The 72,089-nt window shown below is 37.0% G+C and overlaps 2 protein-coding genes across 3 annotated transcripts; both read right to left on the bottom strand.

Annotated features, from left to right (window-relative positions):
* Window positions 1–28,649: 28,649 nt before the first annotated feature.
* Window positions 28,650–38,237, bottom strand: LOC137410414 (kinesin-like protein KIF21B). 2 transcript variants are annotated; one of them, XM_068095832.1, is made up of 8 exons: window positions 38,160–38,237; window positions 37,790–37,991; window positions 36,233–36,341; window positions 35,986–36,149; window positions 33,030–33,194; window positions 30,935–31,235; window positions 30,170–30,369; window positions 28,650–29,113 (listed from the first exon to the last, which is right to left on the bottom strand). In XM_068095832.1, exons 4-8 carry the CDS (start codon window positions 36,078–36,080, stop codon window positions 29,059–29,061), a joined length of 816 nt encoding a protein of 271 aa, XP_067951933.1. In that variant the 5' UTR covers window positions 36,081–36,149; window positions 36,233–36,341; window positions 37,790–37,991; window positions 38,160–38,237; the 3' UTR covers window positions 28,650–29,058. The 2 variants fall into 2 exon arrangements, with proteins under 2 accessions (XP_067951933.1, XP_067951932.1); XM_068095831.1 differs by having other exon boundaries at window positions 35,986–36,341.
* A 3,369-nt stretch (window positions 38,238–41,606) lies between these two features.
* On the bottom strand, window positions 41,607–61,785 carry LOC137410417 (kinesin-like protein KIF21A). The gene is made up of 13 exons (XM_068095836.1): window positions 61,664–61,785; window positions 61,180–61,379; window positions 59,659–59,820; window positions 59,271–59,441; window positions 51,129–51,237; window positions 50,907–51,045; window positions 49,674–49,838; window positions 48,809–48,842; window positions 47,989–48,165; window positions 47,544–47,652; window positions 47,280–47,460; window positions 43,330–43,449; window positions 41,607–41,839 (listed from the first exon to the last, which is right to left on the bottom strand). Exons 1-12 carry the CDS (start codon window positions 61,728–61,730, stop codon window positions 43,410–43,412), a joined length of 1,554 nt encoding a protein of 517 aa, XP_067951937.1. The 5' UTR covers window positions 61,731–61,785; the 3' UTR covers window positions 41,607–41,839; window positions 43,330–43,409.
* Window positions 61,786–72,089: the final 10,304 nt, after the last annotated feature.

Raw genomic sequence — 72,089 nt, 5'->3', positions numbered from 1 at the left:
ATATTATATAATATTATGTAATTATCATACAACTATTATATAATATTATTCAATTATCATACAATTATTATATAATAGTTACATTATTATACAATTATTACATAATATTACTCAATCATCATACGACTATTACAAAATAATGTAATTATCGTACAATTATTATATAATATTATGTAATTATCATATAATTATTATATAATACTATGCGATTATCATACAATCATTATATAATATTATGTCATTATCATACAATTATTATATAATACTATGTAATTATCATACAATTATTATATAATTACCACACTGTAATAGCGCGAAGGTCAGAAAAGAATACTATTACTTGAATTTTAACTTAGTTTTCAGCAAACTTGTTGGTGGAAGGTCTGACGGAGAGACAAGCCTATGAATGGTTTTAGACATGGTTTATGACAACGAGGTATCCCTTTCAACCAGAACCATATTCAGGACATACCATTAATGATTCCCGACTCTCTCTCTCTCCAAGCATATGAGGGCAATATCAACCTGTTTATTTGCTAGGTACTCCTCTATTATCTTGATGATTTCCTTGTCGCCGAGCTCAACCGTATGAGAGAGTGTCATGATGGGGGAAGATTAAACTCTCACGAATCGGAAAATTAAAAAATTAGCGCTGTTTCTACATCGAGGCAGCACCATCCTGTAGAGATAGAAGTAACAGTCTGTGTAATAATTTAGTGAGAAGACACTCAGACTTTAGAAAGTCAAGGTAGAAACACTGAAGAAAGATTGTCAGAGGTCAATAACACCTAGGAAAAAATGTTTTTTAAATATTTCAGTGTCTTTGGCTGTCATTCATACTCTGTGTAAAACTGCTAGTAGCTTGACTTCACCAACTTACACGTGGTTTGTGCGTATATTTTTTATATGGCTGTTGAATGCAAGAAATATAAGAATTTCTCAAACTAAAACATGTAGACTATTACAATCAACAAGCAACAGACATATCTTTCAAAATAGGAGGTAGATGCTACCTTTTCAGACTTGAGATTGGCAAAAATTGTAGCCGAGCCCTTTCAAGTCAGTACCTGAGCCTGTTTCATACTTTGTATCGAACAGATGTCACAGCAAACATAGTACCGTGTATCAAGCCCTTTGCAAAACCAAGCTGAGTTTCAGTAAAGCGATTAAAACTTGTACATGAAAATGTTTCACCATCGTACATCGTACAGAACTAACGCAAAGGAGATACCAGATATAGAGGAAAACACTGATTCTGGAAAGTGAGAGAATGACCACTATATAGAGTGAATAGAAGATATGAGCTACGAGATCGTACAACAAAAGCGGATGACAAATTATATTTATGATGATGAGAGAGAGTACGAATAAAAATAGCTTACAGCGCCCAGCTTAACATGAATATATATATCAAAACATAAAACAATCAAAAAACTTGATAACATAAAACCTACAAAAAGAATGTTTGGATCCTTAATAATTATAAGCAACTTACATGAAATAATAAGCAAATATATAAATAATTATACTCAATACAGTTGACTATCGCAATGATACAGCAACCACAATATATTTCCTGAATGACCTTCTAATAACTTAATGTAAATTATGTAAATTTACATATACATATATACATGTACTTTACAGCTTGATCTTATGGCATATATACAGCTAGATAAACGACTATGAATATACGGATTCCGAATAATTATAAGCAACTTACATGAATTAATAAGCAAATATATATATATAATTATATTCAATACGGTTGACTATCGCAATGATACAGCAACCACAATATATTTCCCGAATGACCTTCTAATAACTTTACATATACATATATACATGTACTTTACAGCTTGATGCTATGGCATATACAAGGCTAGATATTTAAAAGTGACTGTGAATATACGGATTCCGAATGATTATAGGCAACTTACATGAAAGGATAAACAAGCCAGTATGCAATCCAGCTAAATACTGTTAAGATGAAATGATTCAACTCCAGCACCATGGTGACCATTGCACGAGTATATAACTATAGAAACCTACGAAAATACGATTATGAACCCCGGGGTGACTAGATCACAACTGATAGAGGGATAATTGACATTCCTCAAACTGGGACAAATTTGCCAAACGATGGAAAGCCATCCAATAACTGTCGCACAATAAGACTAGCTACTAACTAGCCGCGACGAGACACTGCATTAAGAGACCGCCACACAAAATGTACTCAGCGGAAAAACCAAAAACATGACACAGAGGCGTGTAACCAATGTTATTGAACTGAGATGAGGATCACTGCTGGGAAAAACTGATAAAGACCGAGGGCTACGCACAAAGCAACCAATAAATGGCAGATTATTAGGACGGATTCGGCATGAATATTTAAGCTAGGGTCTGGCTTCACCTGACGGCTAATATGTGTCAGGGTTTAAAACGATATTTGACCAATCAGCAAATATGAAAACCTAGAGCAATTGCTATGCTGCCGGAAATATCAAGTATGGGATTTGTCCAACCATCACAGCTGATGCGATGTGAATGTATGGGACATCAATTGGATTGGGAATTATCTGGCCATTGTAATGAAGAGCTTAGGAATGAAAACATAAAATTCCAACTAAATAATGGATATTAGTTATCAACACCACTTAATATAAAAGAGAGTAACTGGCTACAACAAATACTAACAGGTATTCAACGAAGTCAGCAACTCTACAGAGTGTCAAACACAAGGAGAGGGATATCAACAATATAACAGGAGGCAGCCAGAATTAGGACTGTTGAAACATTGTAGCAGTCAGCATACACCAGATCAGCAACAAATAACATCTGTCAATTTATTTTAGCTTCAATTATATTAAGTTTATATGTTTTTCTGCCCTGTACTTCAGTCTCTTACAGCTAGGAGCCTTAACTGTCAAAAAAAGAGTCTGCGGACCTGTTGGTTTTATAGATGTCTCCATTGGAATAAGCAATGTTCATGATGTGCGACGAGGTGCTTAGGCTATACTCTGAATGTTGTTTGGGTTATAGTGTATAGCACATGATGAGACCAAAAAAGAAATACTTAATTGGACCAGGTAAGTTATTAAGTACATCAGTTGATGCTAATGAGTACATCTTTTTGAAATTTCGCAGGAAGGTTGTTAAAGACTCAGGAATTGTCATACATTGTTCTTTCGCAGGTGAAGACTCAATGTCAAATATGCTCAGTTGAAGTTGGAAGTGCAAATTATTTGTGTCAATACTTGATGATTCAGAGTTTATTTATCCAAGCTTACGGAAGAGCTCACAAATGTTTCATGGGTTGGTCAGTCAGTCAAGCCAGACTGGCAACATAAGGTTAATATATCTGAGTTTAATAAACTGTTGTTCTTGGGTAAAAGATTAATAGTGCTTTAGGTCAAACAAGCTGAAATAATCAGTCAGCGACATCAAAGTCTCCAAGGCATCACAAAAACCAAGCAACACGCAATACCTGCATTGTTTCGGCCTGGCATAAACATGCAAATTGAAGCCTGCATCAGCTCATGCTTAGTTTGCAAGCAACATGATACAGCACAATGCCATGCTCCTTTGACTTCCAGCGAAATACCTGATCATCCCTGGCAGATAATAGGCAGTGACATATTTCACTCACAAGTCACTCAATGTCTACTAAATATAGACTACTATTTGAAATGGGTCAATGTGTCAAAACCAGAAGACTTGACCACGAAGACAATAATTACTGAATTTACTAAAAATTTAGCAGATTTTGGCCGAGTTGGCGTAATTCAGTCAGATAATGGCCTTCAGTACAACTCAACTGAATTCAAAACTTTCATGAAGCACATAGACATCACTCACAAAAATTTCTTGCCCAAGGTTATTCAAGGTTGAATGAACTGGTTGAGGGAGCCATACAGACAGTGAAGAAAACAATGATTAAAGCTGCAGAAGATGGACAATGCATTTTGCATGTCCTACAGATGCTGCAAAACACACCCATTGATACAGATTTGCTATCCCCTGCACAATCCTCACAAAGCAAAAGCCTTTATGATGAGATCCCAATAAAGCGATGATGTCCGTGCCCTAGAGCATATGATCAGAAAGACATACATACCGAACTTATAAACGAAACAGAAAAGATGAAAATGCAACAAGATGGCAAAACTTTCCATGAGAAGACTGCTAAAGACTAGTCAACCAGTACGATTAAGATATTTGCAAAGTAAGTGGGAAAAGGCAACATTGGTAAGTCATGATACATCCACTCAGTCATACAACATAGATAATGATGTTACTGGAATAATGATCAAATGAAATAGAGAGCAGTTGCGACCAGATTCAACTGAAGGGTTAGTAGAGCAAAGTTGAGAAAGCGAAGTAGCGCAAAGCCATAAACCAGATCGTGGTAAGTAATCATGCCATTCAACTCCCAAAGTTGTTTCAAAATCCAACACGACTCTCTCCTACAGAGACATAGCTATGGGCAATTCCTCTACCAGCAAAGCAACGCTAGGTGCAGACTTTGAAAAGTTTTAAGAGTCAAATTTATGAGTGCCATTAACTAGGTCAGGCAAAATTGTGGGAAAGCTGCTTAGGTTTAAAGACTAAATTCTTCCAAACATAAACCTGTCAAAAGGTTTTAGTTTGATTTTGATTTCTAACTGGTAGTTTCAATAATCATCCTTTTAGTTATTTCGTCGTTGTTTCTGTTTAGTACTAGTAATCATTTAGTACTACTAGTACCTACTAGTACTCATATAGTTTTTCGTACCCCCAACTTGGTTAGTTTATTGAGTGTTATATAAATAGTCATGTCTGGCTTTAATTTTTTGCTACGTAGGTTTCATATGTTTAATACTCATACTTGCTTAGCTTTTCTGCTTGATTTCTTTTTTGTTTAAAGAAAGAGTGATGTTATGTCATTTCGTTTAGTTTCGAGGATTTTCGGTCGAAAAACGTATTTTTCCAGCAGCCATTGTTTTTATACTAGGCCTATAAAATATAATCATACACTTTGAACCAATTAATCTAGCCATAACTTGGCACTTACAATAGCTTAACACCTTTTTATGTGTGGTTGTGGAGAAATTATGTTATGCATAACTAATCTGAATCCACACACAACATCAGTGTTGAATTTGCTTGTCATATTATTCTATTTTGACTATGTTTAGTTTGTGCACTTTTACTTAGCTTGTGGGTGCTAATTTGATTATTACTGGTTCAGGTATAGTGAAGGTGTTAAGCTATCGTAAGTAATGCTGATATTTACCAGTACAAGTTACTTCTTTATTCTATAAGTCAAACAATTAAAATACACAACTAACAAAATTCTAAAACAATAACATTAATGACAAAACAATTAGAAGAGCTAATAAAAATTACATCCTTACTCGAACGGTCGTCTGTGTTTGCTTGGCTCGGTCCATGCGGCTGCGAGTTTCGATAGTCAAACGAGAGTCGTGAGAGGTCATAGGTAGAGAGTGTCGACAGTTGAGATAGTGGCGTAGAGGAGGCTCAGCTGGTGGAGGAGAAGGAGGCTCCATTGGTAGAGAAAAGAGAAAGGCTCCTCAGCAGGCAGATGGGAAAGCGTCCAATGGGGCCCTCGGGAAGAGAGAGAGCCAGAACTCAAGCTAGAGCCGGAGATAGAGATGGGGATAGAGGAGGTGCTGAGTCATTGGAGCTGTTCTCTTTTATAGATGTCTGGCATGTAGGATGGTTAGCCTGTGGGTGTAGGTAGAGTGTTAAGGTTCGATGCTTTCTGTCAGGCGTGTGAAGATATCTTGTTTGCCTAAGTCTTCAGCTGGTGCATGTGATGTTGACATGTAGGGTGGAGCTCGTGACTTACTCCTGGTATCTAGGTCATGTTTGACAGAAGTGGCAGATCTATATGTGACTCATTTGACTCGTCTCTAATGTTTTTATGGTGGCCTTTTGATGATAGTGGTTGGTAGGTCTAACTGCTTCGGTTTCTCTTTAGCATGTTCTCTATCTAGTGTTGACGCAATTTCTATGATTGATTTCTTCCAATTCTGAAGTTCATAATTTTCAATTGACATTTTCTAATTATCGAATCTTTTAATGTCCTTTGGCGTCTTGCTGCTTGAACGTATTATATGCTTATCCTGTGGTCTGGCTACATTCCCTATCGGTATCTTGTTTTCACAGTATTTCCATACAACAACCTTCTCTAGTACTTGAACCAGTAATGATCAATTCAGTTCCCACAAGCTAAGCAAAAGTGTGTAAACTGAATAATATAGTCAAAATAGATTAAAATGACAAAGCACATTCAACACTGATGTCGTGTGTGGATTTGTGTTAGTTTTTAGTTATACATAACGTAAATTCTCCATATCCACCCATGGGTTTTTAAGCAAGAGTTGCATAAATCAGTTATGTAGGCTAAGTGTTTTTTATTTGAGCTTTGTAGAAACATGGTTACTCTACAGTCAATGTGATGGAAATAAATACATAGTCGCAGATTACCTGCTTTTTCCTGTACTATGGTGGGACTTTTCGGTTGTAAACAACAATTACAAACGAAATGCGCGCTTCAGTGACTAATGTATTGCCCGTGACCCTAGCATTAAGCTATTCTAGGCGTAAGGTGCCGGTGCGTATATCGATATATCATTGATATTCGTACGTTATTGGCTAATAGCCTATAAGCTGCCACGATTACTTATGTTTACGGTGAAAATAACTACATGTATGTACGATTGCCTGCATGAGTGTAAGGATATTACGCTATGCGTTAAAGTCTATCAAAACAATTATTTATTGCAAGGCATGATAAATGCATAGACCGAGATAGTGACAGGGCTAACAGCAGATGTTGATTGATAAGCATTACATGCCAACAGTCGCGTATTGACACCAGTAGACAGGATGAATGGTTTTGCTCTATGTAAGCCCATGAGGTTTAGACCTGCCATGAAATTGCCTCTATACTTTTACGTGTACTTTTAGAAGAACAACGTGATGCAAAATTATTTTGCACCCAATCATACATCACTGTTGAATCTGTCAGTTTATTTTAGTTTCAATTATGTTCAGTTTATGTTTTTCTCAGCCCTGTGGCCTGAGAAAAACAGCTTCATACAGCTAGGAGCCTTGACTGTCAAAATAAAGAGTCAGTGGACCTGTTGATCTTGTAGATGTCTCCATTGGAGTGTGCGATGATGTTGATGATGAGTGATGAGGTACTCAGGTTGTTTGATTAGTGCAGGTGTTAGAGTGTTTTACTACTAAACCGAGTGTCACAAGTGTGAATCCAGTATGAAGCAATATTTTATCCCAACTTCTAACTGTGACTTCAGATAGATGGACATACACACTTTCATTATAACAAAAGCTAGTGGTACCTCGGCAGTCTAGTTTGGTTTGAGAGCATGACAGGAGTGTCAAATAAAAGGGCAGATAATAAGCATATGCACAATAGTTCTAACACATGGAAGGCAATTGGGTTACGCAGTAATTGGTGGGTTGGTCTTGCGGGCTGACAATCACGAGTTCAAATCATTTATGCTGCATTATTTTTTATAGGTCTTATAACCAATATAAATATGTTGACCCCTACATTTGGTGGGATATCAATATCTATTAAGCTCGGTTCCAATATATGCCGCAAAGCACCGGCAACAGCACCGGCGACAGCACTGCAGGCTATCAGAGATGAATTGTGAACCTACACGCCGGGTACCGCCGGTAGTTGCCGGCAGTCAACGCAAGAGTTTAGAGCTATTCAAATTTTGCGAGAGCCGCAGGCAAAACCTTCTCAAAGTGCACTGTACAGGTAAAGGTCAGCATTATCGAAACAGCATAGCGAGCGAACATTCTTTATTCGGTTATTAGCGATGCAGCTTTATGTGAACAGAAGCCACCGGAGCCTAGCGTCGCAAACGATTTGCTGCACATTATTACCGCCGGAGTCTCGCAGCCGATATGGGAACCAGGCTTTAGGAGCACATGCTTTCTGCAGGCTCGTAATGTAAACATTATTTTAAAGCTAGTTGATTTTCTAAGTTTTGGCAAAGATAAGCAGGTAACAATAGCAAAGCAAATACTTATTAACCAGAGCATATAATAGAGGTGAGTGCTTACAATACGGGCTGCTCTTGCTACTCAACAAGGGTTTCTATATACATGAAGCATCATCAAATTTATCAACAACAATGTGACTGATGGGTATTACTTGTAATATTTACTATAATAAGAACCATGTCTGTCTGTATAAAAGCGCAGGGTTACATTTGAAAAAAGATTATATCACGCAGGATATGAACTCGCAGCGTTCTGCATCAATACCATGCGTGCTTCTTGTTCACCTTCCAGTAGTTTAGAATTATTGAGTATAGATGGTAGAGTAATTGTTTGTATTTTATTGGCACACATGATGATCTCTCATAGCTTACTAGACTGCCAGAGCCCTAGTTATTAATAAGGTAACAAGTTAGTCGGTGTGATCTCCTCCTGAATCCAAGTGATTAACTCTGGAGCTCATTGGTAAGATCTGTTGACTAGGTTTCCAGAATTATTCAATACATTGAAATTGGTAGCTATTCAAATTGATATTGAAATTCAATCATTTTGGTAAACTTCTAATATTTAAAGGAACATATGGCAGTTTATGAATTTCTGCATGTGAACCGCAGCTGAACATGACAAGGTCGAATGTATGAACACATGCCAGACACAGTAGGAGAATAGTTGGGTCACCACATTTTTCTTGTAGCAGTGAATGAAAACCAGCTGTTAGTAACTAAAACAGTAGAAATAATTTTATGTCACTTTGGGTTTTCCTATCAATTAATAGTATTCAAGCACTGACTCATTGCAACAGGCTCTAGCCGTGCCCTTTTTGAGGCTAGCAAAACATTAATAACTAAATAAGTAACGTTTTTGTTTTTATAACGATACAGCATCCTGATGGAGTCATCTACTCCTTTTATAAAGAAATTTCAAGGTGAGTGTATGAAATCATAAAGTGCACCTAGTTACCATTTTATTTTTAGTTATAATATTTATATCATCTCCAGTAACTGTTACCGTTTGTGTCCATTCACTAATTCTGGTACTCTCTGGAGCCAGAGGTTTTACTTAATAGCTAAATACTATACCGTCTTATGTTATATTTTATTTTGTTATATTTCTTGTGCATGCTGTATTATTGTTTTATCAGATAATTTATGTATAGAGTTTTCACCATATTCTTGAATATTAATGTAAGTCATTTTACTTATTTATTTCATTCATTTTATTTATATTAAAGTCTCAGCTCAGAGTATGTTGAATAGTTAAATCCTGATAAATTGTAGTTACATGGTAATCTATAAATATGCTGAATTTCTGACGCCAGAGCAAAGAGGGGCAGTGGGAATACTCCTCATGCATTACTCTCACATGGTATGGAAAAACTCAGTCTAAGTGTAGGGCCATGCAAGCTGCTCACAGGTTTAAATACTTGCCTTCCTTTATAAAGCCGCTGACAGTTACCCTATCAGCAGCTACACCTAGTCTGATGTCAAGGTCAAAGATTAAACATAATATTTTTTTATGTAATTCAAAATTCTTTACAGCAGTCAGCATGCAAAGATCCCGGTCAGCTGTGTGATGTCGGCAGCAGTTCAGCTCTAACCTGAGTCATTGTTAATAACTTATGCTGACCCAGTTGATTAGTTTTTTTTATTTTTTTTTAGACCACCTTTTTTAGTTGATTAGCAACCCATTCGTATGTTTGAATAGCAAAATTGTTCAGCCTGTTCAGCTATTGATAGCCTGTTTTCTTTACCCGAGCTATTGAGGGTCTAAATATCTAGTAGTCAGGTGCTGATGATGTATAGAGCAAATCTTGGCTAACATTTGAACAAGCAAGTACCATGTCAAAGTTATACTGCAACATATAGACAAGAGAGTGAGAGATGTAGTAAGAACTTCAACAACACAGTTTAATGGTAGACTTATAGTTGAGGTAAATAATATATTACTTACTCTTTATTCATAGGAATATATGAAAAAAACTGAGCTAGTAATAATATTAGTCACTTTTCTTACGTGCATAGATTTCACTTTTATTACGTTCTACAATCCTTTATATACAGTAGTTCTGTTAAATAAGGAACATTCCAGAAGGAAAGTCATGTGATCAATAAATATTATCATTATATAACTCTGTTGGCTCTTTTATACTACAGTTGAATTGTGAAACCACGCCATGAATATTTACAGTGCGTTTAAATCCTATATTTACATACCAAGATACATACCAATATAATCTATAGAAACACTAAAATTAATACTACTTGTTTATGTGTATAATACAAAAACAATATATTGTTTTATGACAGTTTCCGGTATTGGCAATAATATGTTATTACATAATTGTTGCAGATGTGCAGAGCATGTACAATGATATATGATCATTAAAGATGTGTGTATCATGGGTATAAATGTATTTTTATAATATATTTTGGATGTTGGAGTCGTTAACATTGAATATTTCACAAAGAATATTTCCATATTTACTATTTACCATTTTTAATATCACCACACGCTCTCAGTATGGATTGCCTTGGAACGGGAGGATTCTCCAATGAACTAGTAATGAGAGTGCCATCAGTGCTGTTTGATGACACCGATGATTCATCTTTCACTTTTTCTAAAAAAAATGATTGGATTTATTTGTGCTTTCAAGCTACATTACTTATGTTTTCTGGTGAAAGTGAAAGCAGAGGAAAGTCTGGAGGTAAATAATGAAAGTGTTCATAAAAGTAAAAACTAATAAACATGCAAAACTTCAGATTATTTTTTTTGATGATGGTTACATCATTTCCATCTTTTCCATACACACCTCGGCCTTTCATCTCCTCACTACCATGTGTATTCTCAGCATATTGCATATCTATTGCAAGGTCATCACAGCTTTTTACTTGAGCCTGCGTGGTTTCAGATTCAGAAACTTTCTGGGTATTACGCGCTTTGTCCCTCATTGCATAAGCATCGGCACTTGCTGTGCATGAGCTGTTAGACTCTGCCTGATTAGTGTCGCTAGCTTTCACAACAGAGTCAGTATTATCCCTAGAAGTGAGAACGTTTGATGGTGAGCTCTCCTCTGCATAATTTGATGAGGTTAACTGAGGAATAGCTACATCCCTAGCTAGGCTAGAAAAATCTTCAGAGGCAATAGTATCAGAATTGTCTAGAGTAACCCCTCCATTTATATCATTCTGATCATGACATCCTTGGACACTCCTGGCTGTTTGGATGTCAACATCCCCCTCCTCTAACTGGTAAATAGCAAACGGATCTGAGAAAGACCGAGTAATGTCTAACTCATCAGAATCAACAGATGACAGCGCATGTGGTGTAGACTCGACTGCTTCAATCTGTATTTTTCCTCGATTTTCAACAGTGTGAGGAGGTGATTCACTGAGATTAACCGCCACCTGAAACGAATTGGCAATACACACTGTCAGCAACAGTCAAATTTCATGTTTGAGATATTTCTTGGCGATCTTATTCCTCTTGCTATAACTACACACAGTGAGCACTGAAGAGAGTACTGGTCAATGAGTGTCAGGTTCATAACTTCCGACTTTTTAGGAAAAAAACAAACTGCTATCACTTCTAGGGCGCTTTCAGATTCCCTACACGTTGTGGGTATGTGTACATGTATATGGCACATGGGTGGCATTTTATTCCAATTGAATACTCCTTACGACTGCAGAAAAAATATGGTAGTTTTTTCACTTGATTAAGGTACAAAATGTTACGTTACAACCAAGTTGCGTAGCCTCATCAGCATGTGGAATGCATTTATCTCTACGGCCAATTATTGAAAAATATAGCTCAAGATATTCATCAATAGTTTAATGTTTATAGGCTATGCTAACTGCTCTGGTGTAACATCAGGGCAAGCCAGGACTTTCTTTTCAAACAAAGCCTCCACATCAAGCATCTTAATAGGTAAATTTCAGTAGTTTGAACATTCTATTTTGTGCTGCATTTAGTTCGATTTAGATGAATTTTTGTTAGCTGTGAAACAAAAAGCTCTCACAACTATGATATGTAGCATTTGTTAGACTCAATGGAGGCTTCACATTAAAGGTTTATGTCAAGTTTTTAAAGATTTTATTACAATGTGAGGATACTGTTCTATCTTGAGATTTCATTTACTGTCTCAAGTGATCTGACTGTCAGGATGTTTAAAGATATTTAAAGGCGAAAAAACTTGATCGCAGTTCAAATGCTCAGAAAGAAAAAACGCACCCAGATTTCCTCAAAATGGCATTAATAGTCGTGCATATTTTTTATATGTGATATGTATACGTTCACACCAGCATTGGGTACTCATACGTTCACACCAGCATTGGGTACTCATATGCTTACACAGCATTTAGAGGAAAACAATGGGACAAATTCTAACCAAAATATCTTTAAATCATTTGAAATATCTATAGCAGTGTACGTATCTGGGACTATACTTGAAGTTTTATTTAAACAATCCTGAGCAAATACAAAATAAAACATATGTCACTATATATAGAGATGTGTAACACTGCAGATTGAATGAACAGCCAATGTCACAACGAGAGGGACAAACATGAAGTGCGACTATTGACGTCATTTTTGAAAAAGTGATTTTCTTCTGAGCATTTTAAATGCGATCAAATTTATCAAGTTATGTTAATTTTAATCTTGAAACATCCTGGCAGTCAGATCACCTAAAACGGTACAGAGAATCTCAAATGATAAAAGATATCTAGACTTTCTAATAAAATATTTTGAAATATGATGCTAGTAAGCGATCAATGAAAGTAATCTAGACTTGCGCACTACGCTTACTGCTTCTAGCGAGCTGCTCTTCCTTGTGTTAGTCTAGCAAAACATTATCGAATTAATTGTTACATGATATACCTTACCCGCCTTAGCTTATTATGGCGTAGACTTATTATGGCAATAACTTACTTAACAAGTTGTATACCAATACTGTTACCAAACTGTAGATTTCACCTTAGTTGGTGGTCTTTAATACTTCTGAAAAACTCAGATTTTGCCCCCAAGTGAACAATAGTCTAGAGACACCTCATTTAATGCTCTAACATAGAATTCAATTCTTTTTTAAAAATTACAGATAAATAATTTATAGATAGGCTAACTTTCAATATTATTTGCGTTCAACAAAGTTTACATAAGTTGGTAAAGCACAATGTTCAAATACTATTTGACTAAGAAAAATGTAACTAGCAGTTGTGACAGAGCTAAAACATAAGTTAATCATGTAAAATGTATCAAATAGTTTGTAGCTCTGAAAGTTTCAAGTTAATTACAAAAGATACATGATCGCTACGTTTTTTGTGGCGTTAAGAAGAAAAGCAACAAATGACAGCCACTGACTTACATTTAAAAAATGTGTCAAAATGTGTAAGAGTTGAGGCTGTTGTGGCTAGACACACGAAATAACGCGTCACATTGACAAATAAATGGACGAGTGCGAATTAGCCTTTACCAGGCGAAGGCCATGACATTCTTGTTAGATTTTTTATTATCATTAGTTGTTATTATTAGCGTTTTTAAGGAAATTTTGTTGTGTAAGTTTTACTGTTGGTTTTGAGAGAGAATAAATTGATTGGTTAAAAAAGGTCAGACTTTACAGAATCCAGCTAGTTTTTTTCTGCCTTAACAACAACAACTTAAAAGCATACTATATAAAACATGTAATATAATTATTAGGTTAACAAAACTGTGTTTTGCCAAATAAACAACGACATTGATTCAAATTGTCTTTGTAATTTATTCAAATATCCATTCGCATCTTACTGACACTTAACAATGACTGAACAATGCGTGCAGAGTTATTGAAATTAATAATAAATGCCTGTTCAATAAATCAATAAAGGTCAGTATTACCTGAGGTATTGAAGAAACGGAATTGTTATCCATTTCAGTAGGAAGTGTTTGCACAGAACTATCACCACTAGTGCCACTGCTATACCGTTCTAGATCTCCACAGGCAGAAAAAGTAGGTTAAGGCCGGTCATACGGAGCAAGTTAAGGCCTGTCATACAGAGTAAGTTAAGGCCTGTCATACAGAGTAAGTTAAGGGCTGTCATACAGAGTAAGTTAAAGCCTGTCATATGGAGCAAGTTAAGGGCTGTCGTACAGAGTAAGTTAAGGCCTGTCATACAGAGTAAGTTAAGGCCTGTCATACAGAGTAAGTTAAAGCCTGTCATACGGAGTAAGTTAAGGCCTGTCATACGGAGCAAGTTAAGGGCTGTCATACAGAGTAAGTTAAAGCCTGTCATACAGAGTAAGTTAAAGCCTGTCATACAGAGTAAGTTAAGGCCGGTCATACAGAGTGAGTTAAAGCCTGTCATACAGAGTAAGTTAAAGCCTGTCATACAGAGTAAGTTAAAGCCTGTCATACAGAGTAAGTTAAGGCCGGTCATACAGAGTGAGTTAAAGCCTGTCATACAGAGTGAGTTAAGGCCTGTCATACAGAGTGAGTTAAGGCCTGTCATACAGAGTAAGTTAAGGCCGGTCATACAGAGTGAGTTAAAGCCTGTCATACAGAGTGAGTTAAGGCCTGTCATACAGAGTGAGTTAAGGCCTGTCATACAGAGAGCTAAAAGCTACTAAAACTGATAGTAGCTATTTACTATAAATACTATTTACTGTGTGTGTGAACTTGTAGCTGTTATAGATAGATTTGCTGGAGCTCACCCTATAAAATTTTACTTGCATTCACAAACATGAATTAATGCAATGTCCGTAGTCATGTATTTTAATAGTCATTTTATTGCACTAATGCTTTAAAAAAATTTCGAAAAAGATTAAATGTCCAGTAAACTGATGCAAGTAGAAACAATCACATTAACTATTTGCAACTGTAATTACATCGCCAAGCTACTTCATTCTTTTTGCTGAAATACGATGATCTTAAACATTCCAAGTAGATAAGGAGGTCAGGCTGACAAAGTTGCTCATGCTCACCGCATTGCTGGAGTTTCAGCCGTGTCAGTAAGTTCAACATCACTGTTCCCAGAGGAATCGGAGAGAATATCGGCAGAAGATCTATCTACAGCGTTCTCTACTGCACTGTCTGTGATGGCGCAGCAGCCTACGCCTGTTTCTCCAAGATGTTTCCTATCCATTGAATGCCTGCTCGCTACAGTGCATATAAATATTTATCAGTATCTGCAGAATTAAGCCGTTCTATAAACTTTAAAGTCCAATTATACTGTAGAGTATATTATTGAAGTTTCCAAGGCATTGAAACCCAGAAAGAACGCAAAAGAAACTCTACTTTAAAATATTCTACTGCCCCAATATGATGTTTCCTCTCCATGCTGTTATTACATTGACAATAAATGAATATGTATTCTGTGCTGTAATATCTACGGACAAAATGAAGTAACTTATTAGCTTCCACTTCTTATTTCATTATAATTTATTATTAACACAGAATTCAAATAAACACCTAACTTTACCCGATAATAAGTAACATAAAACTCAAGTAAGCACCAAACTACCACATAATAATTAACATAACACTCAAGTAAACACCAAACTCTACCAGATAATCATTAACATAACATTCAAGTAAACACCACACTACCAGATAACAATTAACATAACATTCAAGTAAACACCAAACTCTACCAGATAATAATTAACACACCTTTCAAGTAGACAAAAACCTGCCAGATTACTTTGCTTACCATCATAAGGAATGATTGTCGGTTTAAACATCAATGTACCACAGATGTGGTCATGTGGCGTTCGACCAATTAATTGACAGCTAACAGTCAGCCTGGAACAAACAGGAAAGCAGTTCATCAAATGACTTACCACGATATCACCTGAAGACTCAATGTACTACAGATGGTGAAAAGATGGCCTAGGAAAGGTTGCTCTCGTAAACCTTTACTAACCTTTGTCTGTTTGCTAACGAATCAAAAGGGATTCTCTAGTTGCCTGGTGAATGGAATTCATACACTGAATGCAATTCAAATATTTAACTACAATTGTGGTTATCTGAACGGACAAACTATAAGTCCGACTGCTCATCAACTGTACCGCCAACATGACATGAGATGAACTGTACTAGCTTTACGCTACAACTAGCATATTTGGATGTTGCTCCTTCTTTTCATGACTGAGAAGACTTGAAAGTCAACGTGTAATAACCCCACACGATGCTAGAAACTAGTTATGCTTGCATCAATGATCAGTAAAGATCTCCTGGAAGTCTCTTGTAAGTAAAAAAATCAGCCATACAGATGACTGGCTTGCTCTGGTCTACACATCAGGATAAGATCCTTGAGGCAGTAATTTTGAATAGTGACTAACATTCTATGTAGATTACCAAGATACTATTCATGTGTTCCAATTAATAGCCGAATTTGTACCATTTGACAATTTATACCATGTGCGCTTTCGTGCTATATCATGTACATAATGCTATATCATGTATATAATGCTATGCATTATATTATAACCAGTGTAAACCAGAGTTTTTCAGTTTAGTAAAAACTAGTGGATAGTCATTTTAGGAAAGCAGATGGCTTGCAAGTCTGGAGGCAAAAAAGAAAACACAAGAATATTGAATGAAAAATTCCGGTTCTCTCTTTTATGATGAGCATCACAGACATTGAAAAGAAACGCATATTCAGCCTTTATGCATATTCTGTTTCAAAAATTAAATCCTTCCGCTATAAAAAAAATTATACAAGACACTCTCTGACCAAAACTGATGCCGGTAAGGATGATGCCGATAGATTTCTCAGGACAATTGCAGTAAATTGTTTAACAAGTTCACAGAAGCATTGTTTTAATATAATAATTTGGTAGAACATTGTGTACTCCAGCCATGTTACATACTAGTTGTATTCAATTTGGCAGGCATTTTTAGTGAACCTACTACTGCCATAAACTAATTTCTTGCTGAACCAACATTGGATAGCCCACCTGCTCCATCATCGAATCAGTTATTGGAAAATCACTGCAACTTTAGAAGCAGGTTAGAGAGATGTTTTGAAATCCTCTACTATGTTGCATGGGACTGTCAACTGTAAAGCTACATTTAAGTTAATTAATGTTTCTAAATGCTCTATTGAGCTAGATGGAGTTGTCATTTAGGAAACTACTGTAAAACCTATATTATAACACCACATTGATTTAAACGGCACCTCTAATAGAAGCCAATATAAAAGGGTTGAAAAATACAACGTAACCGTCTATTTGAACATCACTTCTAATAAAATGCCACTGTAGTGGAAGGGTTGAAAAATAGAGCGACATAGCATTCAAATAGAGGTATTACGGTATATTCATTTGAATATCATCATTTTTTTTAAATGCTCTACGGAGTTGGACAGTATTCAAATGCTATTTGACTGTAATCCAATTTGAAGAGAAATTTATATTTTTAACAGTAATAGTCTATTTCAAATACATGTACTACAAGAATGTACCTCATTGTGCCACCTTGGCTCAGTTGTATTGTCGCAAACAGATGTCCTAAAATCCTTGTAGTGGTAAGAGAGAGCAGGTTGAGACCTATCCTGTCCTGGCTCTACTCGTATTTTTACATAAGGGTCAGGATTGAAGAACATGCCCTTTCTCACATGAGTAGCCTCAATGTCTGCATACAATGGATCTTAGAGATTATGCATGATCTTGACAAAGTGTATTTTATGCCTTCAAACATGTTATCACTACGCTAGTGAAAACATTTTAAATGCTGAAGAACAACACCTGATAAACAAACAGTCCAATGACAGCAGTCAGAAAGTGACCACAACGACTTGACTCGTGAGTAACATTATGACACTACATGTAAGCAAGCAGACAGCCTAGCAACAGTTAGCCTACCTTCGATTGCTAGATGCACTATTTCTGCCTCACTGTCCATGGATGTCTGACGCCATAGACCACTCTACAACAAAATTGTATGTAGCAACCTTGAAGGTGCTGGGTACATCCTCTTATCGCTATAGTGAGATCTCAACAATAGGTTAATGTAAACAGAAAACTTATCTCTTACACCAGAAGAAGAGGCCAAAGAATTCCTGACAAGAATTGGCTCTGTAACAGCTCTCAGATTCCCAGTGTTACCATGGTAATACCAAAAACATATTCTTGTTTCAGCTAGGAGATATAACACGAACGGAGTAAAATACTTAGTATCTATGTAATCTAGTGGTATAATGTAAAAGAAATCTATGTAATATTAAAAAATTAATTTGTGTACATAAAGATAAATATTTTATTCATGTTATGCTGAAGATCTATCTGTATTTTTAAAACAATTGTGTCAGATTGTGCACAAGTTTGAAGAAAGCATAGGAGTAGGAAGCGGACTGAATATGAACATACGTTCTGTGAAGACGGAGGCTATTCTATTAAAAGGCCAGACAAGATCTCCTTTTTTGCTGCCACTCACGCCACGATTCCTGTAGTCAAGCCATTTTCCAGGATGAGCTTGATCTAAATATAACAGAGGATATGCCAGTTTAACTGTGGATAAATGTTAGATGCATTTTATCATGAGTGGAAGGTTGCTGACATCAATTCCTAAATGCTCAGGCTGCAATAACCTTCATAGCTTGGTCCTTTAAATTTAGATACATTGCTAGGTACTCGACAAAGACCATTTTAAAACACTCTGTTACAGAAAATATGACTATGACCTACAGATAAGCGTTCAGGAAACATAATAGCAAAAGCTCAAGCTTCTGTAACCTCTTTCCAACCAGCAACATCAACCAGACATTAGTAGCCTAAAAACATTACTCTACGTGAATCGAACAACATTGACGGTCAAAACTATAGAATATAGATAAACAGTTTTTTTTCGATCTATCATGCATGAGCGCGTCTGTTTTTCAAGAGAAGACATTACATTCACAAATTGACTTCTTTTTACAATCCCCTACCTTTCCGAGAAAGTGTACTAACCTACATAAAAGTATAACTATAAAATCATAATAATAACCAAAATCCTAATGGTATAACATGCTCACATAAAAATAATGCATTAATGCTTTATGTCATGATGTATAACTTCTACAAAAATTCTTACTGGTTTTGTAAAGACCAATCCAGTCTTTGGCAGAAACGTTCGCTTTAATGTTCCAATAAATGGTTAGACTAGCTTCCTCATCATTTATATCAACTTCTGTTTTATTAACCAATAGCTTCGATTCTGAATGATATGGATTCGTGGCTAGGTTTGTATCAGAGTGCCACCTCGCATTGTTTGTCATCGAGTTATTTGCAGTTATCTGTCGGTAGCCAATCAAATTAACAGCATCGTCTTTCGAGCTACCATAGTTCTCAGTTGAGAGGAGCATGGGACGACTCATTGAGGGTTCACATGATGTAGATTGAGGTCTGGCATTATGACCGCTCGTTGTTGGCAGATTTTCCAATGAAGAAGATTTCTGATGATGTACTTTAATTATAACAGCTGCCATCAGGACTTCTGAATTTAATCAGCAAGTTGGAGTCTTCCCTCTAGACTGCTACACACTTAAAAAAGAATGAATATATGAAAATATACACTAACCATATAAAACAAAAACACACCTGTTCAATGTGTAGAAACATATGTAATAGTAACCATTCATAAGCAGTTACAAGACTGTAGATAACGATTGCAGAAATGTTTATGCAGAGAACTATGAAGGATACAAAAACATATTTTCAGCATTTACTAAACAACATTACAATAAAGATTTCAATCATGTTCATATTAATCTGAATTTGACTAGCTTATGTTTCGTAGTCTCGTAAACATGTTTACAAAGAGATAAGCACCGCTTCCTCCAACATAAATGTATTTGTGCAATTATTCAAGTTCATAGAATTGTTCAGGACATGTTTCGTGTATGCCATGGCAACCAAAGCTTTGGTAGTGTATTACTGCAAACATCAAGATAGCTTTTTAAAAGTATTAAAATATATTTTTGCTGAGGCGTAGCTGTAGTGAAATCTAATGCTGAGTGTTACATATGCATGTCTTTCTACATGCTCGGCTGCATTGTATAAGCTTAGGCTCCAAACCCCAGATTAGCCTTGCGAAAGTAATGCATTGATTGTGATAGTTTTTAGGAAATCAAATTAAAAATGTTGAATTCTGTTGATAGTAAAAAAGAGATAATTTGCTCTAGCTATAGCCTTAAATGATATAAAGAAAGATTTGTTGCATAGACAGTAAAGTAAATACTGTGTCCAGATCAAACTATCGATTCTCCCGCGTGCATTTTATAAGGTGTCAGGTATAATCTTTTAAAGGTTGACTTGCAACAAAATTCACATTATTGGAAAGTTTCCTATGTATTTGATAGTCTTGTACAATGCTTGGTATATTTAACATGAATTTAAGAGCAGTGATAAGTTTGTCAGATAGTGTTCCCCAAAGTCCATAGCAGAGATTGAGAACCCAAAGGGCAAGAGCGCTTAATAATATGCTTGCTGAAAGGTCATTGAGACAGCAGAAAAAACCTACTGACTGTTGTTCAAGCTTCAAAACAGCCTCAAAAGCTGGTGGTAAGATTGATGTATATAAAGGTAACCAATTTTAATTAGTGTTAATTCACCTGCTACATAGGATTTCAGACATATTGTCGGTTGTCTAGTGATGCCATGTCTCCAAAACTATACAATTCTGAGTTTTGGCAGGTTAAGTTGGGTAAAAAATCGATTTATCAATACATTTTTTGCACCATAAGAATGTATTTGCTTTAGACAAATATCCTCAAATAATTTGTTCAGTTGAAGCATTTCCATAAAGCCATTAAATAGCTAATAGTTTTGAAGGCACTACTCATTAGATGACATTTTAATTTGTGGTTCTACCCATTACAGCATCGTGTAAAACACCACAGGTTTTAAAGAGAATAGAAATCACTGAGATGGCGCTGTGGAGAAACAAATGCGTATTAGGTGTTATAAAAAGTAAAACTCTCAGACAGTTTTAGCAGCCCACTGAACAACATGGCTGGCAAGAGCAAGGCAATAGGAAAGGTAAAAAAACTAAGGCAGTAAAAAAATGTAGGCCTTGTGGTGCATTTTTTAAGTTATTCTGCAAACCACTGCACCAACTATTTTCCCTGCACTGACTACAAGTGCGGAGCCAAGGAGCACTGGACAAAGGAGTGCAAAAAAGACCGCAAGTAACTACAGTAAAGTAGAGCCCACAATATCGGAGTGTGAAGCAAGTGAAGCATCTTTCTCTCCTGCAAAACCAAGGAAATGGGTTCTAGCTGTAGTTTTGAAGTCAGATTCAAGTGTAAAAGTTTTGGCCAGACGGAATAGCTACTAATGCAGGATAAGATTGTGAGGCAACCAGAGGCCAATAAGATTAAGTCATCTCTCCTCAACATGAGGTCTGATTTTATGTTGTTAAGTGAGTTGTTGGTGATAGGGTAATACATATCAATAACAGAGAGTGAGAGGCCAGGGCTGGTAGAGAAAGATGCTTACCGGGCTTAAGGAAGAACATAGTAACCTTGACGTACTTAGCAACCAGGCCCGTATTCCCTGGGGCGACTGGCCGGCTGAGCCACCCCAACTTTTTAAGAAATTTTGGCGGCTAAGTACAGTCAAACTCGAATAACTCGCTCTCGGATAAAATGTAAAATTTTATCACGAACACTTGGTTAACTCGAACGGATTTGTTTGGTTCGTTTTCACGCAATGATAAATTGCTTTAGATAACTCGACCTCAACATCATTAACTGGAACAGTTATTTGCCCAACGACTACGGGAACGGTTTTTGTCGCTGTATAATATCACTTTATTCCATGCGATAGAGATAAACGTTAGCTTTTAATAGTTTTTGGGCGTCATTATTATCATCGGCAATATATTCTTCTTAACGACTTTATAAAGGTTTGCAAAAGGCCAAGTTTTAACAAACATCCGCTTGGCAATGGCCCAACGAAAGCGTAGAAACCTTCGGATGAACTTGAAATAAAATCGGCAAAATTGATCTTTGTTGATGTTGAAATGCTTAAAAGAAAAAGATATATTTCTCTTTTGAGCATTTCTTTTAACTGCAATCAAGTTTAGCTTATTTTAATCTGAAAATGTCCTGGCAGTCACATCACCGAAAACAAACAAATCTCAAATAATAGAAAAAATGTTTATACTTTCTGGTAAAAATTTTTAAAACTTCACATGAGATGCCCGGTTGAGGCCCTAAATGAAAGAAACCTGTTGGGGCTAACACCGCCATACATTACATAACTAGTTGCCTAACATTAGCCGCCCCAACTTGCAACTAGGGAATACAGGACTGTTAGCAACGGCCATTGATGCTGCAGCTAATGGCAATACCCGATAAAGCGGAGTTGCAACTAATAGCGTCAAAGGGAAAAACAAGGCCAGCAATTTCCACTGACCAGTGCATCCTAAAATCGTTGATAAATCTGTCAAACATTGGCCAAATTCTTTCAGCATAAAATGTCACAGCCACCACAATAGGCTGTCTTAGATCAGAGAACTTTTATTTCTTCTACGATTATTAAGTTTATGCTAGTTGGAGCTCCGGTTGGTACAATTGGAACTGCATATTCAAATAACTGAATAACATGGAACTTCTATCTAAAGTAACCACACTACTTGAGGTGTCACGCAAGAGCTATCATGTGTAACCCAGTGCTGCTATAATTTGTTTATACTATACATGTTTATATTGAAGCAAAAAAAATGGTGTGATCCCGATCATTGTACACATTGACTGCAGCCTCTTGATGTTGCTGTTTAATTTCATTTCCAATGTGCGCTTTTGATGATTGTAACGGCTGCTAACTATGTGATCCTGGCAGGACTCTAGCAGTATAACACTCGACTGAGCTGACTAGCAGTGCATTTTCAGTAGTAGTTACACCAAAAAAATTGCATCTGAATTTTATACTCCCAAATTTTTCAGTTAAATAGAAATAGTTACTAACAATGTGATTTGGTTAGCAGCTCAATTAGTGATTGGCCCTTACCAAACAGTTTGCTCCAAAGAAACAGCTTAAATATTATGCGGGATTAGTACTTGATTGTAGTAGAGAGTGAGACAAGAGTGAAAAATTTTAAGGAGAAAGCTAACAGCCACCAGTCTACCTAGTCACCTTTATGACAGTCTTAGTCACCAGATGGTCCAAAGTAGATGACCAATTCCCCTAGTCACTTGGACTAGGGGACTAGTCCCTAGTCATTTTGGATGTATAGCTTGTTGACCGAGCTGATGGTGTTACGAAGAATCTCATTTAGCGGGTGGTACTTTTAAACCTACTTATTATGAATATTAGCAGTTTTAGAAAAATTTGCTATGTTACTCTCAAGAAAGTGTACAAAATGTTTTTACTGCAAGTATATTGTTCATGGTGCTTTATTATTAGTCATTTTTATTTATCACACAGCTAGAACGGAGGGTGATCTTTCCCGTTATCTGATTATCGTGGTGAGCTATTTAATCCAAAGTAAACAAGTTATTTTTCTTTTAAAAAATTAGCATACCAACAAAAAACTTTTCTTAAATAGAAATTAAAAAATATGATACAGCCTAACGGACTCAGCCACTCTAATTTTTGGCGCAATTACAATGATTTTTCAGCAACTACATCAAAGTTTTGTATGTAGCCCACAACATTGAATGGTAGAAAGGGAGCTATGAGTCCATGAGCCTGCTACATTAAAAACTAAATATAAACATAAACTTGACTAAACCAGTTTGTTGTTCCTCCATACATAAGGTACATAAGGCTACATAAGGGTACATAAGGCTACATAAGGGAAAGTCATCACTTTATTACTAGCGTGCTAGTTTGCTAATAGCGTTCATCAATTGAGTCACTTTTTATTATAGGTATACCATTATTTTAATGCTTCAAAACAATATTAATATAATAACACAATTATATCAGGTTGAACATAGACTGGAATAGATGGTGATATGGTTGGATTTTAATGCCTATGTAATTTCATTTTATCATTCATTTCACCAATGTTGTCATTTGATTCAAATTCAGTTGTGGAGTGTGTGCACCTTTGTTTTAGGATTTGTGAAAATCACTCTAGGTCAGTCAGAGACTTGTGATCATCAATAGGCTTGTGCTCCAGACTTATCACTTTATGTATTTTGATGCCCCTTTTATCATAAACTAGCACAGCGCTAATGCCGATGATGTGCAGGAAAATATCCAAACAAAATTAATATATATTAATTATAATAAATGAAATAATTGCGGCTTACCAGCATTATGCATTTCATGTGCACAACAAGAGAACAGACAATCTAAAAGAGCAAACAGTCATCTAGGAGTATGCACAAGGGCATGCAAGAAGGGCTGCAAAGATTGCTTCCTACCAATAAGTGAGTGAGAAGTCTTGGTGTAATAAATAATCCAAATTAGGGTTAAGTAAAGGTAGCCTTGCAGTGCAATAAAACTAAATAACGCATCATGCATGATATACTTTCTTGATATTTTCATTATACCTATACAACATATCCATAAACATGCATAACTGCCACAGAAAACAATGTTTCTGTGCAACTGGTTCCAACAACATTCTCCACACTCGAAAAAAGATGAAATTAACAGCAAGTTTTCTCATTACTATTCTTAATTGCTGCTGTTATAATTTCTCCGCAAAACCAATATTTAGTACAAAAAAATTTCTCAAGAATTTAGGACAGCTTGTAACATTTCTTTTGCAGTAACTGCATTTATATCGATAGCATTGACTACGGTTTTGAACCTCCGTCTGTATAAAACAGTCTAAAATGCATCTGAGGTGTTATTTAAGACTGGCTTCAAATATTTTTGCGAGCATGATCAGTCCCTCCTTTCTCTGTGGCCGTACCAATATCTTTTGAGAAATCTCCCCTCTGCGTAGTGGCCTTCGCATAAACAAGATTGTCGATAGTTGCTTATTCAATGTGTGAACATGTAGTAAACAGCGTTGAGAAACTGTCTGAGCTTCTTAGTAGAATAAATATTTCAATAACCAGATTGTTGCAATGTTAAAAAGATAACCTACGAAACGAGTCGTGAAAATCCGTCCATTTTACGATTCAAAGCTGCACGAATGCATAACGACAGTAGTGCGAGCATAAGACGTTTGCAAAGTTGGTACATTTGTCAATGGGCTTACTGCAACTATAATAGTTTATAGTACAACTATCATGAACTATCTCGCGTTAATAAATTTGGTATTTAATACGCATTTGCGATGGTATTACAAAGTCAGAGAAAAGAACAAGTGAGGTATATCTAATAAAATGCAACATCAAACCTGAAAACTATCTATGAAGTTGGTTTTGTAACCAAAGTCTATCATATTTAGCTGTTGTAAGAGTGGCAACATCAATTATAGCAGTTATAATTGTTCTTTTTTATCAAACCATGAACTATATCAACAGGAAATTAACTTATAATCTAGTATGGCAGAGCGCTTCGTGTTTTAGTTCTCAAAGCATCACAGACGGCTAATAGTTCGTACTGAAACTGGAACGAACCGCCATGCCGAGCTTATCTTTAGCTTCCTTCGAACGCTCGGAGACTATTGAATGAAAGTCTTGCTCGACTAGCTAATCGTGGGTCTAAAAATGAGAAAGGCAACAACTTTTAACGAATTTATGAATAATTATTGCTTTTGAGTGTAAATGTATTACAAGATGAAGTCGGAGGCTCTTCTTATTGACATTGGCGGTGATGCTGCTTTACGATGCGTTAAAATAACTAGGAATTGATTCGTTTGAATTTTTTTGTAAGAAAAAATAACAATTGAAAAGTTAGAAAGTAATTACAAATTATATATCTTTGTAAATTTTTCTTACATTAGTTCAACCAATGATATACAGCCCCACAGGCTGTATATCATTGGTTCAACATATGTACATTGGAATCAAGCTTAAAAAACAAAATATCTGAATATGCTCTGGTGTTTGTTGATTAAAATTTAGCATTGAGGTAGATTATTTAATAGAATCTAGCATGAGCAAAATTCTGGCTAAAGCATGGATGATTTCAAGTTACCATATAAAAGAAAAACTAATCATAGAAATAGCGGTTTGTCTATTAACCAAAATGCATTTCACTCTAGCAAAGCAAGCAGTTTTTGTTGCTTCTTTCAGCGTATTCTTGAAAGCAAGACTCTTTATATACTGATACCAATGACATATGCCCCCTAGCCTGGGGGCATATGTCATTGGTATCTGGCTCTTGTGGGGGATTGGGAGAGAGGGGGTAGCCTGGGCATGGATCTCTCCCAATCCCCACAAGAGCCATGCCCAGGCTACCCCCCATATCTATGGGGAGTGGTTATTATTTAAGGTTTCCCTCCATAGATATAGGTTTCCCCCCTATATCTATGGAGGGACACATTATTTTCTAAGTGGCTGAAAGCTCTGAAATCTTAGTCAGTTGTGGCTAGATTATACTTTATCAGTAGGCCTAAATATTACATATTTGCAGACAAAGTGACTCAAATACAAATATACTAAAGCTTTTGAGGATCTTGTATCTTACGTGAATTCAGTAAAGATTTGACTTATTGCATATCTTCTCAAAATTTATCTTGCAGTATGGAAATTTTTTATTTTGCTGTCAAGAGCAAATTAGACAGAAGCTCTTGAAAGGGTATGATATTTTCAACCTATCTCTGAAATTACCTTAATACATTAGATGACCCATAGAAAACTGAGTGATGTCGGTGTGTGAAATTTTAATGCCATTACTTTCGCATTAAAATAATACTTACCATTATTTTTAGAAGAAGGTGAAAGACAGTTTTGCAAAATACTAATGAGGAAGCAGATTACTTTAAACGGAGCAGTGGAGCTCAACACTAAATTAGTGAAGTGTGAGTGGTTATAGGTGTGAAGTATCTCTGCGTATTCTGTAAAATGGAACGTGAGATACTTTCCAAACAGTGCACACTTTACATGTAGTCTTGGCTCATGTTCTGATCACTAAGTGTGTAAAAACTCACTAGAGTGTTTTTGTAGGGAGTGAATGCTCTCGACACAGCGAGAAAACTCTCCTGTTAAATATACATAACATTGATCTAATTCAACATGCCTGCATTGTGAAGCGTGCAAACGTCTGGCTCATTGCTTTATGCCATACTTCCAAACGATACCTGGGTGGTATGGTTTGCTAAAAAATATGTTTTTACCCTAACAGCCTTACAAGGTAATGATTTTTATCGTCACGGTCACACCTATGGCAGTTATTTCGGAGCTCAAGATGTAAATGTAAAAACTGAAATTAGTAAAATAAAGTTGAGATTAATATTATACAAACAAGATGTCACTTTAACCACATTTACATGTTTAAAAAATTAATCTTCTTCAATAAGTTTATTTTTTGAATAAGATTATTTGATAAAAAAATTAAAGATTTAAGTTAGTAAAGAGTCTTCCAGGTGTAGTAATTGGATTCCTGTTCATAGATAGAAATGATGTCTTCCAGGTGTAGTAATTGGATTTCTGTTCATAGATAGACATGATGTCTTCCAGGTGTAGTAATTGGATTTCTGTTCATAGATAGAAATGATGTTCAAAACGCATCTGGCATTGAAAGATATTTCTTACATTATCAAATCAAAACTACCTTATTTGGTGATGCAAGAGTACAAGTTTAGTTGCAGTTTGTTTCAAGTGTATTATTAACGTTAGTTAGCAAATGCAAACTGGCACCTGCGACTGGTATTATTTCAATGATAGTTCTTAAAACTCGCTCAAAATTCATGACTCAGTCGCAATGCAAAATTAGAAAGTGGAGTCAGTTATTTGGTATCACTAAAAAGATGCCAAGTAAATTGTTTGTTTATTAATATTTAAAATGTTTAGTTACAAAAGCCTTTGGAAAGCGTTGACTGCTGCTAACAGCTTGATAATGGCGTTCCCTTAATAATAACCTTTAACTCAAAGTTCTTTAGATGAGAAGTCATTGAGAAACATATTAGTTTTCTCAAACTGACCAACTGGAAAAAAAGGGAATACTATAACATGCTCCACCCACACAGTACCAACTCATTATCAATGTTTAACTGTAGAGTAAGTAAGCAAGTATCACAGAGGGCTTCAAAGACCACATGGTAGACTACATTATGAGGTTTTTTATTACTTCGCAATACTACCTTCAGAACTGTTATCTTGCAATACTACCTTAATAACTGTTACTTTGCAATACTACCTTCATAACTGTTACTTTACAATGCTACCTTCATAACTGTTACATTGCAATGCAACCTTCATCACTGTTACTTCGCAATACTACCATCATAACTGTTACTTTGCAATACTACCTTCAGAACTGTTACTTTGCAATGCTACCTTCATAACTGTTACTTCGCAATACTACCTTCAGGACTGTTACTTTGCCTTTAAAAGTATCATTTTGATGTGTTTCCTTCCTTAAGGTGAATTATCATATCTATAAATGCATGCTTTTATTGGACCGAGGATGCAAACGCATGCAGCTCAACAATGAAACACTCAACTATTGATGTTATTGTATAGTTTTAATAAAATTAGACTAGCTGTGAGCCAATGTTGTTATGATAAACACATGTAGGTACCTTACAAAATTAGAGCAAAGTAAAAGGATTCGTGTTGATACATATGACAGCTCCATTACTCTTAAAGTTAATTTATTTGTGAGATAATTTCAACGAACAAGATTGAATACAATAAAGCCTATTGCACCAAAAATAAATGCGCATTTCGAAAATCTACGGCCAGTTTAAACAGACAAAGTGTTTAAAAGGTTAAAATAAATATCGACGAGAAGAGAAGAATAATTGCATCGATGGATATGATGTAACATCATGATGATCTTTGACAAGAAAGAGTTTATAGTCGGATGTGTACTAGGAATATAGACACACGCAAAGTACATGGGTCAAACAATTTGAACATTGATTTAAAAAAGGAATGTATAAGATAATTTTCCTGCATAGTCATCAACCGAAAAGAAAACAAAAATAGCTACATAAATACAGACAAGAAATATGAGAATATGGAGAATGAATCTGCGCTTTGGCTATGAACTGTATAGTTTATGTGGGTCCATCCACCAGATCCTTATCGTGCAATCACTGAAAGAGCATGAACCATGTCTGTTATACATGCTAAATCGTGGCGCATGAAAAGTTCTTGGACAAAGAACAAGATATGTTGGTACAACCAACCAAAGTTATCAACTTCTCCATTTGGCATATTTACACAATTCTCACAATGATGCTATTGAATAACTATAAAAGAAACTGTCAGCCCAATATATTGCATTTATTTAAGATTTTGTTTGACGTATCAACAACGTTGGATGCTTAAGGAGTTCTAGTCGCGTTAAAAATATCAATAGGTTTTGCCCCCAATTGACAAAGTAGCATCGCAATCATTTGACCGCTATACAATTTGTAAAACGTCACTTTTGAGGCATCTGAATTGCCACACCGATCGACTAGGTAAGTAGTCACACAGTCAGTACAAAAATCATTAGTATTGCTTAAGCGAACGGTTCTCAGTAAATCAGGCAACAAGACGCTATGCGACTACTTGTGCTTACTCATGAGTTATCATTAAAAATGGGTATAAGATTTTGTGATTATACTCGAATACATACAGTAATCAGTGAATTAATTGGATTTAAGGAAAAGCCAGTAAATCTATACTATTTGGCTAATTGGCCAAGTGTCTCATTAGAACACATGGCTGACAGACGTAACATTAAATTTACAATAAGCTTACTTAATTTGTATATTGAACAATTACCTACCTCTGGTGACAGTAAGTACTATATACTAGTTAGTAGATATAGTGAACAGTTACCTACCTCTGGTGACAGTAAGTACTATATACTAGCTAGTAGATATAGTGAACAATTACCTACCTCTGGTGACAGTAAGTACTATATACTAGTTAGTAGATATAGTGAACAGTTACCTACCTCTGGTGACAGTAAGTACTATATACTAGCTAGTAGATATAGTGAACAATTACCTACCTTTGGTGACGGTAAGTACTATTTACTAGCTAGTAGATATACTGAAAAGTATCCTGCCTCTAATGGCAGTAAGTACGATATACTAGCTAGTAGATATATTGAACAATTACCTACCTCTAGTGACAGTAAGTACTATATACTACTTTACCTAGAGGCAGTAAAGAGATTGCTGCGGTTGGTAGCCATAGAGTTGACGGCTAATGAATGAGCACGCACTTCATCTAGCTGCTGGCAAGTCTCGTTTGACCGAATCTTCACAGTACCAGAGCGACAGCAGCTTAGCAATATGTCATTATCTGGTAGCATGCACATGTCGGTGATCCAGTCCTTATGGGCGCCATTAACTGACTGAAAACAATGCAAGTTGAGGAATGAGGAACCAGGAGTTTGTTTGAAATTGACATTCAACTTAAGCGGAAAGGAGCGGCGTGAACAGCATTAAAGATGGTAAAGATTAAACACTGGCAAATCAACTTGTCCCTTTTGAATGAGTCAACAATGCAATCCTGCAATATGAAACTTTTAATCATAAACGAGTCTCTGTATTGTAACAAACCTACAAGACATTTGCAAATATTGGTGAGAGACACAGCATAATGTCTTGCGTATGACAGGTTGATCTGGTGAGACTGAACCAGATGGGCTCAACAATGCAGCAATGACTAGGTCTGACATATTTTATATTGACTCTGATCTCTAGGCCATCAAGTAGGATCACAATTGGATTGAGTGATTACCAGGAAAACCGATATACTGATATCAATCATTCACTCCATCTCAAATATTACTTCTAATAAAAAATATTTATTACAAAGTGGTGATCTTGATTGGTGACCATTACCGGAAATAACTATCACCTTTATTTTGCTATTAAATAGAGCAACACCTGGTATTGTAAAAACACCAATTTTACCTGTGGTTGAGAAGAGGGTTCACTGAGGTTCCATTTTTTGATACACATATCCCGAGAACCACTAAAAAGGATGTCCTGACGATGCGCGAGACATTGAACACCATCATAGTGAGGAGGGTCCATAGTAAATTTGGCCTGAAATGGATAATTTGAAATTTGTTCATTGGAAATATCAAATCCCTTAATTAGATGATCCTTGGAGCCAGTTAAGAGTTGTTCTTTCCCTCTTGAGTCGTTGTATAAACTAAGGCAAATAATCGGTGCTTGGTGGCCGCTAGCAACCTGTCCGACTGCCGATAGCCTGTAAACGTACAATATTTTACAGATCACCAGCCTTCACAGATTAAATGAATATAGCAATTAGTCATCAAAAAGGTGCAGAAGCTAAATTGCTAGATTTAGTTGTAAGTGCTGTTAACAATATATATATGGTTAAATGATGTTGTGCATGCAAGCGGACAACCAATGAAAAATAACTGTCAGTTGCAAAATGCCACACAGGGTAGATCAAATACACATTAGGAGTGACCCTTGGACTTATACAAAGAAAAAAGATTAGGGTTGTGCGCATAAACCACTGATAGAAGAAAGGTTATAGTTGTGTACATAAACAACCTATAGAAGAAAGGTTATAGTTGTGTACATAAACCACCTATAGATGAATGGTTATAGATGTGTACATAAACCAACTATGGAAGGTTATAGTTGTGTACATAAATCACCTATAGAAGAGAGTTACAACTGTGGTGGATTTTCTAAGATTCATACACCAACCTCTAATAATAGTAAGTACTATATACTAGCTAGTAGATATATGGATAAGTATCCTACCTCTAATGGCAGAAAGTACAATATACTAGCTTGTAGATATATGGAGAAGTACACTACTTCTAATGGCAGTAAGTACAATATACTAGCTAGTAGATATATGGAGAAATATCCTACCTCTAATGACAGTAAGTACAATATACTAGCTAGTAAATATATCGAGAAGTATCCTACCTCTAATGACAGTAAGTACAATATACTAGCTAGTAGATATATCGAGAAGTATCCTACCTCTAATGACAGTAAGTACAATATACTAGCTAGTAGATATATCGAGAAGTATCCTACCTCTAATGACAGTAAGTACAATATACTAGCTAGTAGATATATCGAGAAGTATCCTACCTCTAATGACAGTAAGTACAATATACTAACTAGTAGATATATCGAGAAGTATCCCACCTCTAATGACAGTAAGTACAATATACTAGCTAGTAGATATATCGAGAAGTATCCTACCTCTAATGACAGTAAGTACAATATACTAGCTAGTAGATATATCGAGAAGTATCCCACCTTGGATGTGCTATAAAAAACTTTTCATATTTTTTATTATTTTACCTATCTATAATTTTGCTTGTTACATTTGCATTAGACCCTTGCCATACGAAATCAATTTGTTCCGGTGTTGGCATCGTAACATAAAAATGTCGTATAGAGGGGTGTAGAAGCCCATCATGATTATTTAATACAAACACCCCTTGGTGAAAATCATCAAACTTTTATATTTTCGTACTGACAGATTGATCTGGTGAGACTGAACCAGATAGGCCCAACAATGCAGCAATGACTAGGTCTGACGTATTTTATAACGACTCTGATCTCTAGGCCATCAAGTGGGATCACGATTGGATTGAGTAATTACCAGGAAAAACTGAAATACTGAAATCGATCATTCACTCCATCTCAAATTTTATGTGATGTACAACACTAAAAATTAATGACAAAATATTATGTTAACCTTGGTAACTACAGTTACTAATACTAATATTTTTAAAGTGCTTTTAACAGAAATAGCTGTCAATGAGAGTGTGTGCCTCAGAATTCTCTAATTTTCGTAATCTTCAATTTTTTTAACTGGAAAATTCTCAAACTATAATATACACAAATATTTACAAGGAAATTGAAGACAAGCCGGCATCCAAACTAAATCCATCATTATCAGAGGGATTCTTAGCAACAACATTACATTTATGGACAACATACAAACTAACAAATGTAGATTTTTATTCTAGGGATCGTAACTGAAAAAAACGCATCAACTTACGTATTGAGGTCCCAGAGCCGAACGGTGGTTCCAGTAGTTGTGTATAGTTTATGTCCATCTCTGCTGACTTGGATATCAAATATCTGCTGCTCTCCCTGTTGGAGAATACCCTGACTGCTCGACGCTGGCTCCACAAGGATACTGTCATGCACTAGACCAGAGGAACTGCAACATAAGATATAAAACCTCACATTGTGTCCATCTCTGTTGGCACAGTATTCATTATAATAGGAACTAACCGTTATGATAGGAACTAACGGTTATGATAGGAACTAACCGTTATGATAGAAACTAACCGTTTTGATTGGAACTAACCGTGAGAATAGGAACTAACTGTTATGATAGGAACTAACCGTTACGATAGGAACTAACCGTTACGATGGGAACTAACCGTTACGATAGGAACTAACCGTTACGATTGGAACTAACCGTTACGATTGGAACTAACCTTTACGATGGGAACTAACCGTTACGATAGGAACTAACAGTTATTATAGGAACTACCCATTATGATAGGAACTAACCGTAAGGATAAGAACTAACCGTTATGATAGAAACTAACCATTACGATAGGAACTAACCGTTATGATAAGAACTAACCGTAATGATAGGAACTAACCGTTATGATAGGCACTAACCGTAAGGATAGAAACTAACCATAAGGATAGGAATTAACCGTTTTGATAGGAACTAACCGTAAGGATAGGAACTAACCGTTATCATAAGAACTAACCGCAAGGATAGGAACTAACCGTTACGATAGGAACTAACCGTTACGATTGGAAATAACAGTTATTATAGGAACTACCCATTATGATAGGAACTAACCGTAAGGATAAGAACTAACCGTTATGATAGAAACTAACCAATACGATAGGAACTAACCGTTATGGTAAGAACTAACTGTTATGATGAATACTAACAGTTATTATAGGAACTAACCGTTATGATAGGAACTAACCGTAAGGATAAGAACTAACCGTTACGATAGGAACTAACCGTTACGATAAGAACTAACCGTTACGATAGGAACTAACCGTTACGATAGGAACTAACCATTACGATAGCAACTAAACGTTATGATAGGAACTAACCGTAAGGATAGGAACTAACCGTTATGATAGGCACTAAACATTATGATAGGAACTAACCGTTATGATAAGAACTAACCGTAAGGATAGGAACTAACCGTTATGGTAAGAACTAACTGTTATAGTAAAAACTAACAGTTATTATAGGAACTAACCGTTACAATAGGAACTAATCAATACGATAAGAACTAGCCGTTACGATAGGAACTAACCGTTACGATAGGAACTAACCAATACGATAAGAACTAGCCGTTACGATAGGAACTAACCGTAACGATAAGAACTAACCGTTACGATAGGAACTAACCATTACGATAGCAACTAAACGTTATGATAGGAACTAACCGTAACGATAGGAACTAACCGTTATGATAGGCACTAACCGTAAGGATAGGAACTAACCGTAAGGATAGGAATTAACCGTTTTGATAGGAACTAACCGTAAGGATAGGAACTAACCGTTATCATAAGAACTAACCGCAAGGATAGGAACTAACCGTTATGATAAGAACTAACTGTAAGGATAGGAACTAACCATTACGATAGGAACTAACCGTTACGATAGGAACTAACCATTACGATAGCAACTAAACGTTATGATAGGAACTAACCGTAAGGATAGGAACTAACCGTTATGATAGGCACTAAACATTATGATAGGAACTAACCGTTATGATAAGAACTAACCGTAAGGATAGGAACTAACCGTTATGGTAAGAACTAACTGTTATAGTAAAAACTAACAGTTATTATAGGAACTAACCGTTACGATAGGAACTAATCAATACGATAAGAACTAGCCGTTACGATAGGAACTAACCGTTACGATAGGAACTAACCAATACGATAAGAACTAGCCGTTACGATAGGAACTAACCGTAACGATAAGAACTAACCGTTACGATAGGAACTAACCATTACGATAGCGACTAAACGTTATGATAGGAACTAACCGTAACGATAGGAACTAACCGTTATGATAGGAACTAACCGTAAGGATAGGAACTAAACGTAAGGATAGGAATTAACCGTTTTGATAGGAACTAACCGTAAGGATAGGAACTAACCGTTATCATAAGAACTAACCGCAAGAATAGGAACTAACCGTTACGATAGGAACTAACCGTTATGATAGGAACTAACGGTTATGATAGGAACTAACCGTTTTGATAGGAACTAACCGTTATGATAGAAACTAACCATTACGATAGGAACTAACCGTTATGATAAGAACTAACCGTAAGGATAAGAACTAACCGTTATGGTAAGAACAAACTGTTATGATAAAAACTAACAGTTATTATAGGAACTAACCGTTTTGATAGGAACTAACCGTTATGATAGAAACTAACCATTACGATAGGAACTAACCGTTATGATAAGAACTAACCGCAAGGATAGAAACTATCCGTAAGGATAGAAACCAACCGTTACGATAGGAACTAACCAATACGATAAGAACTAGCCGTTACGATAGGAACTAACCGTTACGATAGGAACTAACCGTTACGATAGGAACTAACCGTTACGATAGCAACTAAACGTTATGATAGGAACTAACCGTAACGATAGGAACTAACCGTTATGATAGGCACTAACCATAAGGATAGGAACTAACCGTTTGGATAGGAATTAACCGTTTAGATAGGAACTAACCGTAAGGATTGGAACTAACCGTTATCATAAGAACTAACCGTAAGGATAGGAACTAACGGTTACGATAGGAACTAACCGTTATGATAGGAACTAACTGTAATATCTTATGTTGGACAGTTTGACTGTATGTGTGGTAGAGAAGGTAACAAGTAGCCATATAAATGTAATTGCATCTGAAAGCAAGTAAGTATGAGTCGAGCTAGGCTTACCTGAGCACTGTTATACATGGCCCACATTTTGACAAATGAATTGGAGACAGTGTAGACAAGCCAGTTGACCTCGCAATATCGAACTTTGGAGACATAGTTAGGGTGGCCACCAAGACACAAAACTTCTGAACCAATTGACATGTCCCACACTTTGCACGTCAAGTCTGCGAGACAAAAGGAAACGCAGGTCAATTATGAGGTATTAGAATATGTTAGTGCGTTAGATTAGAGTCAAGTTGACACTTACCTTTACTGCCAGAAACCAAAAGATTGTCGGCGGCACATATAGATAGTACAGCCTTTGTGTGACCAACTGCCTTCTTTACACATATGAGACTCTGGTTGGAACTTGTCACCTGCAAGAGACCCACCAAAATGAAAACATGTAAATTTAAGTAACAATGTTGCTGAGCTTCTAGTAACAACATCGCTATTACAATTTGATAAGGTTACACATACATAGCTCTTAGACAGAAACCAATCATACCTCCTATAAATGATCTACTGCAGGTATAAAGATGACTCGAAAATATCTTCACCCCAATGTTCTATTAGTGAAATTTTTTACGTCAATCGTTTTAAAGGCTTATGGGGAATAAAAATTATGCTTTCAACATATAATTATTTTACTTGCATATCATGTAGTTAGTCTAATGCTAATTTAATGCTCTCTAGCCATTTTACTATATCAAAGAGTGCATCGCTTAGCCTAGAAAAACTAACATTAAAATCATAACGATTCCTAAAATTATTATTTTCTTGTAAAGAAGAGGTGCTGCAGTCCGTGGTTTGGTGTGCTACTAGAACACCAAAGGCAAAAAGTGGGGCTAGTTGGAAGAGTAGCGATTTGCCAACTCATAGCAATCAAAATAGAGGCTCATGAAGCAACGCGCTACAATAGGAGTACTTTGGAGCAGCATCGCTCAATATTATCGTCATAAATAAACCTCTCCAAGTCGTTATACAATGGGACTACTATGGACTACGAATGCCTATTGTTTGCTCATCTGGCTAATCACTCGTGTTGTTTGAAAAGCAAACATTTGTAAGCACTTGCCTAGTTACAAGTTACTCCTAGGATGCCATGGCTAGTATCACCTCTCTAGTCAAGATACACAAGGTCATAAGGTCAATTGCCCAACTAGTTGCCTAGATTGTGTATAGATTGTGTGTAGACAAGTGTACCAGACACATGATGTAGCGAGGTTGTTTACAATACATTGTCGCATGGTAAAAATCATAGACTACAGAAAACGTATTGTAAGGCCATTCAAAAGGTTTACGCATTGGGCTTTTATCTAAGAGCTGATAACGCCAAAATTGAGTTGGCCCCTTCAAAGCAGTGAAACGCATCTGTTATAACAAACCACTCTGCGATTTGGTGCGCAATCTTTGTTAATTCTTGCTATTTGAGACTACCAACACTAATTCTAGCCTGAGTTTCTAATTTCTAAGAGATGCAATATTCCTATTTAGTCCAATGTGAGCCGAATAGTATATCTTTAGGGGAATGGCATTAGGGCAACTGTTTGTTCAGTCTGAGACTTTTTGCAGCAGTACTCAGTCAGCAATGCTCTAGAAACACGCGACTGTTCATCATCGTGATTATGAAATGTTTTTTCCATGCTCGGTTAATATTTGTTTTTGAATGATTTTAATGATGTTGGAGGTATCACAGTAAGTTAGTATTAGGCTGTATAGACTCACATACATGCAAATCCAGCTCATAATTTGTTAGTCAACACATGAAGACAATTACGTAAGTAGTTCAACGGGTTAAACTTGAAAACTTGGGCCTCATTACTTTGTCACAGCTGCTGACGGTGCCAAAGCTCTGCGCCTTTTTATTTTGTGTGCCGCCAGTTTGTGTGTTGGTGAGCCTCATGAATACATTAGTACTGTCAGAGTCCTGGAGTGGCTGGCGTCTCCTGCTCAGCGATGGCGAGGATGGGGGTGTCAACCGCACGTCTTTTATTTCAGAAGTGGTCAACTGTGATTTATCTCTGCTGAAATTAAAATAGCAGAATAAAATTCAGCCTGCAGAGCAAGAGAATCATTATAGCTCATAGTGCGAAATGGAATATTTAAATTTGGAGAGACATTTTCATGAACTTTTTTATACTAAAATTTAAGCCTATACCAGTTACAGAATTGTCACCCTTTTATTAACACACTTCTTTGTTTAAGTGAAATCTCTCCTGACAGCTCTGCCAGGTCTTCTTGAAGATGGTCAGACTCTACAAGAATTAGAAATGATAAAAACCAGCTGATTATATCAAGTCCTGATGAGCATATGAAGGTTTTAGCAATGCTTTCGACCAGTATTCATATGGGTAGAATAGCACCAGTGTATATACGTATATGGGTAGAATAGTTACCAGTGTATATACGTATATGGGTAGAATAGTACCGGTATCTATACGTATATGGGTAGAATTGTACCGGTATCTATATGGGTGCTATTCTACCTAGTATAGATACTGGGTAGAATAGTATCTATATGGGTAATCTTGGCCTTGACCTTTAAACGGTTGCATCAACCAAGGGTGATCAACTGATCAAGGCGGCAAAAGAAATTAACTGAAAGCAGCTGTCATATATGTTATAGTAGCTGTTATATATGTTATAGCAGTTGTTATATATGTTATAGCAGTTGTTATATATGTTATAGCAGTTGTTATAAATGTTATAGCAGCTGTTATATATGTTATAGCAGCTGTTATATATGTCAAAATATGATGCTAGTAAGCGATCAATGAAAGTAATCTAGACTTGCGCACTACGCTTACTGCTTCTAGCGAGCTGCTCTTCCTTGTGTTAGTCTAGCAAAACATTATCGAATTAATTGTTACATGATATACCTTACCCGCCTTAGCTTATTATGGCGTAGACTTATTATGGCAATAACTTACTTAACAAGTTGTATACCATTACTGTTAACAAACTGTAGATTTCACCTTAGTTGGTGGTCTTTAATACTTCTGAAAAACTCAGATTTTGCCCCCAAGTGAACAATAGTCTAGAGACACCTCATTTAATACTCTAACATAGAATTCAATTCTTTTTTAAAAATTACAGATAAATAATTTATAGATAGGCTAACTTTCAATATTATTTGCGTTCAACAAAGTTTACATAAGTTGGTAAAGCACAATGTTCAAATACTATTTGACTAAGAAAAATGTAACTAGCAGTTGTGACAGAGCTAAAACATAAGTTAATCATGTAAAATGTATCAAATAGTTTGTAGCTCTGAAAGTTTCAAGTTAATTACAAAAGATACATGAACGCTACGTTTTTTGTGGCGTTAAGAAGAAAAGCAACAAATGACAGCCACTGACTTACATTTAAAAAATGTGTCAAAATGTGTAAGAGTTGAGGCTGTTGTGGCTAGACACACGAAATAACGCGTCACATTGACAAATAAATGGACGAGTGCGAATTAGCCTTTACCAGGCGAAGGCCATGACATTCTTGTTAGATTTTTTATTATCATTAGTTGTTATTATTAGCGTTTTTAAGGAAATTTTGTTGTGTAAGTTTTACTGTTGGTTTTGAGAGAGAATAAATTGATTGGTTAAAAAAGGTCAGACTTTACAGAATCCAGCTAGTTTTTTTCTGCCTTAACAACAACAACTTAAAAGCATACTATATAAAACATGTAATATAATTATTAGGTTAACAAAACTGTGTTTTGCCAAATAAACAACGACATTGATTCAAATTGTCTTTGTAATTTATTCAAATATCCATTCGCATCTTACTGACACTTAACAATGATTGAACAATGCGTGCAGAGTTATTGAAATTAATAATAAATGCCTGTTCAATAAATCAATAAAGGTCAGTATTACCTGAGGTATTGAAGAAACGGAATTGTTATCCATTTCAGTAGGAAGTGTTTGCACAGAACTATCACCACTAGTGCCACTGCTATACCGTTCTAGATCTCCGCAGGCAGAAAAAGTAGGTTAAGGCCGGTCATACGGAGCAAGTTAAGGCCTGTCATACAGAGTAAGTTAAGGCCTGTCATACAGAGTAAGTTAAAGGCTGTCATACAGAGTAAGTTAAAGCCTGTCATACGGAGCAAGTTAAGGGCTGTCATACAGAGTAAGTTAAGGCCTGTCATACAGAGTAAGTTAAGGCCTGTCATACAGAGTAAGTTAAAGCCTGTCATACGGAGTAAGTTAAGGCCTGTCATACGGAGCGAGTTAAAGCCTGTCATATGGAGTAAGTTAAGGCCTGTCATACGGAGCAAGTTAAGGGCTGTCATACAGAGTAAGTTATAGCCTGTCATACAGAGTAAGTTAAAGCCTGTCATACAGAGTAAGTTAAGGCCTGTCATACAGAGTGAGTTAAAGCCTGTCATACAGAGTGAGTTAAAGCCTGTCATACAGAGTAAGTTAAGGCCTGTCATACAGAGTGAGTTAAGGCCTGTCATACAGAGTAAGTTAAGGCCTGTCATACAGAGTAAGTTAAAGCCTGTCATACAGAGTGAGTTAAGGCCTGTCATACAGAGTGAGTTAAAGCCTGTCATACAGAGTAAGTTAAGGCCAGTCATACAGAGTGAGTTAAAGCCTGTCATACAGAGTGAGTTAAGGCCTGTCATACAGAGTAAGTTAAAGCCTGTCATACAGAGTAAGTTAAAGCCTGTCATACAGAGTAAGTTAAGGCCTGTCATACAGAGTGAGTTAAGGCCTGTCATACAGAGTAAGTTAAGGCCTATCATACAGAGTAAGTTAAAGCCTGTCATACAGAGTGAGTTAAGGCCTGTCATGCAGAGTAAGTTAAAGCCTGTCATACGGAGCAAGTTAAAGCCTGTCATACAGAGTAAGTTAAAGCCTGTCATACAGAGTAAGTTAAAGCCTGTCATACAGAGTAAGTTAAGGCCTGTCATACAGAGTGAGTTAAGGCCTGTCATACAGAGTGAGTTAAGGCCTGTCATACAGAGAGCTAAAAGCTACTAAGACTGATAGTAGCTATTTACTATAAATACTATTTACTGTGTATGTGAACTTGTAGCTGTCATAGATAGATTTGCTGGAGCTCACCCTATAAAATTTTACTTGCATTCACAAACATGAATTAATGCAATGTCCGTAGTCATGTATTTTAATAGTCATTTTATTGCACTAGTGCTTTAAAAAAATTTCGAAAAAGATTAAATGTCCAGTAAACTGATGCAAATAGAAACAATCACATTAACCTTAACACAAGAGAAGATCTTAACACAAGAGAAGGTACCATAGCTTATAACTACAGGTAGATCTTAACACAAGAGAAGGTAACACATCTTATAACTACAGGTAGATCTTAACACAAGAGAAGGTACCACAGCTTATAACTACAGGTAGATCTTAACACAAGAGAAGGTGAACCACAGCTTATAACTACAGGTAGATTTTAACACAAGAGAAGGTAACACAGCTTATAACTACAGGTAGATCTTAACACAAGAGAAGGTACCACAGCTTATAACTACAGGTAGATCTTAACACAAGAGAAGGTAACACAGCTTATAACTACAACCATCTGCAAGACATTTCACATTCTCTTTGATAATCCTTAACACCATGGTAGTAAACGTAGAGTGTTTAGAATATTTGGCCGGCTTACATTCTTGTTGCGACTGTATAGTTATCCCGGAATCCTGCAAAACCTGGTCTAAAAGCTGATCCCGTAACCTGGAATCCATCTGCATTTTATCGTAGCGAGCAGTCAACTCCTTGAATCGAGATTCTTTCTGAGTACAAGCAAAGCCCTGAGTGAGAGCGAGTGAGAGAAGGTGCTCCAACAGATACTTGCTTTCATCAACAGAGGAGACATCCAAAGCTTTTGTCAAACTAGTCTCATCCTAACAAGTAAGGTAGTATGTGTAATGAGCACATTTTGTAATATGGTTCAGAGACATCATTACAAGCAATATAACAACCAGTTCTTCGAGTTGCGTTGTGATTGCAAAAGCAATGACCAAATTTGATGCTCAAACCAAAGAGCTATCGCAATATGTAAATGTAACTTGTTTTGTCGTAATATAAACTGATAAAAACTAATGAAAAAGGACTCAAGAAAAAAACAGCAGGGGTTCATTCTATAAGAATATATAACATGTTAACTGTTTCTTGAATCTATGAGAAGAATTTGAGCCATAATAAAATTATTGATATAGGAATAAAAGTGTCATTTCTTCTAGTGAATAACGACAGGTGAAAAGATTATCTTGGCTTATAATAATATTTTATATAAGAGACAAGATAGATATGAAAGGGCATGCAAGTCGTACGATGAGGTTTAGAGGTTGTTAGAGGGGTAGCGTTTTAAACATAACATGAACTGCTTCTAGTGAATTATTGAGAAAATGTTTCCAGTCGATAGGAGATGAACTCATTGTGGATGTCAAATAAAGGTGAAAGATTATAGATTCTGAATTAACAAAATCAAATGTTGCTGCATGACTGTAGAAGATAACTTTACTGATTTACATGCGCTTACGTAAATTCGAGTATAGCCATCTATGGGAACGGGCCGATAAATGGGAGTTGTTAGCTAAGCCCGCTGTAACATTAAAAAGGATAAATAAAGCAATGAATAATTACTAAACATACAAACACATACTAAACACCAAACATACTAAACACTGATGAAATATATTAGGTAAATGCTTAGACAGGAAGCAATGCGAGATTACTAAATGCTTAGACAGGAAACAATGTGAGATTAGTAAATGCTTAGACAGGAAGCAATGCGAGGTTAGTAAATGCTTAGACAGAAAGCAATGCGAGATTAGTAAATGCTTAGACAGGAAGCAATGCAAGGTTAGTAAATGCTTAGACAGGAAGCAATGCGAGGTTAGTAAATGCTTAGACAGAAAGCAATGCGAGATTACTAAATGCTTAGACAGGAAGCAATGCGAGATTAGTAAATGCTTAGACAGGAAGCAATGCGAGGTTAGTAAATGCTTAGACAGGAAGCAATGTGAGATTAGTAAATGCTTAGACAGGAAGCAATGCGAGGTTAGTAAATGCTTAGACAAAAAGCAATGCGAGATTAGTAAATGCTTAGACAGGAAGCAATGCAAGGTTAGTAAATGCTTAGACAGGAAGCAATGCAAGGTTAGTAAATGCTTAGACAGGAAGCAATGCGAGGTTAGTAAATGCTTAAACAAAAAGCAATGCGAGGTTAGTAAATGCTTAGACAGGAAGCAATGCGAGGTTAGTAAATGCTTAGACAGGAAGCAATGTGAGGTTAGTAAATGCTTAGGCAGGAAGCAATGCAAAGTTAGTAAATGCTAGCAGTAGTCACTACAAGCCTAAGCAGACGCATAGCAAAAGCAAATGAACAAACCTTCGCCTCCTCTTCCATCTGCATGATATTGTTTTGGCACTCAGACACGTTACTCTGAATGTATGTCATATTGGTGCTCATCAACTCCAGCTGATCTTCTCGGTCCATGGTGACAGTCCTCTGCAAATGAATAGGAGTTACACAACAACTACCTTAAGCGTGGTTCTCATATATGCCGCAAAGCACCGGCAACAGCACCGCAGGCTATGGCGGTGAAATGTGAGCCTACACGCCGGGTACCGCCGAGTACCACCGGTAGTTGCCGGCACAACACAAAAGTTTAGCGCTGTTCAAATTTCGCAAATAGCCGCAAGCAAAACCTTCCTGAAATGCACTGTACAGGTGAAGGTCACATTATCAAAAGTGCGTGGGGAGCGAACATTTTATGTGATTATGCGATTATGTTTACCAATGCAGCTTTAGATGTGAACAGAAGCTGCCGATCCTAACGTCGCAAGCGTTTTGCTGCGCAAGTTACCGCCGAAGTCTCGCAATCGATATGGAAACCAGACTTTAGCAGCTATGAAGATGAGTTGAACATATCAACAAAATTGCAGCGCAATATAGTGTAACCGTGACATTACTGATTACTCTATGCAATGTAATGACTATGCCAGCAATTATCAAATAAGAGTCTGTAGGGAGTTTTCTGTTCAACAGAACAGAAAACATCAGAGAAACACAAGGAATAAGGCAATGGCTATTTACGCTGGCAAAATTATTATTTGCAAAGACACCACACACCCCTGATGGCTGTGTAGTAATAGAAGAAACTGATGTATTTGTGATTGGTTAAAAGTGTTTATCCTTGATTAACATAATCATGACACCAATTTGTTCATTTTCACAGTAAACCGATTTTATTTGAAAGTTGCTTTGAACTAGTGACAACGATGACCAACAAGTATTTATATATGAAAAAGGGTGTTACTTGCTGTAAAAGATATGTGATGAACACTGGTGTAAATTGGAACTGCTTGCATAACATTTCAGGATATGTTAGATTAAATATTTTGAAGACCTAAGTTTTACTTGCAGTTTGATACAATTCATCAGCCTGACTTCAAGTTGTAGTTGGACGATTTTAGATTATAAGTTGATGGATCTTTTTCTTAAGAAAACACAAGTGTAAATATCTGTACAAACATTAGTGCAATGATAAACTAAGGTTTACCCATATCTACTATATATATATATATATATATATATATATATATATATATATATAAAATTTATTCATGTAAAACCTTAGATAAAAAACAACTTCATTACTATTAGTTTCATGTCTGTTACGCAGACAATCATCAGATAAAATTGTTTTGGTCCAACTGAGTTATATATAAGAAAGGTGTAATTACTATAACGACTGATAGCTATGTAATTGCATTTTGTAGTGTGTATTTAGCAGAATGTCGGCATGTGGAAGCTAGCTCATTACGCTTGTTGGGTGAGCTCATTTCTGGCTTTGTGAGGATGATATACTTTTCTGATATGCACAGGTTACAACGCTTGGTGGCTGGGTCGTATGGCCTTGCGTGTTGAATGATTTTCCATTTAATCGTATACGGTGTGTTCAGGCCTTTTAGCTGCCAGATGTAGCCACTAAGCTCTGTGGCAGACCGCTTGTCCTGGTGCCTGAAAGATGACATGTGGCCGCTGAATCGTGTCTTAAAGGAATTTTCTGTGAGGCCAATATAACTTTCTGTAGGTTTGCTACCGTCGTCTGCGGTGACTACAGCTTGGTAAATGAGCGACTTGCTAAGACAGTTTCCTTCGAGAGGGCATTCATTTGGTGCGCGACAGTTGCATGCTTTGTTGTTTGCTGGGTGCGTCGAGGCGTTGTTCAAAAGCTTCTTATTGTGATTGTCGATGGTTTGTTTGATGTTAGGCATGCAGCTGTAGCCAATCTTTGTGTTGTTTCTATTAAATAGCTTTCTTAGAGGGTGATTGCTCGGAAAAGATTTATTTAATATTTTGATGAATGTCTGACCGATGTTATTTGCCACGTTTCTGCTATATGGTGGGTTGAACCATGTGATTTTTCTTCGTCGCCTGTGTTGTTTAGTTGGTGTAGTGGTTTCATGGGGTGTGAATTTCAGCTGGTGTGAATATCCGCTTGTTGCCAATGCCTGCTGGTACGGTGGTGCTGCTCGGTTGAACTCACTAGCATCGGATGAGATTGCTGATAGTCGGTGATTGATTGCTTGAGGTAGCTGCTTTATAATGCAGGGTGGGTGGTTGGATTGAGTGTGGATGTATGACGGGATGTTATTGGGTTTGTTGTACGGTGAGTATTTCCCAGTTGTTAGGTCGAATGTGACGTCTAGGAAGTGTGTCACCTTTTTGTTGGTTTCGGCTGTGATGTTTAGTCCGTGCTTCTTGAATATAAGGCAGAGGTCTTTTTTTAGTTTTTCGGCTTGGCGAGGTGTAGATCTTGTTACTGCCAAACCGTCATCTCTATACAGTCCTAGGTTGATGCTGTGCTTTTTACTGATCTCGTGTAGTAAGAATGAGCCAATTAATTCGCACGTTTCAGCTCCGTCGTAACTCCCCATTGTCACGTCAAAATGGGAGTTTTCTCCCTTTTTGCCCCACGTTGTATTTCCGTTGAATAACACTGATTGTTTGGTGTGCATGATGATGTCTGTGTCCTCAGGTGTAATGTTATCGTAGTTCGATGCAAATTTCAAAGCTGATTGGAGGAGTTCGGCTGAGATAGAGGGGTAGAAATTGACTACGTCAAACTCTATAAAGATAGCTCTATCTCTGTTCTGGATATTCTTGAACCAGGTAATGACCTCTGCGGTGTTTTTCCACTGGTTGATGTTTAGACTCTTGCTGATGTTACAGTTTATGCGGTCGAGAATTGCTTTGCTTATGCATCCGATGTTTGATTTAGCAGGGTTTATTAATCTACATGCAGGGTTCTCTTTGAAGTTGGTTTTGTGGTCTTTCAATGTGATAAATGCGTCTCGTTGGGTCATGCCATTAATCCTGTCGTCTAGGTCGAGAGTTGTAGCGATCTTTAGGATGTTTTTTATCTAAGGTTTTACATGAATAAATTTTATATTTAAGCTCTGATCATTCATTGAGCACTATTTGGCAGCTTTAACACACTACTTTGGAATATATATATATATATATATATATATATATATAGTAGGAACTAACCGTAAGGATAGGAACTAACCGTTATCATAAGAACTAACCGCAAGGATAGGAACTAACCGTTACGATAGGAACTAACCGTTATGATAGGAACTAACCTTTACGATAGGAACTAACCGTTACGATAGCAACTAACAGTTATTATAGGAACTACCCATTACGATAGGAACTAACTGTTATGATAGGAACTAACCGTTACGATAGGAACTAACCGTTATGATAGGAACTAACCTTTACGATAGGAACTAACCGTTACGCTAAGAACTAACCGTTACGATAGGAACTAACCATTACGATAGCAACAAATCGTTATGATAGGAACTAACCGTAACGATAGGAACTAACCGTTATGATAGGCACTAACCGTAAGGATAGGAACTAACCGTAAAGATAGGAATTAACCGTTTTGATAGGAACTAACCGTAAGGATAGGAACTAACCGTTATCATAAGAACTAACCGCAAGGATAGGAACTAACCGTTACGATAGGAACTAACCGTTACAATAGGAACTAACCGTTACGATAGGAACTAACCGCTATGATAGGAACTAACCTTTACGATAGGAACTAACCGTTACGATAGGAACTAACAGTTATTATAGGAACTACCCATTACGATAGGAACTAACTGTTATGATAGGAACTAACCGTTATGATAGGAGCTAACTGTAATATCTTATGTTGGACAGTTTGACTGTATGTGTGGTAGAGAAGGTAACAAGTAGCCATATATATGTAATTGCATCTGAAAGCAAGTAAGTATGAGTCGAGCTAGGCTTACCTGAGCACTGTTATACATTTAGCTCCAGCTCGGATGTCCCACATTTTGACAAATGAATTGGAGACAGTGTAGGCAAGCCGGTTGACCTCGCAATATTGAACTTTGGAGACATAGTTAGGGTGGCCACCAAGACACAAAACTTCTGAACCAATTGACATGTCCCACACTTTGCACGTCAAGTCTGCGAGACAAAAGGAAACGCAGGTCAATTATGAGGTATTAGAATATGTTAGTGCGTTAGATTAGAGTCAAGTTGACACTTACCTTTACTGCCAGAAACCAAAAGATTGTCGGCGGCACATATAGATAGTACAGCCTTTGTGTGACCAACTGCCTTCTTTACACATATGAGACTCTGGTTGGAACTTGTCACCTGCAAGAGACCCACTATCAACCTAGGTCAAGTAAAGATCAAAACATCTATTGGATGTTGTCATTACCCTTATTGGAACATGATTGTATTAATTATATATATATATATATATATATATATATATATATAATTAATACAATCCTTTTCCAATCAGGGTAATGACAACATCCAATAGATGTTTTGATCTTTACTTGACCTAGGTTGATACTTGTAAAACATAACTAGTTATTCAGTAGTCTCGATCTGTGTAGTCGCAGCAGATGTTTATGCCATACGTCAGCTAAGAAATTTGCCCGTTTCAAGAGCCTAAGAGTAATGACTATACATGTGTCCGACCTCATTTCTCCTAATGGCAGTGTCCAGCCTTTTACTGTACGCATCTATCTTCTTGCTGAGCTGTTCTCGCTTGCTAATGTGAAGATCCATCTCAGCTTCCATGTTGGCAATTGTCTGTTTCCGCACAACAACGGATGTAATGTACCGCTCAAGCTTGTCCCACTTGCTTTTCGCCACCTGAGTTAGAGTAATCGAGTAAAACGTAGTGTCCATTAGCACAGAGAACAAGACAACATAAAATGTGTATATATAAGAAACATGCCATACACAAAAAATACTCTTCAAATTTAAGTGGCAGATTATTTTATATTACTTTAGGTTTAGCTGTAATCAGTAGAAAAAGTCCCTAGTAAGTTGAGATTATAACAACAGGCTGTGAGAAACTTTGATATAAGAGGTGACATGAAATAACATAAGGTGCCATGAGATAACATGAGGTGACATGAGATAACATGAGGTGACATGAGATAACATGAGGTGCCGTGAGATAACACGAGGTGACATGAGATAACATGAGGTGCCGTGAGATAACATGAGGTGACATGAGATAACATGCGCTAGACGTATCAACAAAAGGCAAATAGTAAATCGCCGTCTGAGCAACAAGCAGTTATCTACTCTGCAATTGCTCATTTAACATTGTCTAGTTTTATCTCAGCTATAAGTTACGACCAGGTTAGTGCTATGGCCCAGCTATAAGTTGTTCTTCAGTAACTAACATTCGCTACCAGAATACTGTCCAAAAATGAAAATCATTCTGAAGCAAATTTGGCAGATTGATTAGGACCAAGAGGTTAAAAAAGACGATGCAAACATTTACCTTGGGAGAGAAGAGAAGAGCTGCTGACTTGTGCCTAGAAGCAGAAGTCAGCAGCTACCTCTAATGACAGTAAGTGCAATATACTAGCTAGTAGATATATCGAGAAGTATCCCACCTTGGATGTGCTATGAAAACCTTTTCATATTTTTTATTATTTTACCTATCTATAATTTTGCTTGTTACATTTGCATTAGACCCTTGCCATACGAAATCAATTTGTTCCGGTGTTGGCTTCGTAACATAAAAATGTCGTATAGAGGGGTGTAGAAGCCCATCATGATTATTTAATACAAACACCCCTTGGTGAAAATCATCAAACTTTTATATTTTCGTACTGACAGATTGATCTGGTGAGACTGAACCAGATAGGCCCAACAATGCAGCAATGACTAGGTCTGACGTATTTTATATTGACTCTGATCTCTAGGCCATCAAGTGGGATCACGATTGGATTGAGTAATTACCAGGAAAAACTGATATACTGAAATCAATCATTCACTCCTTCTCAAATTTTATGTGATGTACACACTAAAAATTAATGACAAAATATTATGTTAACCTTGGTAACTACAGTTACTAATACTAATATTTTTAAAGTGCTTTTAACAGAAATAGCTGTCAATGAGAGTGTGTGCCTCAGAATTCTCTAATTTTCGTAATCTTCAATTTTTTTAACTGGAAAATCCTCAAACTATAATATACACAAATATTTACAAGGAAATTGAAGACAAGCCGGCATCCAAACTAAATCCATCATTATCAGAGGGATTCTTAGCAACAACATTACATTTGTGGACAACATACAAACTAACAAATGTAGATTTTTATTCTAGGGATCGTAACTGAAAAAAACGCATCAACTTACGTATTGAGGTCCCAGAGCCGAACGATGGTTCCAGTAGTTGTGTATAGTTTATGTCCATCTCTGCTGACTTGGATATCAAATATCTGCTGCTCTCCCTGTTGGAGAATGGCCTGACTGCTCGACGCTGGCTCCACAGGGATACTGTCATGCACCAGACCAGAGGAACTGCAACATAAGATATAAAACCTCACATTGTGTCCATCTCTGTTGGGACAGTATTCACTATAATAGGAACTAACCGTTATGATAGGAACTAACGGTTATGATAGGAACTAACCGTTATGATAGAAACTAACCGTTTTGATAGGAACTAACCGCAAGAATAGGAACTAACCGTTACGATAGGAACTAACCGTTACGATAGGAACTAACCGTTACGATGGGAACTAACCGTTACGATCGGAACTAACCGTTACGATAGGAACTAACCGTTACGATTAGAACTAACATTTACGATGGGAACTAACCGTTACGATAGGAACTAACAGTTATTATAGGAACTACCCATTATGATAGGAACTAACCGTAAGGATACGAACTAACCGTTATGATAGAAACTAACCATTACGATAGGAACTAACCGTTATGATAAGAACTAACCGTAAGGATAAGAACTAACCGTTATGGTAAGAACAAACTGTTATGATAAAAACTAACAGTTATTATAGGAACTAACCGTAACAATAGGAACTAACCGTAAGGATACGAACTAACCGTTACGATAGGAACTAACCGTTACGATAAGAACTAACCGTTACGATAGGAACTAACCATTACGATAGCAACAAATCGTTATGATAGGAACTAACCGTAACGATAGGAACTAACCGTTATGATAGGCACTAACCGTAAGGATAGGAACTAACCGTAAGGATAGGAATTAACCGTTTTGATAGGAACTAACCGTAAGGATAGGAACTAACCATTATCATAAGAACTAACCGCAAGGATAGGAACTAACCGTTACGATAGGAACTAACCGTTACGATAGGAACTAACCGTTATGATAGGAACTAACCTTTACAATAGGAACTAACCGTTACGATAGGAACTAACCGTTATGATAGGAACTAACCTTTACGATAGGAACTAACTGTAATATCTTATGTTAGACAGTTTGACTGTATGTGTGGTAGAGAAGGTAACAAGTAGCCATATAAATGTAATTGCATCTGAAAGCAAGTAAGTATGAGTCGAGCTAGGCTTACCTGATCACTGTTATACATGTCCCACATTTTGACAAATGAATTGGAGACAGTGTAGACAAGCCAGTTGACCTCGCAATATCGAACTTTGGAGACATAGTTAGGGTGGCCACCAAGACACAAAACTTCTGAACCAATTGACATGTCCCACACTTTGCACGTCAAGTCTGCGAGACAAAAGGAAACGCAGGTCAATTATGAGGTATTAAAATATGTTAGTGCGTTAGATTAGAGTCAAGTTGACACTTACCTTTACTGCCAGAAACCAAAAGATTGTCGGCGGCACATATAGATAGTACAGCCTTTGTGTGACCAACTGTCTTCTTTACACATATGAGACTCTGGTTGGAATTTGTCACCTGCAAGAGACCCACCAAAATGAAAACATGTAAATTTAAGTAACAATGTTGCTGAGCTTCTAGTAACAACATCGCTATTACAATTTGATAAGGTTACACATACATAGCTCTTAGACAGAAACCAATCATACCTCCTATAAATGATCTACTGCAGGTATAAAGATGACTCGAAAATATCTTCACCCCAATGTTCTATTAGTGAAATTTTTTACGTCAATCGTTTTAAAGGCTTATGGGGAATAAAAATTATGCTTTCAACGTATAATTATTTTACTTGCATATCGTGTAGTTAGTCTAATGCTAATTTAATGCTCTCTAGCCATTTTACTATATCAAAGAGTGCATCGCTTAGCCTAGAAAAACTAACATTAAAATCATAACGATTCCTAAAATTATTATTTTCTTGTAAAGAAGAGGTGCTGCAGTCCGTGGTTTGGTGTGCTACTAGAACACCAAAGGCAAAAAGTGCGGCTAGTTGAAAGAGTAGCGATTTGCCAACTCATAGCAATCAAAATAGAGGCTCATGAAGCAACGCGCTACAATAGGAGTACTTTGGAGCAGCATCGCTCAATATTATCGTCATAAATAAACCTCTCCAAGTCGTTATACAATGGGACTACTATGGACTACGAATGCCTATTGTTTGCTCATCTGGCTAATCACTCGTGTTGTTTGAAAAGCAAACATTTGTAAGCACTTGCTTAGTTACAAGTTACTCCTAGGATGCCATGGCTAGTATCACCTCTCTAGTCAAGATACACAAGGTCATAAGGTCAATTGCCCAACTAGTTGCCTAGATTGTGTATAGATTGTGTGTAGACAAGTGTACCAGACACATGATGTAGCGAGGTTGTTTACAATACATTGTCGCATGGTAAAAATCATAGACTACAGAAAACGTATTGTAGGGCCATTCAAAAGGTTTACGCATTGGGCTTTTATCTAAGAGCTGATAACGCCAAAATTGAGTTGGCCCCTTCAAGGCAGTGAAACGCATCTGTTATAACAAACCACTCTGCGATTTGGTGCGCACTCTTTGTTAATTCTTGCTATTTGAGACTAACAACACTAATTCTAGCCTGAGTTTCTAATTTCTAAGAGATGCAATATTCCTATTTAGTCCAATGTGAGCCGAATAGTATATCTTTAGGGGAATGGCATTAGGGCAACTGTTTGTTCAGTCTGAGACTTTTTGCAGCAGTACTCAGTCAGCAATGCTCTAGAAACACGCGACTGTTCATCATCGTGATTATGAAATGTTTTTTCCATGCTCGGTTAATATTTGTTTTTGAATGATTTTAATGATGTTGGAGGTATCACAGTAAGTTAGTATTAGGCTGTATAGACTCACATACATGCAAATCCAGCTCATAATTTGTTAGTCAACACATGAAGACAATTACGTAAGTAGTTCAACAGGTTAAACTTGAAAACTTGGGCCTCATTACTTTGTCACAGCTGCTGACGGTGCCAAAGCTCTGCGCCTATTTGTTTTGTGTGCCGCCAGTTTGTGTGTTGGTGAGCCTCATGAATACATTAGTACTGTCAGAGTCCTGGAGTGGCTGGCGTCTCCTGCTCAGCGATGGCGAGGATGGGGGTGTCAACCGCACGTCTTTTATTTCAGAAGTGGTCAACTGTGATTTATCTCTGCTGAAATTAAAATAGCAGAATAAAATTCAGCCTGCAGAGCCAGAGAATCATTATAGCTCATAGTGCGAAATGGAATATTTAAATTTGGAGAGACCCTTTCATGAACTTTTTTATACTAAAATTTAAGCCTATACCAGTTACAGAATTGTCACCCTTTTATTAACACACAATTTCTTTTTATACATCTGCAAATGCCTGGTCATGAAAATAGTTCCTGCTAGTGACAGTAGTATGCGACAATGGTACAAATATGCTGTGATGACACTAGTATGCTGCCATGACACACGTATTTGCCATTACACTAGTATGCTGCCATGACACTAGTATGCTGCCATGACACTAGTATGCTGCCATGACAAAGGTATGCTGCCATAACACAAGTATGCTACCATGACACTAGTATGCTGCAATGCATAAATAGATGCTCATATGAGCCTGTGCTTTTAAACTGAGCATGACGAATCCCAAAATAATGCCTTTATTGATTAGCAAATAATTCTCTTTTCATCAGTTTTGGGTTTTAAATTTTTATGAATTAATGGAGGAAAATTTGAAGATTTAAAAATATATACCCAATTTCAAGCAAACTTCAAAATTGTCAATGAGTTTTAACACACACTTTCTTACCCTGATAGCATTTCTATTTTATCTTGGTTGTTTAATAAATTTCTGGATACTCGAAGGTTGATCTTTTTTTACTTTCAACTAAATCTAGAAGGTGTTGCTTCAGCAGGAGACATAATTTGCCATCTGCCATTTTGCCATTTGCCATCAAGTTAAAGCCTGTCATACAGAGTAAGTTAAAGCCTGTCATACAGAGTAAGGTAAGGCCGGTCATACAGAGTGAGTTAAGGCCTGTCATACAGAGCGAGTTAAGGCCTGTCATACAGAGTGAGTTAAGGTCTGTCATACAGAGAGCTAAAAGCTACTAAAACTGATAGTAGCTATTTACTATAAATACTATTTACTGTGTATGTGAACTTGTAGCTGTCATAGATAGATTTGCTGGAGCTCACCCTATAAAATTTTACTTGCATTCACAAACATGAATTAATGCAATGTCCGTAGTCATGTATTTTAATAGTCATTTTATTGCACTAGTGCTTTAAAAAAATTTCGAAAAAGATTAAATGTCCAGTAAACTGATGCAAATAGAAACAATCACATTAACCTTAACACAAGAGAAGATCTTAACACAAGAGAAGGTACCACAGCTTATAACTACAGGTAGATCTTAACACAAGAGAAGGTGAACCACAGCTTATAACTACAGGTAGATTTTAACACAAGAGAGGGTAACACATCTTATAACTACACGTAGATCTTAACACAAGAGAAGGTACCACAGCTTATAACTACAGGTAGATCTTAACACAAGAGAAGGTGAACCACAGCTTATAACTACAGGTAGATTTTAACACAAGAGAAGGTAACACAGCTTATAACTACAGGTAGATCTTAACACAAGAGAAGGTACCACAGCTTATAACTACAGGTAGATCTTAACACAAGAGAAGGTGAACCACAGCTTATAACTACAGGTAGATTTTAACACAAGAGAAGGTAACACCGCTTATAACTACAACCATCTGCAAGACATTTCACATTCTCTTTGATAATCCTTAACACTATGGTAGTAAACGTAGAGTGTTTAGAATATTTGGCCGGCTTACATTCTTGTTGCGACTGTATAGTTATCCCGGAATCCTGCAAAACCTGGTCTAAAAGCTGATCCCGTAACCTGGAATCCATCTGCATTTTATCGTAGCGAGCAGTCAACTCCTTGAATTGAGATTCTTTCTGAGTACAAGCAAAGCCCTGAGTGAGAGCGAGTGAGAGAAGGTGCTCCAACAGATACTTGCTTTCATCAACAGAGAAGACATCCAAAGCTTTTGTCAAGCTAGTCTCATCCTAACAAGTAAGGTAGTATGTGTAATGAGCACATTTTGTAATATGGTTCAGAGACATCATTACAAGCAATATAACAACCAGTTCTTCGAGTTGCGTTGTGATTGCAAAAGCAATGACCAAATTTGATGCTCAAACCAAAGAGCTATCGCAATATGTAAATGTAACTTGTTTTGTCGTACTGTTAACTGATAAAAACTAATGAAAAAGGACTCAAGAAAAAAACAGCAGGGGTTCATTCTATAAGAATATATAACAGGTTAACTGTTTCTTGAATCTATGAGAAGAATTTGAGCCATAATAAAATTATTGATATAGGAATAAAAGTGTCATTTCTTCTAGTGAATAACGACAGGTGAAAAGATTATCTTGGCTTATAATAATATTTTATATGAGAGACAAGATAGGTATGAAAGGGCATGCAAGTCGTACGATGAGGTTTAAAGGTTGTTAGAGGGGCAGCGTTTTAAACATAACATGAACTGCTTCTAGTGAATTATTGAGAAAATGTTTCCAGTCGATAGGAGATGAACTCATTGTGGATGTCAAATAAAGGTGAAAGATTATAGATTCTGAATTAACAAAGTCAAATGTTGCTGCATAACTGTAGAAGATAACTTTACTGATTTACATGCGCTTACGTAAATTCGAGTATAGCCATCTATGGGAACGGGCCGATGAATGGGAATTGCTAGCTAAGCCCGCTGTAACATTAAAAAGGATAAATAAAGCAATGAATAATTACTAAACATACAACACACTGATGAAATATATTAGGTAAATGCTTAGACAGGAAGCAATGCGAGATTACTAAATGCTTAGACAGGAAGCAATGTGAGATTAGTAAATGCTTAGACAGGAAGCAATGCGAGGTTAGTAAATGCTTAGACAGAAAGCAATGCGAGATTAGTAAATGCTTAGACAGGAAGCAATGCAAGGTTAGTAAATGCTTAGACAGGAAGCAATGCGAGGTTAGTAAATGCTTAGACAGGAAGCAATGCGAGGTTAGTAAATGCTTGGACAGGAAGCAATGCGAGGTTAGTAAATGCTTAGACAGGAAGCAATGCAAAGTTAGTAAATGCTAGCAGTAGTCACTACAAGCCTAAGCAGACGCATAGCAAAAGCAAATGAACAAACCTTCGCCTCCTCTTCCATCTGCATGATATTGTTTTGGCACTCAGACACGTTACTCTGAATGTATGTCATATTGGTGCTCATCGTCTCCAGCTGATCTTCTCGGTCCATGGCGACAGTCGTCTGCAAATGAATAGGAGTTACACAACAACTACCTTACGCGTGGTTCTCATATATGCCGCAAAGCACCGGCAACAGCACCGCAGGCTATGGCGGTGAAATGTGAGCCTACACGCTGGGTACCGCCGAGTACCACCGGTAGTTGCCGGCTGTCAACACAAGAGTTTAGCGCTGTTCAAATTTCGCAAATAGCCGCAAGCAAAACCTTCCTGAAATGCACTGTACAGGTGAAGGTCACCATTATCAAAATGGCGTGGCGAGCAAACATTTTATGTGATTATGCGATTATGTTTACCAATGCAGCTTTAGATGTGAACAGAAGCTGCCGATCCTGACGTCGCAAGCGTTTTGCTGCGCAAGTTACCGCCGGAGTCTCGCAATCGATATGGAAACCAGACTTTAGCAGCTATGAAGATGAGTTGAACATATCATCAACAAAATTGCAGCGCAATATAGTGTAACCGTGACATTACTGATTACTCTATGCAATGTAATGACTATGCCAGCAATTATCAAATAAGAGTCTGTAGAGAGTTTTCTGTTCAACAGAACAGAAAACATCAGAGAAACACAAGGAATAAGGCATTGGCTATTTACGCTGGCAAAATTATTATTTGCAAAAACACCACACACCCCTGATGGCTGTGTAGTAATAGAAGAAACTGATGTATTTGTGATTGGTTAAAAGTGTTGATCCCTGATTAACATAATCATGACACCAATTTGTTCATTTTCACAGTAAACCGATTTTATTTGAAAGTTGCTTTGAACTAGTGACAACGATGACCAACAAGTATTTATATATGAAAAAGGCTATTACTTGCTGTAAAAGATATGTGATGAACACTGGTGTAAATTGGAACTGCTTGCATAACATTTCAGGATATGTTAGATTAAATATTTTAAAGACCTAAGTTTTACTTGCAGTTTGATACAATTCATTAGCCTGACTTCAAGTTGTAGTTGGACGATTTTAGATTATAAGTTGATGGATCTTTTTCTTAAGAAAACACAAGTGTAAATAGCTGTACAAACATTAGTGCAATGATAAACTATGGTTTACCCATATCTACTATATATATATATATATATATATATATAGTAGATATGGGATATATATGGATATATATATATATATATATATATATATATATATATATATATATATATATATATATATATATATATATACTCATGCTACAGACAGTACTGTTTCGGCTATTGAAGCCTCATCAGTGCAGCTCAGAGCTTAGGCAAGGGACACAAATCCCATTACCAATGAGAGTTGACTTCCTGCTACGAAACAACTAAGTTGCCTCGCAGACTTTAAGAAAGTCAATGTGCTGGCACCAGAGTGCTCAAATCACAAAAGTGATGAGCTTTGCACAAAGGCTAATAGTGCCGCACCTCTCACAGAGTGCTCAACCAAACCGAAGTAAGGGAGCATATACTCATGCTACAGACAGTACTGTTTCGGCTATTGAAGCCTCATCAGTGCAGCTCAGAGCTTAGGCAAGGGACACAAATCCCATTATCAATGAGAGTTGACTTCCTGCTACGAAACAACTAAGTTGCCTCGCAGACTTTAAGAAAGTCAATGTGCTGGCACCAGAGTGCTCAAATCACAAAAGTGATGAGCTTTGCACAAAGGCTAATAGTGCCGCACCTCTCACAGAGTGCTCAACCAAACCGAAGTAAGGGAGCATATACTCATGCTACAGACAGTACTGTTTCGGCTATTGAAGCCTCATCAGTGCAGCTCAGAGCTTAGGCAAGGGACACAAATCCCATTACCAATGAGAGTTGACTTCCTGCTACAAAACAACTAAGTTGCCTCGCAGACTTTAAGAAAGTCAATGTGCTGGCACCAGAGTGCTCAAATCACAAAAGTGATGAGCTTTGCACAAAGGCTAATAGTGCCGCACCTCTCACAGAGTGCTCAACCAAACCGAAGTAAGGGAGCATATACTCATGCTACAGACAGTACTGTTTCGGCTATTGAAGCCTCATCAGTGCAGCTCAGAGCTTAGGCAAGGGACACAAATCCCATTACCAATGAGAGTTGACTTCCTGCTATATATATATATATATAGCAGGAAGTATATATATATATATATATATATATATACTTCCTGCTATATATATATAGGATATATATATATATATATATATCCTATATATATATATATATATATATATATATATATATATATATATATATATATATATATATATATATATATATATATATATAATTAATACAATCATGTTCCAATAAGGGTAATGACAACATCCAATAGATGTTTTGATCTTTACTTGACCTAGGTTGATACTTGTAAAACATAACTAGTTATTCAGTAGTCTCGATCTGTGTAGTCGCAGCAGATGTTTATGCCATGCGTCAGCTAAGAAGTTTGCCCGTTTTAAGAGCCTAAGAGTAATGACTATACATGTGTCCGACCTCATTTCTCCTAATGGCAGTGTCCAGCCTTTTACTGTACGCATCTATCTTCTTGCTGAGCTGTTCTCGCTTGCTAATGTGAAGATCCATCTCAGCTTCCATGTTGGCAATTGTCTGTTTCCGCACAACAACGGATGTAACGTACCGCTCAAGCTTGTCCCACTTGCTTTTCGCCACCTGAGTTAGAGTAATCAAGTAAAACATAGTGTCCATTAGCACAGAGGACAAGACAACATAAAATGTGTTTATATAAGAAACATGCCATACACAAAAAATACTCTTCCAATTTAAGTGGCAGATTATTTTATATTACTATAGGTTTAGCTGTAATCAGAAGAAAAAGTCACTAGTAAGTTGAGATTATAACAACAGGTTGTGAGAAACTTTGATATAAGAGGTGACATGAGATAACATGAGGTGCCATGAGATAACATGAGGTGACATGAGATAACATGAGGTGCCGTGAGATATCATGAGGTGACATGAGATAACATGCGCTAGACGTATCAACAAAAGGCAAATAGTAAATCGCCGTCTGAGCAACAAGCAGTTATCTACTCTGCAATTGCTCATTTAACATTGTCTAGTTTTATCTCAGCTATAAGTTACGACCAGGTTAGTGCTATGGCCCAGCTATAAGTTGTTCTTCAGTAACTAATATTCGCTACCAGAATACTGTCCAGAAATGAAAATCATTCTGAAGCAAATTTGGCAGATTGATTAGGACCAAGAGGTTAAAAAAGACGATGCAAACATTTACCTTGGGAGAGAAGAGAAGAGCTGCTGACTTGTGCCTAGAAGCAGAGGACGATGAAGTTTTGCCAGATGAATTTTTATGGGAGAGGTTTGCCCTATTTTTGGCCATCACCCTAGAAGAGGCGGACGAGTCTCTTTGTCTTTTCCTCAACTGACTGACCTCTTCGTGCTTGCGCTGGCAACACAATACGCTGACTTATGCAAAGGCTAGGATAAAATAAAAATGATTTATATGTCAAGGATACATGAAATGTCGATGGCTATCCCAAGCCACCTACTTTTTACGACAGAATTAATTAAAACATCAGTAGACTGTTATATTCGTCCCGTAATTAATGAAGGCACTCTTTGAAAACTTAGAGACCCACATTTGAGTGTTGTTAAAGACCAACCTTGAGTATGGCATCTTCCTGTCTGTTTTGCAACTCCAACATGCGCACCTGATTGTCTCGTTGCCGCTTCTCTTTTTTCAGCTGTAGCAGCTCCTTATTCTTTCGTTGGTCACTAATCTTATTCTTCTCTGACTCCGTCTTCATCTGTGCCATCAGTCGCACCTGCAATAGCATCACCATAGTTGTCGAGATCTCCAAAACCAAGATCATGTGGTGGTGCAATAGTCAACACATTACGAAGATCCCAAAAAACTCATACGCCAAACAATTATTTCCCATTCAAACTTTTCCCTGACTAACACAGATATAAATATAGTAGTGATGTCTCTCTGTGTAGGATTAAGTAAGACATAAATAAATATAGTGGTGATATCTCTTTGTGTAGGATTAACTAGCACATATAAATATAGTGGTGATATCTCTCTGTGTAGGATTAACTAACACATATAAATATAGTGGTGATATCTCTGTGTAGGATTAACTAGCACATATAAATATAGTGGTGATATCTCTCTGTGTAGGATTAACTAGCACATATAAATATAGTGGTGATATCTCTCTGTGTAGGATTACCTAGCACATATATAAATATAGTGGTGATATCTCTCTGTGTAGGATTAACTAGCACATATAAATATAGTGGTGCTATCTCTTTGTGTAGGATTAACTAACACATATAAATATAGTGGTGATATCTCTCTGTGTAGGATTAACTAACACATATAAATATAGTAGTGATATCTGTGTGTAGGATTAACTAACACAGATATAAATATAGTGGTGATATCTCTGTGTGTAGGATTAACTAACACATATATAAATATAGTGGTGATGTCTCTCTGTGTAGGATTAACTAACACGTATAAATATAGTGGTGATATCTCTGTGTAGGATTAACCAACGCATATAAATATAGTGGTGATAACCCTGTGTAGGATTAACTAGCACATATAAATATAGTGGTGATATCTTTCTGTGTAGGATTAACTAACACTTATAAATATAGTGGTGATATCTCTGTGTAGGATTAACTAACACATATAAATATAGTGGTGATATCTCTGTGTAGGATTAACTAGCACATATAAATATAGTGGTGATATCTCTCTGTGTAGGATTAACTAACACATATAAATATAGTGGTGATATCTCAGTGTAGGATTAACTAGCACATATAAATATAGTCATGATATCTCTCTGTGTAGGATTAACTAACACATATAAATATAGTGGTGATATCTCTGTGTAGGATTAATTAGCACATATAAATATAGTGGTGATATCTCTATGTGTAGGATTAACTAGCACATATAAAAATAGTGGTGATATCTGTGTGTAGGATTAACTAACACAGATATAAATATAGTGGTGATATCTCAGAGTGTAGGATTAACTAACACATATAAATATAGTGGTGATATCTCTCTGTGTAGGATTAACTAACACAGATATAAATATAGCGGTGATTTCTCTCTTTGTAGGATTAACTAACACAGCTTTTGTATCGGTCAGCAAGCCTACCTTTATCTTCTTCATCTCATTCAGTTCAGTACTGAGGTCCCTGATGCGCCGGTCGTAGACAACTTGGTTCTTCATCATTTTGGCGTGCTCCTTCTTGGCAGTATTTACCTTATTGAGCTCCTGTTGCATGGTATCCAGCCGTTTCTCAAAGTCCATTTTAACTTTGCGCACCCGCTCCTCCGACTGCTGCTTCTTGCTGCCTGAAAACGGAACTCACATAACAGTTTATTTCATTTGTATTTGCTATCCTGGTAACTGCTGTCCGGTTACGAATTAGCTGGTTGCAAAGCTAGCTACACGTTAAGATTATCAAACGCATACCAATTACTATCTAAATGACAGATTATTACACCAAAGCCATAGCACTGTATGGACTGAACTTTATAACTTGTTAAGAGCTAGCTGATTAACTATTAACAGCTGATCTAACATATACTAGCTATAACAGCTGATCTAACATATACTAGCTATAACAGGAGGTTACCTAAGCTGCTTAGGACCTGGTCTCGTTCTCGTTCAACAGCCATTATTTGGTCCTGCAAGTTGAGCATTTCATCCTCGTAATGCTGACGAATTGTTTGCAGTTGTCGCTGGCTCCTTTCGAGTTCTTCAATCATTCTTTGTTTAAGTGAAATCTCTCCTGTCAGCTCTGCCAGGTCTTCTTGAAGATGGTCAGACTCTACAAGAATTAGAAATGATAAAAACCAGCTGATTATATCAAGTCCTGATGAGCATATGAAGGTTTTAGCAATACTTTCGACCAGTATTCATATGGGTAGAATAGTTACCAGTGTATATACGTATATGGGTAGAATAGTTACCAGTGTATATACGTATATGGGTAGAATAGTACCGGTATCTATACATATATGGGTAGAATTGTACCGGTATCTATATGGGTGCTATTCTACCTAGTATAGATACTGGGTAGAATAGTATCTATACGGGTAATCTTGGCCTTGACCTTTAAACGGTTGCATCTTTAAACTGAAAGCAGCTGTCATATATGTTATAGCAGTTGTTATATATGTTATAGCAGTTGTTATATATGTTATAGCAGCTGTTATATATGTTATAGCAGCTGTTATAAATGTTATAGCAGCTGTTATATATGTTATAGCAGCTGTTATATATGTCAAAATATGATGCTAGTAAGCGATCAATAAAAGTAATCTAGACTTGCACACTACAACATTTGAAGCAAAGTTTGAAGAAAAATAATGATAATTCCGATGACAGTCACGCAGACTCGGACAGACACACATCCAAAAGAATGCTAACAACTCCAAAGACACATACACATAGCACGAGGACAGATGCGCAGACTTGCATAGACACACACATGCATGTTCACACATACAAACAAAACGCATACACATACAAGCGCGCACACACCCACACGTGGACGCACATGCATACACACACGCACACACACACACAGGTATTCAAACACACATTAAATAGTGTTAAATGTATCTTTTACTTGCGGGTATAAAACTTGTTTTTAAAGTGCACGGTAACCTCTTGACAGATTAAAACAGCTTCGCGTGATTGAATAAAGTTCCCCACATTAAATCTCGCGAAATTGCCGCATTTGGAAAAATGTTTGCAGAGCTTTGATGGTAACTCTAATAATAGTCACGCAGACACAGAGACGGACAAATACATTTATATACTTGCTCAGAACAGACACAGACATAAACGTGCAAAGGCATACATACAGACACGGACAGCGACACACACACACACACGCGTGCACACCCAAACTCAGATACACAAACATACAAAGATGTACAGACACAGCTGTGCACAGAAATACACAAGCTCACACGCAGAGACACACACAGAAACACACTTGGGCGATTAAACAGACACACACTTGCACACACACATAGTCAGACTCACATACGGTCACGCACACACAGTCATGCGCAAACACGCTTGCACACACCAAACTCCCACCAACATGCATGCACAAACAAACACACTTATGTAACAGGATACATGTATGTACCACTAAATGCATCGGATTTGATTCGTTTATCAATCGCCAAATGTTCTATTGATAGTTCACCGTAGCAGCTTGATAACGGTCCCAAATAGTGACAGTTTGATAGTTCCAACTGTACCTTCAACCTTCGAGTTGAAAGGCCGTCCTTGAAGATTATGGTAACATCTTGACAAACTTGAAAATCTTGTTGTTATTGAACAAAATTCACCTTGGCGTACCTGCAACATTTGGAGCAAATTTTGAAAAAAAATAATGATAATTCCGATGACAGTCACCCAGACACAGACAGACACACATTCAAAAACCTGCTAACAACTGCGAAGACACATACACATAGCACGAGGACAGGTGCGCAGACTTGCATAGACACACGCATAGGTGTTCACACATACAAACAAAACGCATACACATCCAGGCGCACACACACACGCATAGAAACACATGGATACACACATGTATACACACATGCACACACACACACGCACACATACGTGTATGCAAACACACATTAAATGGTTTTAAATGTATGTTTTACATTCAGGTATAAAACTTGTTTATAAAGTGCACTGTAACTTCTTGACAGATTAAAACAGCTTGGCGTGATAGAATAAAGTTCCCCACATTAAACCTCGCGATATTGCGCCATTTGAAAAAATGTTTGCAGAACATTGATGGTAATTCTAATAATAGCCACGCAGACACAGAGACGGACAAATACATTCATATACTTGCTCAGAACAGACACAGACATGAACGCGCAAAGACATACACACAGACACAGACAGCGACACACACACACGCGTGCAAACACACCCAAACCCAGATACACAAACATACAAAGATGTACAGACACAGCTGTGCACAGAAATACACAAACTCACATGCAGAGACCCACACAGAAACACACTCAGGCGATCAAACAGACACACTTGCACGCACGCATAGCCGCACACACATACAGTCACACACACGCAGTCTTGCGCAAACACACTTGCACACACCAAACTCTCACCAACACGCATGCACATACACACGCGCTTATGTAACCAGATACATGTATGTACCACTAAATGCATCGGATTTGATTCGTTTATCAATCGCCAAATGTTCTTTTGAGAGTTCACTGTGACAGCTTGATAACGGTCCAAAATAGGAACAGTTTGATAGTTCCAACTGTACCTTCAACCTTCGAGTGAGAAGCCGTCCTTGAAGATTATAGTAACCTCTTGACACACTTTGAAATTCTTGTTGTTAATGAACAAAATTCACCTTGGCGTACCTGCAACATTTGGAGCAAAGTTTTAAAAAAAATAATGATAATTCTGATGACAGTCATGCAGACACGGACAGACACACATCCAAAAGAATGCTAACAACTGTGAAGACACATATGCATAGCACGAGGACAGATGCGCAGACTTGCATAGACACACACATGCATGTTCACACATACAAACAAAACTCATACACATACAGGCGCGCACACACACACACACACGTGGACACACATGCATACACGCATGCACACACACAGGTCTTCAAACACACATTAAATAGTGTTAAATGTATCTTTTACTTGCACGTATAAAACTTGTTTTTAAAGTGCGCGGTAACCTCTTGACAGATTAAAACAGCTTGGCGTGATTGAATAAAGTTCCCCATATTAAATCTCGTGATATTGCACCATTTGGAAAAATGTTTCCAGAGCTTTGATGGTAACTCTAATAATAGTCACGCAGACACAGAGACGGACAAATACATTCACATACTTGCTCAGAACAGACACCTGCCATAAACGTGCAAAGGCATACACACAGACACGGACAGCGACACACACAAACACACACACACGCGCGCAAACACACCCAAACTCAGATACACAAGCATAGAAAAATGTACAGACACGGCTGTGCACAATGGTACAATGCTACGCGTACAATGGTTATGACACGACCCACAGCTGTAGCTTTCACTGCTATGGAAGCTACAAATACAATAGATATGACATGACCCACAGTTGTAACTTTCCTTGCAACGGAACCAACGAGTACAATAGGTATGACATAGTCCACAGTTGGAGAATTCATTGCAATGGAAGGTACTAGTACCATTAACTAGTCTGAAAACTGACCTATAGCTAGCAGGTTAACTAGTCTGAAAACTGACCTTTAGTGAGCAGGTTAACTAGTCCGAAAACTGACCTTTAGCAAGCAGGTTAACTAGTCTAAAAACTGACCTTTAGCGAGCAGGTTAACTAGTCTGAAAACTGACTTTTATTGAGCAGGTTAATTAGTCTGAAAACACACCTATAGTGAACAGATTAACTAGTCTGAAAACTGACCTTTAGCAAGCAGGTTAACTAGTCTGTCGTGTTTAGCTGATGAATTGCTCGGTGCTGCCTTTTCAAGCCCAATGAACCTGCTGACCAGTGGGTATAGCTGAAAGAACAGAGACAATATTGACAGCAAAATAAGAACATAAAACCTTCTCAAACATCGTGTTTAAACATTCCCTACATCCATGATTTGTAATTTTTGCTCAATATACTGTACAGGTTGTAGTTATTGCTGGTAGGGCTAAAAACCTCCTCGCCAAGCAATGGTTTTGATAAATTTACCCTCATGGTAAAAATGTTGTTCAATTGTATCATTAGGCTATGTGTGATCAAAACTTCACTAAGGCCAAAGGTTGTATCTATCATTTAGCACAGCCAAAGTTAATGGAACTCATGCTATCTATACTAACTGTGTACATGGAATATTCAAGTACAGTTGATATAAGGTTGTCAAGGGGAACCGGCGTCCCAGTGATAAGTGAAAATTTGCTAAATAAAAGCTTATGTTTTAAAGTATATGTAAGAGCCAAAATTTTAACACCAAAACACTTACACTGCTTTCTAAACATATTGTATTGATTTCTTATATAATAAGTAATTTGAAGTTATATTGATTGACCTACAGTTTATATTTCAACCCCAGTCCCAGTATTTAAAACCACAGAATACACTTACATAGTATGAACGTAGTTTGGACTTCATCTGACCTGAATATTCATACTTGTGTTAACTCGGTTCGTTGTGAGAAGGAAGTCACATGTTTATAATTCATGAGATTGATGTGTCTTATGTATTTTACTTTTTAAATGGTTTTTAATTAATTTTCTCTCGATTTTAACAAAAATTTTCTACTGTGAAGTACTGAATCCGTGAATGGTGAGCCAGGAAGTAGTGATGGATTACTGTATAGTTACAAATGTTAGTACTGAAGTGTAATTGTGCAAAGCAAGGAGTGTAAATGATAACCCAACTGACTAAGTAACCCCATGCAATAAGAACATGGAGAGCATGTAACTGTACAAAGCAAGGAGTGTACATGATAACCCTACTGACTAAGTAACCCCATGCAATAAGAACATGGAGAGCATGTAATTGTACAAAGCAAGGAGTGTAGATGATAACCCCACTGACTAAGTAACCCCATGCAATAAGAACATGGAGAGCATGTAATTGTGCAAAGCAAGGAGTGTAGATGGTAACCCCACTGACTAAGTAACCCCATGCAATAAGAACATGGAGAGCATGTAACTGTACAGAGCAAGGAGTGTAGATGATAACCCCACTGACTAAGTAACCCCATGCAATAAGAACATGGAAAGCATCTAACTGTACAAAGCAAGGAGTGAAGATGATAACCCTACTGACTAAGTAACCTCATGCAATAGGAACATGGAGAGCATGTAACTGTACAAAGCAAGGAGTGTAGATAATAACCCCACTGACTAAGTAACCCCATGCAATAAAACAACATGGAGAGCCGACCTCGTTAAAGCAGTTGATACGGGCGCTGGAAGGGTTCCAATTCTTGTAGGCCTGATCAGAGGAAATGGAGGGAAGAGTCAATAGAAAGCACAAGTTGTCATACTCCTTACTATCAGAACAAAGATGCTCTAACTCAGTGAGGCAGCTGACGACCTCGTCCAATGTGGAGTCATGGTTCTGTATGAACAAAATGAAAAAATAATGATTGCTAGCCAACCACAGGGATGATGATGGAATGACAGCCAAGGAAGACATTAGCCAATCACAGATGTCAGAAACAGACTGTGTTTAATCGAAAATACAAAAACTGAAGAAACTAAACATCCAAACAAAGTAGCATCAGAACTAAAAGTGTTTTTTTCAAGAAAACAGTGAGTCAATGAGTGACAACTTCATGGCACGTGTAGTTGTAACTATAATTATATGTATTCTCACATGTAATGGCCTGTCAAACACACTCACATGTAATGTGAGTGTCAGACAAACTCACATGTATTGGCCTGTCAGACACTCCCACATGTAATGGCCTGTCAGACACCCTCACATGTAATGGCCTGTCAGACACACTCACATGTAATGGCCTGTCAGACAAACTCACGTGTAATGGCCTGTCAGACACTCCCACGTGAAATGGCCTGTCAGACACTCTCACATGTAATGGCCTGTCAGACACACTCACATGTAATGGCCTGTCAGATACACTCACATGTAATGGCCTGTCAGGCACACTCACATGTAAAGGCCTGTCAGGCACACTCACATGTAATGGCCTGTCAGACACACTCACATGTAATGGCCTGTCAGATACACTCACATGTAATGGCCTGTCAGACACACTCACATGTAATGGCCTGTCAGACACACTCACATGTAATGGCCTGTCAGACACTCTCACATGTAATGGCCTGTCAGACACACTCACATGTAATGGCCTGTCAGACACTCTCACATGTAATGGCCTGTCAGACACACTCACATGTAATGGCCTGTCAGACACACTCACATGTAATGGCCTGTCAGATACTCTCACATGTAATGGCCTGTCAGACACTCTCACATGTAATGGCTTGTCAGATACTCTCACATGTAATGGCCTGTCAGACACTCTCACATGTAATAGCCTGTCAGACACACTACCCTGTAAAGACTTGTCAGACACTCTCAAATGTAATGACCTGTCAGATACTATCACATGTAATGACCTGTCAGGACAACTTACCTGTAACGGTCCAGGATCCAACTTTATGCAAAGGAGTTCCAGGAATTTATGCTTGTAAATGAGGTAAAGGCAGCGTTTTTGTCAAAGCCCTCCACCCCATGGAGCGGCAGAAGGAACTCAAGCACGTCATCCCAGTGACCATCAAGAATCAGCTGCCGGAGAAAAAGTCCATCTTTTGAGAAAACACCTACAAATATCACAAATTAATATGAGAGCAGAATCAAAGCACCTGAGAATCAGAGCGTTTCCATGATTTGAATAGATTTGGAGTTGCTTCCACTCCAAATCACAAGAACAGACGAATCCAAACCTATTCCAGACCATTTCGCTTCGATAAATTTATGTGAGGGTATTTGTCTCTTGAAGGTGGGAGTACTATTCAGTATCACAGAAAGGCTGACTGCTGATGGATCGGATTTGATAATACTCAGCTAAGCTCTCCCCAGTAGAGGTAAAAAATATTTCAGCGTACTTCACACAGCCATGCGGGTATCGGCTACAAAAACATTCTACTGCTTCTCCATACCATTTCATCTGGACCTGTTACTTTCATATTAATATTTACATGCGAATGATGGGTTGCTCATATGAAGATGATGAAATAATTTCTTATTTTGATCTGGCGATTGGCTACTCATGAATTGAAAAGTGACCCTGATATGAAAAAAGTTAGAAAAACTCTAACAAGTTTTATTTTGAGGAATACATCGCTCATCTTGGAATGATCTAAATAGTGCAACTCCGAATTGATGAAATGGTAGGGCAATTCCTAACCCATTCAAAGCATGAAAACACAGAAGAATCGTGAATGAGACATCTCATTCCTGTTCAAAGAGATGGTCACCTAGACGATGTATGAAAAATCAGTAAGAATAAAAACAACCTCCTTAGTTATGCGAAAGATTTACACTAACATAGTCAAACATAGGACATAAAAGGTTAACTTGTTCTGATAATTTCTTAAAAACTAAATAAACTGAAGTATTGTTACAACTTTTCTTTCCCACAAATCAACTTACTAGTGGTACGTCTACTAGTATGCGCATGAAAGTTCAACATGAATTTCATAATTAGAAATTCCCTGTCATACAGCCCACGACCAAAATGATATTGGAAAAAAGAAAGGGTACTGATGGTTGAGAAATGCAATATTGGCAATCAAATGGCACTGCAGTGCAATTATAGGTAACTGCAATGGTAGCTGTAATGTACTGGGCATTATTATGTACAACAGACAACAACAATAAAAGGAAAATATTATATATCTCTCTCCTCTGCAATAGGAGAAATGCAATATTAGAAGTAAAATGCACTGATATTATTAGAATAACCAATATTATTAATATAGTAATACAGTAATAATAGAAAACCAATGCACGATTTCGTTTACATTTCAAAACGTCATAGCAACCAATATCAAGAAGTTGTGATATTTATTTAGATTTTTAGAATATCTATTTAACAAAATTATTTAGAAAAAATAATAACAGTAACATACTGCCCAACATCGGTCACTATATACTTCGACCTTGTAAATTCGAATGATTATTCTTATAATTAAATCTTTTAAAATCGAATAATTATTTTTATAATTAAATATTGTAATAATCTTATAAGAATCGTTAGAGAAATATCATTGTCATTTCATTTACTTTCACTGCTTCGAACACCAGTTGGAATACCAAAGTAATCATTATAAGTGTCCAAAATGTCGGTTACTTTGAAATCGGCAAAAAAACTATTACTTTTCAGTACTTCTACGTTAGTTACAGAAACCTTCAGCAATTGGACAATGCCATAGACTGGTGAAATGTGCACGTTTTTCTCGTAAAATGCACACGACTTAATAGTTCTACTCTCTATCGCGCGGCCTTGTCGGCGTTTCGTTGTCCGGTCTTAACTTTGATGAAAAAAAGCCTGTCAAAGTTTTAATGACGATTTTAGGCTAAATTAATCTGTCCATTTATGTATAATCCGATCAGATGGGTTAGTTGTAGGATATTGTCTACAAATTTCAAAGACTTGGCAATATATTTAAAAAGGTTTATATGTGTTTTGTATCGTTATTATACTTAAACGACTCCATTGAAAAATGGTTAAATTTGTTGATGAGATTTCGGTACAAAGGTTTGCGACGGCTGTTCATAAATAATTTTCGTGAGTTGTGTGCACATACGCATTTATCATAAAGCTCTCAAACAATCGCTTCGCTCGTGGTTGGTCGTGGGATAAGTGGTATTGATACAGTGGCTAGGTTGCCTTCCGCACAATGTGCAGTGCTAGATGTTATGAGAGTGTTGCTAATGTGTATTTCGCAGTGCAAGGTGTAGTAGGAATGTTAGTAGTACACCATACATACATCCTAAGCACAATTTTTGTGAAAACTCATCACAAAATCAAATATTAAGTTGACTTTGACACAACCACAGCACGATGGCGAGATGTGAATGCTGTCAAAGTTGAGTACGAGTGGGCAAACAAATTGATCACAATTAGCTATATGGTTGAAATGCAAAAATCTATTTCGTTTTTAACATATTATGTTATAGAGAATACAACACAAAAACCTCAATTGCATCGATCAGAATTGTGATAATGCCAGACTGACTTCCTATTATGAAAGGATGTGAGAGTAGGAGTATCCTACATGAACTGGCTAAACACAGTATGTGAAAAATGGTACACAATGCAGTATAGAGGCTTGGAAAGTCAGGATTGTCAGCTGGTCCACAGTATCAACTTCATACTAATCAGCAGTTGCAGTACACAAGCAGTTTCATGTTATGAAGAATGTGCATTCAGAGCATGCGTGCGTGAAGTGGTGCCTGTCAGGTAATGCTTCATAAAAGTGAATGCCCAATATATAGCAATGGGCAATGTGAAACAGGAGCACAGTAGCAGTGGATGTCTACTGTGAATTAGAAAGTTGTAATGTATTGCAAAATTATTGCGTACTGCACTTCGTTGACGCAGTTCCGTTCTAATGCATCGTAACCCTGTACTCTGGTGTACAAGAGAGTTTGTGATAAATTTCCTTCTCACACTGTGATGTACGATAAACTGGGTTGACAAAACTACCTTTCAACCTCAAGAGAAGAATGCACCACATTTTCTTTTCTCATCTAAGGCTAGCTAATCGCTTGGTGCACATCAAGGATATTCCAGAAAAAGTATTTTTTCCACATGACAGGACAAGCAGGTGCCCAAGTGTTCTATGTACCCTGTTTAATTTATAGATATAATTTAAATAATTTGTGACCATGTTCTATGAGCTTGGCATCTAACCAAGCTAATCTTACATTTAACTAAAAAGTTGTTTAAGTTACTGCATTATTGTACAACATCGTCTAAGTGACCGTCTCTTCGCGCAGGAATGAGAGATCTCGTGGATCTCAGGTGTTGCATGAGAAGTAAGAAGAGTTGGCTAGCCATTTAAAAAATCTAGACAACAGATTTTAAGGTTTATCTACTGAAAAAGTATGTGAACTAGCTTACAAATACAGCATGGCTAATGACTTGAGTATTCCACCAAGCTGGTCAAGAAACAAGAAAGCAGGTGAGCCGGTGTTTAAAGTGTAGCAACATGTGTCTACTTGGATTAGATCTACGCTAAAAACATCCAAAGTAACTGTGACTAAGAACAAGACAAGAAAAACTAAGAAAAAAGAGCAAACAGATTCTTCATCAGAGGAAGAAGAGTTAGGCTAATAATTATTGTGTTCTGATGAAGAAAGTCCAGATAAAGATGAAAGTAAAGATGTACCTCCTACTAGGGACAATATTAACATCAATAATCATGTTTTAGTTTGGTACGGAATTGGCTAAGGTTGACTTGCAACAAAATTCACATTACAGTTATTTGG

The sequence above is a fragment of the Watersipora subatra genome, unplaced genomic scaffold (assembly GCF_963576615.1).
Source record: "Watersipora subatra unplaced genomic scaffold, tzWatSuba1.1 SCAFFOLD_42, whole genome shotgun sequence".
NCBI lineage: Eukaryota > Metazoa > Bryozoa > Gymnolaemata > Cheilostomatida > Watersiporidae > Watersipora > Watersipora subatra.
The sequence above is the reverse complement of the archived record's forward strand: the minus strand, read 5'-3'. Positions and strand labels throughout refer to the sequence as shown.

Excerpts from the sequence above, each read along its gene's own strand:
- LOC137410414 (XM_068095831.1), bottom strand. The coding sequence starts at position 36,080 with ATGTCTCCAAAGTTCGATATTGCGAGGTCAACTGGCTTGTCTACACTG. Across the intron at positions 33,195-35,985 it reads CCATGTATAACAGTGCTCAG|TTCCTCTGGTCTAGTGCATG; the intron begins GTAAGCCTAGCT and ends CTTATGTTGCAG. Across the intron at positions 29,114-30,169 it reads AATCTCTTTACTGCCTCTAG|TGATTGCACGATAAGGATCT; the intron begins GTAAAGTAGTAT and ends ATGCTCTTTCAG.
- LOC137410417 (XM_068095836.1), bottom strand. The coding sequence starts at position 61,730 with ATGCTCAACTTGCAGGACCAAATAATGGCTGTTGAACGAGAACGAGAC. Across the intron at positions 59,442-59,658 it reads AGGAAGATGCCATACTCAAG|CGCAAGCACGAAGAGGTCAG; the intron begins GTTGGTCTTTAA and ends TTGTGTTGCCAG. Across the intron at positions 48,166-48,808 it reads CTCTTCTCTTCTCTCCCAAG|GTGGCGAAAAGCAAGTGGGA; the intron begins GTAAATGTTTGC and ends ACTCTAACTCAG.